Source organism: Mixophyes fleayi, chromosome 11 (genome assembly GCF_038048845.1).
Source record: "Mixophyes fleayi isolate aMixFle1 chromosome 11, aMixFle1.hap1, whole genome shotgun sequence".
Classification (NCBI taxonomy): domain Eukaryota; kingdom Metazoa; phylum Chordata; class Amphibia; order Anura; family Limnodynastidae; genus Mixophyes; species Mixophyes fleayi.
In genome coordinates this window covers 85,659,470-85,731,157 of record NC_134412.1, presented here as the reverse complement: position 1 = coordinate 85,731,157, position 71,688 = coordinate 85,659,470, and the positions used below count along the sequence as shown (strand labels likewise).

Genomic DNA, 71,688 nt, shown 5'->3' with positions numbered 1-71,688 from the left:
ATACACAGCTCAGTAGCCTCATCTTCTCCTCAGACTGTCCCTAAAATACTCCAATCAGTTATGATCGGATTACTATCTGTATTGTGGTGGTTTTGGGGATCACACACTGTGATATTAGACCAATTTTGTCTCAATCACACACTATGTATCCAGCATTATGATGTCATTGAGCCTCAGTGATGTCTTTAGCTCCTAGAGTAGTGATTGGCTGCACTGTCATAGTTGCCTCCACTGTACATACATGACAGGTCCTCTATAACTACTTCTAAATAAAGGACATAAAGGAACAAGGAGCATCTTGTGGTAGCAAAGGCTTCAAATATAATAAGCTCTCAATTCCTTTTCTCCACCACAAACATCTTACATAATCTGGGATGTACTAACACGGCGAGAGGAACTAGGTCACTGTACTACAGCACTAACATCCAATTATATATTGGTTTTGGCCAATCAGAGGAATAAATACTGAAATCTGCTGGGTTGTTATAGTTATATAGGATGGAGGGATTTGGTCTTCCAATATCTTCGCTTTCCTTAAAGCAGACGTATGTAACCTGTCACTCTCCAGCTGAGGAACTACAAGTGTCAGCATGAAGGGCTTCAGGGTGATTACTTCTGCTTTAATGCTGGGACCTGAGGATAATCTAGGTGGCCAATGATCACAATCTGCCTGTGTGTGCGGCCATAGGCTGAGCACACGAATAGGGTCCTCAGTGATATAGTTTAATAGCCAATCAGATCTGTCCAATGAGATCACTAAGGTCTGCAGGATGTAGACATAGAGTTAGTTGCTCAACTCTCACCCCAAACAACATAACTTGTCCTTGGCTATGTAATATTACATTTATTAGCATTGGAGGGATTGACAGCACACTTTCTGGATTGAGCTACATGTATAATTTACAAATGTTAATTATATTAAACTAATCAGGCAGAGAAGAAGGAAATATCTGGGTATCACTAGTTATAACCAATGAGTAAATACTGCAGGACCCTTTACCCTGATCACACAGTGTACCCAGCACTGAGGGGCTAATAAGATAATCAGCTACATTTATATATTATCACAGAGTCATATCTATAGTGTAAGACATGGGATGTAGGACATGGTCTGGGGGCAGAGGGTATATAAGTCCAGTCACACCCGCTGCTCGCCTGGTACCACAGAGCTGACACTCTATGCTCCTGACGTTGTACAGAGTGGATACAATGTTGGTGGCAGTAACACAGCAGAACAGTGTAACAATGAGTCTGATATTTTACCTGTAGAAATGTCCTATTTACAGATGGATATTATATAAACACCTCTGGGAACAGATACTGTAAACATGATCACTCTCCACTTACTTAGTTCTGTTGTTTATTATATAAATGTCTGTGCTATAAATACTGAATAATAACATCCACTTCTAGAGCCGCATCCTCTATACAGAATCTCATCCTCTGTGATCCTCAGGATAATGAGGTCTCACTAACGTGTCAGATGTCTCTTATCACACGGGAACATCCTCTGTCTCTGGAGACCACAGCGAGGAGTCTCATTACTGACACAGCACATGTGGGACATCAGCAATATCATCCCTCTAAATAAGATCTATAATGGAATATTGGAATATTCTAATTGTCCCGGATCTAAGTGTGACAATTACCTCTATGTTACATCAGGTATTATATGTTTGTGGAGACTCAGTAAAGGGGGGAAGACCCCCCCCCCCCCACACCCCCTATCACACCCTGATCTCTCACTGCTCCATAACTGCAGCATCAGAGATCTGACTCTTACATGTATTGAGTTAGTCCAATGTTAGTGTGTAACATGGTATCTTATATGCCAGGTCTGTAGGACCAGTTGTATACACCCAGTATGTAATACACTATATGTTACATACTGTAAATGATTCATGCACTCAGTATGGTGAGATGAGGTTGGATACACAAGATTATATATAGGGAAAGTCCTGACCTACAGAGAGTCACTAACCTCAAGGAGGGAGACAGAATATTGGAAGTGGGACAAACACTATGTAATCCACGTCCTGTAGATTAAGGGGCTTATTCTAAGTTGGTGAAATATATAACTGACCTATAGGGCAAAGCTCCCCTCATACCAGCAACCTGAGCATTTATATGGTCACAGAATCCTCTGTAACTCTCAACTCCATCATATTACATGGTGGACGTACATTATAAGCTCTATAATACACAAGTGATGTATATATGTCTATGTATGTAAAAACGATTAATTCTGATGGTATTGACAAAATTTGTGTTATAAATAATAATGCAGCCACCAGTGTGACTTATTATGGAGATTAGAGGTGACCACACATTTGTGTGACCAATATAACACAACCCTGTGACTTTATACCGTGATAGAAGTCAGTGACTGCTAATATCCTTATAATGTACAGAAGGAGACATATTATCCCAAGTATATTACTGTAGGTAATAATAGTATGAAAGGTGATTACCATTATATAGATATTAAACACCTGTTAGGAAAAATATCATAATTGAATAACTTATATCATTTTTATTAATAAAATTTTAATTGTCGTAAAAAATAAAAAAAATAAAAGACAAAATATCGGAGGATTGTTACTATCTGCTGTATTCTTACATGTGGTCGTTCCTTATGTTTCTCCTGCCACTATTTATTTCTCTGTACCCCCTATACCATGCTTAAAATCAATTTAAAAAAATCAATAAGTTAAGAGTACGAGTGGACTTGTCAATCTGTCATTACTGCAGCCCCATCCTGTACCAGGTCTTTCCCACACTCCCACCCCCAGTTGCCCCCCTGTATTCCAGCCTCCAGATGCCACTATTACTGTGACACACGTCCATTGTCCCTGCTGCTCTGTGATTGGCTGCTGAGTGTGGGAACCTCTGCACTGCCTGATCCTCACACATTATTATGCAGAGAGAGCGCTATATAGAGGGGACTGTCCTCCTCCCTGGCTGCAGATCACCGGGCACAGCAGCCTCACACTCACTGACTGGGCAGGATGGCTCCTTACACCAATACCCTCATCCAGAGCGCTGACACTGAGCTCACCAGGCAGCCCAGAAAAGTAAGTGTTACCCTCCAATGTCTGCTCCTCTCATACCCTGTAATGTCTCCTGTCCTGCGATACAAGTCCAGTTACTACCCTGCAACTAACCAGCCCCTGTCTTGTTGTCTGCAGCTGAGGAAGCCGGTTATTGAGAAGATGAGGAGAGATCGGATTAACAGCAGCATCGAGCAGCTCCGGCTGTTGCTGGAGAAAGAGGCTCAGACACATCAGCTGCCCTCCAGAGCCGAGAAAGCCGACATCCTGGAGATGGCGGTGACTTTCCTGCAGCAGCACATGTCTGAGAGAAGTAAGTGTCTTGTTCCAGCTGCTGTCACACGGGCTTCTTGCTGGGAGAAGGGAGGAGGTTGCAGGTGGTGATGGACAATGTCACTGACGTGTATGTCTTTCCTGTTCTAGATGTGACAGCCTCCAGCCAGGCCCATGGAGAAGGCTACTCCAGATGTGTCCAGGACTCTGTGCACTTCCTCTCCCTGCACAGACAGACAGAGGTCCAGTTCCAGCTGCTGCAGAACCTCCCTGGGGCTGTGACCGGGGCTGTCTGTCCCTCTGTATTACCCGTCTCCCAGACCCCCAGCAAACACAGCGCTGCAGACAACAGCAAAGTCTTGTGGAGACCCTGGTAGTGACTGTATACACTGTCCTGGGCTGTGGACTGTGTGCTCGGTGCTGTGTGTGCAGCCAGTGTACCTGGCAGCTGTACATGTATCCACCTGTCACTAACGTCTTATCATGTGATGGGGGAGTAAGTTCATTATGGACGTCATGTGATCACATTGTGACTTATTATCACATTGTACTTTATATTATACCAGTAGTACGTTTATGTATGCTGGTATCCTGTATATATGGGGAGTAATAGTATTATTGTCATAGTGTAATTACTGTGTGATTTACTAGTATATAATATATTATGCTGTAAGCTGCAGCTTTCCTATATGGAAATAGTTATATATCTCTATATAACAGCAGTTGTCTTCTATGGAGAGAATGTAGTGGATCCTACAATGACACATTGTATGGATGTTATCAGTGATACAATGTATCTATGTACAGTCTGTACTAGCTGTGCAATGTACTAGTAAGATGTAATGTTTACACCTTTTACCAGAGGAGATACAGAGTATTGAGGTGTAATGTGTACTAACACCCTGGAGTAATTATGTCATAATAGGAATATTATTGATCAGTATATACAACGCAATATAATCCTGGGTTGTATAATACAATATTTGTATTCTCAGTGAGAATGAAGCATATTGTTACATTCAATATTTAGATGTATATTGTACGATACATTACATATAATTATTAGTGATATACTATGTATATTTATGAATAATGTGTATTTGCTGTGATATTACAATCATCTCCTTCTTGGGAAGGAGGAAGATCTATAACACATCACACAGATGTTCTGCAATATTTGCAGTAATTGATATAAGTTGAATGTTATGTGACATATGCAGTAATTATCTATAGTTAATTATAATATTAATTGCGATATGTAACATTGGTAAGAAATGTCTGCAGGCTGCATGTAACATGTATTATGTTATGCAATATTTGCAGGGATTATAACATTTATAATGTATCTTAGTTATACAATAACTAATATAATATGTCGGTAAAAGTCAAAAATGTTTCCTTTATGAAAGTGATTGCAAGTTATTGACAATAAAACAATGTAATATTTACTATATACTGTGTGTACGTTATGCTACTTATAACATAAGTGACGACATATCCTACATAACATACATTACATGTAACAAGAACCTGTCACCTACACACAGTGGAAATAGCTGCTATGTGGGATAATCATGAGGCTGCAGATTACAGTTTATTATGATATAAAGCTGCTCACACCGGGGCTGATCCCGCCCCCCCCCCCCCCCAGGGCTGAGTGACATTATCATCATGTGACCACACGTTTCCCTGGTGCTGTAGTTGGGAAATGACCATACACAGCTCAACAGCGTCCTCTTCTCCTCAGACTGTCCCAAAAATACTCCAATCCGTTATAATTGGACTATTATCTGTATTGTGGTGGTTTTGGGGGTCACACACTGTGATATTAGACCAATTATGCCTCAATCACACTCTATGTCTCCAGCATTATGATGTCATTGAGCCTCAGTGATGTCATTAGCTCCTAGAGTAGTGATTGGCTGCCCTGTCAGAGCTGCCTCCACTGTACATACAGGACAGGTCCTCTATAATTACTTCTAAATAACAGACATAAAGGAACATGGAGTGTCTTGTGGTAGCAAAGGCTTCAAATGTAATAAGCTGCCATTTCCTTTTCTCCAACACAAATGTCTTACAATAATCTGGGATGTACTAACACTGTGAGAGGAACTAGGTCACTGTACTACAGCACTAACATCCAATTATATATTGGTGTTGGCCAATCAGAGGAACAAATACAGAAATCTGATTGGTTGTTATATTTATATAGGATGGAGGGATTTTCTCTTCCAATATCTTCGCTTTCCTTATAGCAGACGTATGTAACCTGTCACTCTCCAGCTGCTGAGGCACTACAAGTGTCAGCATGGAGGGCTTCAGGGTCATTACTTCTGCTTTAATGCTGGGACCTGAGGATAATCTAGGTTGCCAATGATCACAATCTGCCTGTGTGTGCGGCCATAGGCTGAGCACAGGGTCCTCAGTGATATAGTTTTATAGCCAGTCAATCAGATCTGTCCAATCAGATCACCCAGGTCTGCAGGATGTAGACACAGATTTGGTTGCACAACTCTCACCCCAAGCAACATAACTTGTCCTTGGTTATGTAATATTACATTTATTAGCATTGGAGGGATTGACAGCACACTTTCTGGATTGAGCTACATGTATAATTTACAAATGTTAATTATATTAAACTAATCAGGCAGAGAAGAAGGAAATATCTGGGTATCACTAATTATAATTAATGAATAAATACTGCAGGACCCTTTACCCTGACCACACACAGTACCCAGCACTGAGGGGCTAATAAGATAATCAGCTACCATGTATATGTTATCACAGAACCATATCTATAGTGTAAGACATGGGATGTAGGACATGGTCTGGGGGCAGAGGGTATATAAGTCCAGTCACACCCGCTGCTCGCCTGGTACCACAGAGCTGACACTCTATGCTCCTGACGTTGTACAGAGTGGATACAATGTTGGTGGCAGTAACACAGCAGAACAGTGTAACAATCAGTCTGATATTTTACCTGTAGAAATGTCCTATTTACAGATGAATGTTATATAAACACCTCTGGGAACAGATACTGTAAATATGATCACTCTCCACTTACTTAGTTCTGTTGTTTATTATATAAATGTCTGTGCTATAAATACTGAATATTAACCTCCACTTCTAGAGCCGCATCCTCTATACAGTATCTCATCCTCTGTGATCCTCAGGATAATGAGGTCTCACTAACGTGTCAGATGTCTCTTATCACACGGGAACATCCTCTGTCTCTGGAGACCACAGCCAGGACTCTTATTACTGACACAGCACATGTGGGACATCAGCAATATCATCCCTCTAAATAAGAACTATAATGGAATATCAACATGGTCACACATCTCCTTGGTGACTTATAATAACCTTTCTACTATTTACACTTGAGAGGTGAAACTGAATTTCTAGAGAGCAATCATCATCATCATCATCATCACAATTTATTTATATAGCACCACTAATTCCACAGTGCTGTAAAGAGAACTCATTCACATCAGGCCCTGCCCCATTGGGGCTTATAATCTAAATTCCCTACAGACAGACAGACAGACTAGGGTCAATTTGTTAGCAGCCAATTAACCTACCAGTATGTTTTTGGAATTTGGGAGGAAACCGGAGCACCCGGAGGAAACCCACGCAAACACGGGGAGAACATACAAACTCCCCACAGATAAGGCCATGGTTGGAAATTGAACTCATGACCCCAGTGCTGTAAGGCAGAAGAGCTAACCACTGAGCCACCGTGCTGCCCATACCTATTTGTTTCCTAATTTTGCCTCCCCTTCTAATGCAACATGGTTTTGCCAAGGAGCAAATTTGCTTCTTTTTTTTTTGGCTTTGCTCCTAACGCAGCATCAGGACCCATGTTAGTACATCCCAAGTTAATGTAAGATATTTGCGTTGGAGAAAAGGAATTGGCAGCCTGTTGCATTGTAAATCCTTTCCCACCAAAGGCTATGTTTGTTCCTCCATGGCCTATAGTTAGGAGTAGTTATTTGGGCAGTACAGTGGCTCAGTGGTTAGCACTTGAGCCTCACAGCACTGGGGTCATGAGTTTGATTCCCGACCATGGCCTTATCTGTGAGGAGTTTGTATGTTCTCCCCGTGTTTGTGTGGGTTTCCTCTGGGTGCTCCGGTTTCCTCCCCACACTCCAAAAACATATTAGTAGGTTAATTGGCCACTATCAAATTGACACTAGTTTATGTGTGTGAGGGAATTTAGACTGTAAGCTCCAATGGGGCAGGGACCAATGTGATTGAGTTCTCTGTACAGCGCTGCGGAATTAGTGGCGCTGTAGAAATAACTGGTGATGACGATTATAGAGGACCTGTCATGTATGTAGAGTGAATGCAGCCATGACAATACATGCCTTTTACAATCTGATCATAATGGATCAGATCATTGTCAGCATGTTGGTTAATCTGCTCAGCAGACCACTACTGTCCTGTGCGTAGGGTTATTTCCCAACAACGGTACCAGGGAAAAGTGTGACCACATGGTGATAATGTCGTTCAGCCCTGGGGAGGGGGGGGGGGGAGCCCCGGTGTGAGCAGCTTTATAGCATAATAAACTGGAATCTGCAGCCTCATGATTATCCCACACAGCAGCTACTTCCAGGTCACAGGTTTTCGTTACATATAATGTATATTACATAAGACATGTCATCATTTATTTTTATAAAAGATATAATAAATTACACAAAACTTTATTATATTATTACTTGATTTTATTGTCGATAACTTGTAATCACTTTCATAAAAGACGTACATTCGACTTTTACCAACAAGTTATATTAATTATTAATCATTTACAGTCATATGCAAAAAATTGCAAAACAGATCTAAATGATAAACATGATAGTCTCTGCAAATATTGCATACCACAATACATGTTATACCTGGCATGTAGACAATTCCAGCAACTTTCACATATCATAATTAATAGTATAATTACATTTTTTGCAATTGCTGCAAATGTCACATAACACATTGACCTCATATCAATTCCTGCAAATATTGCAGAACACTTGTGTGATACATTGCAGACATCCTCCTTCCCATAAAGGAGATGAATGTAAAGACACAGCAAATACATATTAAAATAAAAAATATACATGGTATATTACTAATAGCAATATATAATATATTATACAGCTTACATCAAAATATTAAATGTAACAATATGCTTCATTCTCAATGAGAATACAAATATTGTATTATACATCCCAGGATTATATTGCGTTGTATATACTGATCAATAATATTCCTATTATCACATAATTACTGCAGGGTGCTAGTACACGTTACAACTCAATACTCTGTATCTCCTCTGGTAACACAAGATGTAAACATTACATCTTACTAGTACATTGCACAGCTAGTACAGACTGTACATAGATACATTGTATCACTGATAACATCCATACAATGTGTGATTATAGGATCCACTACATTCTCTTCATAGAAGACAACTGCTGTTATATAGAGATATATAACTATTTCCATATAGGAAAGCTGCAGCTTACAGCATAATATATTATATACTAGTAAATTACACAGTAATTACACTATGACAATAATACTATTACTCCCCATATATACAGGATACCAGCATACATAAACGTACTACTGGTATAATATAAAGTACAATGTGATAATAAGTCACAATGTGATCACATGAGGTCCATAATGAACTTACTCCCCCATCACATGATAAGACGTTAGTGACAGGTGGATACATGTACAGCTGCCAGGTACACTGGCTGCACACACAGCACCGAGCACACAGTCCACAGCCCAGGACAGTGTATACAGTCACTACCAGGGTCTCCACAAGGCTTTGCTGCTGTCTGCAGCGCTGTGTTTGCTGGGGGTCTGGGAGACAGGTAATACAGAGGGACAGACAGCCCCGGTCACAGCCCCAGGGAGGTTCTGCAGCAGCTGGAACTGGACCTCTGTCTGTCTGTGCAGGGAGAGGAAGTGCACAGAGTCCTGGACACATCTGGAGTAGCCTTCTCCATGGGCCTGGCTGGAGGCTGTCACATCTAGAACAGGAAAGACATACACGTCAGTGACATTGTCCATCACCACCTGCAACCTACTCCCTTCTCCCAGCAAGAAGCCCGTGTGACAGCAGCTGGAACAAGACACTTACTTCTCTCAGACATGTGCTGCTGCAGGAAAGTCACCGTCATCTCCAGGATGTCGGCTTTCTCGGCTCTGGAGGGCAGCTGATGTGTCTGAGCCTCTTTCTCCAGCAACAGCCGGAGCTGCTCGATGCTGCTGTTAATCCGATCTCTCCTCATCTTCTCAATAACCGGCTTCCTCAGCTGCAGACAACAAGACAGGGGCTGGTTAGTTGCAGGGTAGTAACTGGACTTGTATTGTAGGACAGGAGACATTACAGGGTATGAGGGGAGCAGACATTGGAGGGTAACACTTACTTTTCTGGGCTGCCTGGTGAGCTCAGTGTCAGTGCTCTGGATGAGGGTATTGGTGTAAGGAGCCATCCTGCCCAGTCAGTGAGTGTGAGGCTGCTGTGCCTGGTGATCTGCAGCCAGGGAGGAGGACAGTCCCCTCTATATAGCGCTCTCTCTGCATAATAATGTGTGAGGATCAGGCAGTGCAGAGGTTCCCACACTCAGCAGCCAATCACAGAGCAGCAGGGACAATGGACGTGTGTCACAGTAATAGTGGCATCTGGAGGCTGGAATACAGGGGGGCAACTGGGGGTGGGAGTGTGGGAGAGACCTGGTCCAGGATGGGGCTGCAGTAATGACAGATTGACAAGTCCATTGATACTTTTCAATTTTGATGACACACGTTTATGTTTATTTTATGTATTTGCACAATTGATGCACGTTGTCAATACTAAAACTGAAGTGCAAAAAAGTTGTAACATGTATAAAATACCCATTAGAGCAACACTGCATGTTTATGTAATAGTAGAATTTATAGCATTAAACAGCATTTATATAGTACCGTATATCTGATCTGACCACAAACTGTTAGACCAAATAGCACATTAAAATGAATTTAATAAATATATAGTACAAAAATATTGTTAATGTGTGTATAAGATCCTGCAAATAACATCCATATAAACAGTGAGTTCTGATGTCATGTTTCAGTGTTCATTAAAAGGAAAGATGCATCACTCCTGTATATAATTTAAAATAAGGAGGCATTACCTCACGTATAAAGCAAATGTGCATCGCACACCTGTTTTCATTATAATTGTGTTTAAGCTAAGTAAGATAAGAAACATTGGGCCACATTTATCATTAAATCGGCAAAAGTGAGAAATTGTTATCAATCCTTATCGCAAGGATAAGGATTGAACTATTTCTCAAATTTATTAAAAAGGGAACACAGAAACAGCAGTTCCGAAAAACTGCTGTTTCTGTGATAGAAAAAAATCACACTTACCCCCCTCTTCAGATGCGCTGTCTCGGGATCTCCTCTTCGTTCCTCTTCTTCCTTCAATTGCGCATGTGCACAAAGTCCCCACTATGTCTCTGCAACTATCGTTGCAGAGTGAGCGCGCTGAGTGACAGGGAGGGATCATGTGATCCCTCCACACATGCGCTGTCCAGCTCTGCTCTTCGGAGCAGAGCTGACAGCAGTGGATGTCTTCAATTCGGATGATGTACGCCAGCTTCAGCTGTACATTATCAAGACAAGTTCCCGAAAAAAAATAATTTCGGGACTTGCTAGATTGCGGCCAGAGCAGTCACCATTCTGTTGAATGGTGACTGCTCGCAAAAACGATCAGGAGTGCAAAGCAGCAGATATCCATAATATCTGCTGCGATGCACCTTTAATAAATTTGCGGAGGGCACATCGGGACTTTAATTCAACGGTAAGTGCACAATAGTGCACTACAGTGATTTGTTAAATATGCCCCATTAAGTCTAGAAAGACAACAATTTTGGTGCATATATTTTCTAACCGAACAGTTGAAAAAATGACAGTTTCTGATTTACACAGATCAGACAGAGAAAATGTGGCTTATAGATCTCTCCCATTAGTTAATGGTTAGTGTGTGTGTGTGTGTGTGTGTGTGTGTGTGTGTTGTCAACAACAGGAAGTGTGACTCTCACACAGGACTCATGCAGGAACCCGGCATTAAAAACATTTGTTTCACATTAAACATGTCACTGTACATATACTTATTTTTATAAACAATGTTAAGGACACTTTCTAAGATCAACATTGGCCTTTATCAGTGCATCTCATACTTGCCAACTCTCCCGGAAAGTCCGGGAGACTCCCGAAAATTCGGGTCAGTCTACCGGGCTCCCTCGAGAGCTGGCATTTCTCCCGCTTCCCGGAATTCCCTTGTTAAAATGACGCGATTCACAGAGAATTGCGTCATTTTGGCCCCTCCCCCCTCGACAAAACATAATTTTAATCGTGGTGGCGGAGCCAAAATGACGCTATTCTAGGTGCCCCGCCCCCTCCCATTAGTCACGCCCCTCTCCTGGACGTAGGCAAGTATGGTGCATCTGCATCTGGTCTCTATCCTTTTGCCTATGAATATCTAGTAAGTCTTATTTGCCAACATTTTAATATGTCTCCTCCAGGGTAAGTGCGATGATAACTCTGCTCACAGCCCTGCCCCCTTCAAAGCAATGGTATGATTCATACCATTGCGCTGCAGGGTCGACGCAAATCGTAGCGAACTTCTCAATAAGATTGTCCAAGTTCCGGAAGCGTGGCCTACTCTTACGGGAGTCTGGGAAGCCTCCGCAAAATTCTTGAGTCTCTTATAGGGAGAGTATGAAGCAGATACTTGTATTGCATGACAGTTATTGTTACAGGTTGCCTAACCTGGCTTGTTGTTAGCTCAGGGATTATCACATGGTTTAGACTGAACTATATCTACGTTTTCATCTGAATAATCCGAGCCACAAGTATAATAATCTAGCACATGTTATATACTAAGAAGAGCACACACCAAAATGTATATCGCTATTGAAGGCCCTTTAATGCTGATAAGAATTCTGCATTGTGTGACAACATTAAAGAGCTTTTAGCAGGTTAGTTCTCACCCCTATCTGTAAATATAATGAGTTTATCAGTGCACATCTATCATTCAGAGCAGTAAAGATGCACTTTACATATGAATAAGGCAGTCAGAACAAAGATACTACAAAGTCTTCCATTTGTATAGTCAAGGACCAAAAGGAAGCATCTCCTTTAATGAATTTTTCTTGGGTCAAATTTACAAATAAAAGAAAAGTACATTCAAAGCAGTTTATATTGCCAAAACAGAATCTCATTTGCATAGTAACTTAAATTGTGAATCATTAGAAGCAAAATTTGATGTGACATTTTAGGCCAGACAGGTTCAGCTCTTGATATGGAAATAACAGGTGAACTGACAGGCAGCTGGCTAGTGACTTTAAACTAGTGTCAAAGGTACAGAGATTCATAACCTTTAATTTAAACTTTCAGGATCCCTTCCCCACTGTATCCACATACTAGCTTTAGGCTGGCAACACGTCATCAGTTTATTTTGTATTTCCAACCAATTCAATTTTTATACAATCACATTAATACACAATTGAGGCACACTGTACAATTTGATCATGTTTAATTCAATAATTTTTCATTATTTTGAGAAAAAAAGTCAATGCTTCATATGCACATTACAGGTTATATCTGACAAATAAACAATTCAGCAATTCAATAAAAACATCATTGTTTAGTCAGCTTTACTTTACAAAATCATTTATATAGCAAAATCATCATACAAAGTGATTGTTTATGTATACAAAGTACTCATTTGTATTAGCTAATTAACTTTGCAATTAATATGAATTACAATTAGAAATTTCTGGTTTCTGGTGTCTAACAGTTAGGACAGTGTTGGCTAACCTGTGACACTCCAGGTGGTGTGAAACTACAAGTCCCAGCATACCCTTGCAGCAATAAATTGTTATATATTGGCAACGCATGCTGGGACTTGTAGTTTCACAACAACTGGAGTGTCACAGGTTAGCCAACACTGAGTTAGGACATGGTCGCAGTAATAAATGCTTGGCTGGGAGTAGCAACCTTGGCCTTAGTTGTTTGGGGAGTGGCTTAGTCTGTGCCGTTTCAGTTTATATTATAATCGGGAGATATGTCCTCACTACTAAGTGATATTATTGAAAATCAGACACAAGCAAAATCAATTTGTTCACATAACACAACAGTAACATTGTCTGTTCAATAAACACATGGCCAGGTTTGTGTAATAAAGTCCACTTATTATCTTGCTATAAAAGTCTAAATTGGTGTTTTTACTTTGACAATAGATGCAATAAAGATGAAATGTGCATAGTCGTTTTTTAAAGGGATAACCATGGCGCCTTCGTGGCAATGTGCGTTACTATGACATAGATTTGTGATCTCATACTTGCCAACTTTTAGAACCTGCCCTCTGAGAGAGCCCAGAAGGGAGGTCTTGCGGCAAGAGCCGTGAGGCAGCGCGGTGATACGATCGCATCACTGTGGCCCCTCAGCGGGATTGTGCAGGGCCTGATGACGTCAATATCGTCATTAAGCCCCGTCCCCCACATGGGATCCGCCGGGGCGCCTGCTCTTCTGTGAGTCCGGGAGAAATCCCCAAAAATTCTGGAGACTCTAGGACATTCCGGGAGACTAGGCAGGTAGGCTATATCTAAATACCCCCCCCCCCCTCTCCCATCCACTACTGTTCGTGCCAAAAATATGTGGTTGGGGAAAACATGCTAGCAAAAAGAATACAATGAAGAGGCATTAGCTTAGTTCACCTGTATAATTAATGGTCCTAGTTCACCTATATCATAAATACAATTTTAACTTCCACTTTAGGTAGCAGAACGGCTAGACAGTAAGTAACGTATTTAGGAAAAGAACAAATTATTTGAAACCTATGTAACCCCTCCTCTAAAAAACCCCAAAAAACGAGTAACTAATTTTCCTTAAATTTATCCCCACGTGATTCAACCAAATACAGGACTGACAAAAAAGCGAGAAAGGAACGAAACTAAAAGCTTAGCAAAATACTACAAATGACAGCATATTTGGCAGGAGTAAAGAGCGGCCTCCGTCCTCAATCAGTGGCCGCTCCTGTCATCACAGTGTAAGCGAACACTCAATGAATTTGTTGAAATTTCCCACCATTAGGGGACTTAGAGAACAATAGAAGTGTGTCTGACTAAACTGTGCAGCGGGACAAAGCAACAGCTGGAGGCAGCCCACACAACTCATGAAAGGGAGCGATAAAATGTGAGAAAGGACGGCCGCAAACACCCAGTAAAATGTGAATTAAGAGCAATTTAATAGTATATGACACATTCCATTTGTGGGAACTGGATTTCAGTCCTTTTCATGCGGACAAAGCAGGACCCTATTACATCATCATTTTCTATTCGGACTTCGGGAGAAAAGAAAAAAACAAACAATGGTCGGTTTATTGAGGGTCAGAGATTGACCCAAGTCGTGGTCGGACAGTGCGTATTCATAAAAATATTACATTTTGAATTTAAGTGTTAGAAAATGGATTTAAAGATTAGGGGTATATTTACTAAACTGCGGGTTTGAAAAAAGTGGAGATGTTGCCTATGGCAACCTATCAGATTCTAGCTGTCATTTTGTAGAATGCACTAAATAAATGACAGCTGGAATCTGATTGGTTGGTATAGGCAACATCTCCACTTTTTCAAACCCGCAATTTTACCCCCCCCCCAAAAAAAATGTTTTGCGCTCCCCAAAAGTCTGCGCCCTAGGCTGCAGCCTAGTCAGTCTATTGGATAATCATGCACGTGGACAAGTGGAGGGTATTGCCCATAGCAACCAATCAGATTCCAGCTCTCATTTAGTAGATTCCAGACAATAATAGTTAGAATCTGATTGGTTGCTATGGGCAATGATTCCAACTCTTATATAGTTGTAGTACATAGTGTATAAAGGAATTATTACTACAATGGGTTATAATACCTCTTGACTAATGCGCTCTTTTGTAACATTAAAAAAAATACAAATAAAGTTTCAACATATGAAGATGATCTGAGAACCTAAAAAGATGTTTAACAGTATCAAAGCCAATTACTCAGTAGCATAACACATATCATGCAACAGGCTCTATATTGTGACCGTAAATTGGCTTTCTGACCCATGGTTCAGCTTTTAAACAGATATTAATTTCCACTGAATTACTTTATTGTTGACTTCAAATATCACGGTTTTTTAAGAGCAAAAATAGTTACGAAATTTTAGTTGTTATAACTTTGCATCTATTTTTTGACTTAATATTTCATGATATAGTTTCTCATTAAATGTAATTAACCTCATATTTTCTGCTGGCTGCGTTCTTGTGAAAAAGAGCCTCCAGCTGGACTGGGTGGTCCGACGTATAATTCTTCTCACAAGTCTGGAATTCATGATGCAATGTAATTAATTTACAGCCAGTTACTGAGATAGCTCATTTTCAAAAGACCTTCAACACAGAAGACTCTGAGAGCAGTTAATTGAATGAAACAGCCAATCATCCCATCTCTCTTCAATATGTGACCACATGCAAACATCAAATCTTAGCTGGTGAACATGTCATTAGTGCAGAACATTCTAATGGTCTGAAAAAAGGTGTTAATTATATATAAAGCAATAGGTTTTACAAAATATCATAAATGATGATGATTATTATTACTATTATTGTCAAGCGTTAAATAGTGCCAACTGATTATGCAGCTACATACTATGTGTGTAATTTTTGTAGTTACTAGCGAAAGTGACCCAGTTCTTGCCCAATTTAAAATTGCTAAAGAGAGGGTTCAAAACGTAAGCGTGAAGAAGCGCTGTATTCTGTTTAAAGAAGTAAAAAGTTTTTATACCTGTTGATATATTTTTTTTTGTGGTTCCAAGGAGAAGATAAAGTCTCATAACATCTGTTCAGGGCACTTAACATCCTGGGTGTAATCTGATAAAATCACCAACTGACTTCAGATGACATCTTGACCCCTCCCCACACCACCCTCTCCCTCCCTCGTTCCTCCCATTGAAAGGGTTAAGTAGAATGCACTTGAGGAGGTACAGCGTCAGGCAGGTGTTACCCTGCAGGGGCAGAAGGTGGTTGAACATACTTTTTGGACGCAGCCGTGCGAGTCTGAGTTTGCTAAATTTTCCCACACAGTTTTCCTATTCAGGGCTTTTAGCCCGACGACAAAAGAAGTGTGCCTCAGTGTATGCCCTATTAGCAGCGAGGTTAGACCTGACTCTGGGTTGGGCTGTAACTCTATTCTGTGGATCATCTGAATGCTGGGCTCCTCTAAAGCAAATTCGGATGATCTCAGACACTGAGAATTTAAAGGAATGAATAGACTATGGAGGATACAGAAAAGCACAGTGAGAGCTTTGAAAGACAGTGACACTGCAGAAATGTATGGTACATACATCTCATGGTCTATCAGCCACTATTGTTTTCATTTGCACTTGTAACAAAAACGATTACAAATTTATCAGTATATTTGTGTGAAGCTTTAACAATGTTTATAAGAAAACTGTTATATGACATAAATCAGGACAGCAAAACATTATTAGAAAAGACATTCTATAAAAAATATGTATTGTGTAGAAATTAAAGTGTCCTCCCCCCCAAGGTATCCATACACTTATGTCTAAACAGCTGTACATCTAAAGAGATGTAGTACAACTTAAATCCAGCGTACAGATACATGGGACGGAAAAATGCATCAACCAACATCATCATTTATTTATATAGCGCCACTAATTCTGCAGAGCTGTCCAAAGAACTCACTCACATCAGTCCCTGATGTGAGTAAGTTACAGTCTAAATTCCCTAACACGCACAGACTAGGGTCAATTTGTTAGCAGCCAATTAACCTACTAGTATGTTTTTGGAGTGTGGGAAGAAACCGGAGCACCTGGAGGAAACCCACGCAAACACAGGGAGATCATACAAACTCCACACAGATAAGGCCATGGTCGGGAATTGAACTCATGACCCCAGTGCTGTGAGGCAGAAGTGCTAACCACTGAGCCACCGTGCTGTCACGTTGTGTTAAAATTTAGCAGTTAAAGGAACCAAAATGCTTTGATCCTGTATTTAATATCAAAGGTTGATTGGCGGGCGCGGGCTGGCAGATGTCAGCCCAGGGGGCGCACGCCGCACCGGCGGCCGCATCACATGACACGGGATGCGGCCACGTCATTGATGCAGCCGCATCACATTTATCACCGGTTTTTACAGGCTCTGATTGGCTACAGGTTGGTCCGGCACTGTAACTGTTCTAATTCTCTGATTGGTTACAGGTTGGTCCGACACTGTGACTGTTCTAATGCTCTGATTGGCTACAGGTTGGTCCGACACTGACTGCTCTAATGCTCTGATTGGCTACAGGGAAGCAACAAAAACAAGAAACAATGGAAGAGGTACTAAGCCTTTGTGCAAAATACCCCCCCCCCCCTACCCGGCCAGTCACATAGTGGACTACCTTTCACTGGGTCACTGGGCTACATGCATTTATTTTCTTTTAAAATGTTCCTAATAGGCTGTTGAGCTGAGTCTCGCCCCCCCCCCCCCCCCCCCCTCTGGGCTAAACTTTGTCACCCCTTCCCTGGTGCAAAAAAATAGGGACTTTGTCAGGAACATATTTCCAAACCAGGACTGTTCATGGAGACCAGATACATTTGACAACTATGTGGACATTATTTACTAACACATATGTAAACATCTCTGAACCCTGTCATAACTCACAATATTTGAAATATGGCAGAGATCAAGGAGGAATTATTTTCCCCTATGCAGACCTGACTTCCTGCCAATAGGTCTATTGAAGGTCACAGGTGGAAGTCTGAGGAAGATATTAGCAGAGGACAATAATTTGCAGTGAGTTAGATAGCAGGATCAAACATACTGTCATATAACGCCTGTCATGATATAAATAAAATTGTACATGTTCAGAAGTTGCATTTTGTGTTAGGGGTCTATTAATAACGGGACACACTTTCCTGATTTCGTTTTGTGTGCTGCCTCCAACCACTGTTCCTAAGACAGAAAGGAGGGCGACAGGTTGTGGCAATAATTCAAGAGCCCCCACGAAGCAACAGCAATCTCACAATTTTCCTCTTCTGTTCCATATTTGTTTCCTTCCCATCAGCACGTGCCTTTCCCAGAAACTAGTGTACTGTTACCGGATCCTACCCCATTGTTATCCCACACCCCACCTGCTTCTGAACAGAGGGTTGTTATCCTAAAGCAGCTCCACAGTTAATTTAGCCTCTAGTAATTGAAGCTTTTTGTATTGTGCGGGCGGCCTCTGTGATTGGCTGATGACTGTGGGAAACTCCGCAGAGACGAGGACTCACAGATTCAGCTGCAGAGATGGACATTTAAATTGTGGACAGTCTAACATCTGCCACAAGCAGAGTATCAATCATATATATATATATATATATATATATATATATATATATATATATATATATATACATACACACACACACACACACACACACACACACACACACACACACACAGAGGCAGATAGAGAGAGCGAGAGAGAGAGTTGTATGTATTATATATAAAATATGTCACTTTGTAATTATATATAGTGACAGTGTTATAATTGCACAGTTGTGACAACATTCTGGTAACGAACTTTATTAGTTTTATAAACTCTCAGTGTAAGTATATGGTGTAACACAATATGTCTGCAAACACCACTATGGACTCCTGCACCAATGGACAAAGAAACATTCTGTCAGGGTATGTACCTGATTTATCTTATATATATATATATACCTTATGCACAAATATATAATGATAGGAATACATACAGCGCTGCCGAAACTGCCTATTTATAGCGCCTACATAGTCTGTAGCAAAGTACAAACGTTTAAGGGCATATGACGGACTAAATGTGGAGCACAACCATATGGTATGAAAAGAGAGACCTGGCCATAAGAGCTAACATTCTATAGCATTATAAAATCGTGTTTTTGCAATATAATTTATTTATTTCCTTTAACAAAGACCAGCGGTGGAAAAGTTGAGGAGGGACAGAATAAACAGCGGCATCTAGCAGTTCAGAGTCCTGATGGAGAAAGAGATTCAGACACGGCAGTCTGAGTCTAAACTGGAGACAGCTGATATACTGGAAATGAATTGTGAGTACAGCGCGGAGGACTTTGGCCCATGTCATGTTGCCTGTCAAAGCAAATGTTTATCTTCCTCAGATAATATGTCAATGTCCTGCTAATATATTGTGTATTATCAGATAAGCAGCTTGGTAAGAGCTACTTGCATCCGCTATATGCTACCATTTTTAAGGACATTTCAAGTTGTGCTTTTACAGAGGCGAATATACATCTGCTCTTCATGAGCCTATCAAATCACTAGAAACTTGTGACATCACTGAGGCAGCCATCTTGTCAGGTGGACCAATATTCCTAAGAACGCAGCCTTTCAATGCAGGAACCAATAAAAATACAAAATGCATTTAAAATTAGCCATATAAAATATCTACTCGTAGTTAAACGCAGATGTTTATTACAACAGGTCACACCTTGCTGTTATATTACAGCTGAGCAGCACACTCTATACGTATATGGGCATACCCACAACTGTCCCGGTTTCAGGGGGGCAGTCCCGAATTTAGGGCTCATTGCTTATTGTATATGTTATATTTGATATTTTGGGAGAGATTATTATATTTTAAAATCTTTAAACTACTTTGCTGCGCTCCGTCAATACAAGTAAAATAAAGATAGTAAAAAAAATGTACTGCTGGTGAGTTTTATTCCTCCCTAAAGACAGATGTATCGGATAACGAGAATTGGGTAATATATAAGTATTCAGGAACTAATAGTGACAGCTGCACCACATCCTGCAAATATGTATCTCAATCATCCTTTGTCAGCCATTTAAGCAACTGAGAATGATCAGAGTTGCAGTTTGGTAATCGCTGGGAAATTGCAGTTAGAAAACCATCTGCTCATTCTGATCACAGCTTAATGAACCACATTGTAACATCCTGTAAACATGCCATACTGGGTCCTCTATCCCGCCTTTATGTGGCCTTTATCACGTAAACAAGAATATGTTTGCAATAAATCATACTTGCCAACTTTTCCTCGTTGGCTTCAGGGAGATCCCGGGAGAGGTGGGTGTGCAGGGGCGGGGCTTGACGAATTGCATCATTTTGACCCCACCCCCTAAACAATTTTCACAATTTTGGCCAATTACAGCAGGGGGTGGGGCTAAGATGACAACAGTTATCTATTGCGGGGGCGAGAACCGCGAGGTTGCCCTGCTCTCCCGGGAGGTCTCCTAGTAATGCGGGAGTCTCCTGGACATTCTGGGAGAGTAGGCGACTATGCGTTAAAGAAAAGCAGCTAATGAATCTCCAGAGACTGAAGTGTCTTTTACATTTCTGTCTCCATTACTGAAGTCATGTTGTCTTACCTGTCAGTCTTTGATTAACTCTTGGTCTCCATGAAAATGGCCACCTCCATAGGCATCAATACATGGACATAGGACACAATTTCTGAACTGTGTCATCATGCCACAGATGGCGAAGCCAACCACATCTTGTACTGGCTCAGCCTCAGGGAGAATGCCAGACTCTTCAGGGAGTGAGGGAGATCACCCCTATTTCAGGGAGTCTCCCTGACATTCAGGAAGAGTTGGCAAGTAAGACATAAAATTACATTTGATTTCAGCATATAGTTGGAAAGAAAGCAAATTTATATTGTTATCACAAGGTCAGAGCCATATATCTTATGTCATTAGATTTTTAATTTACTAGTGCAGATAGCTTTTCATGCTAGTCATTTCAAAAAGCCAGCAAACAAAGGCCTGTAGGGCCCTAATGTATGCAGAGGCCAACTGAAAATGGAGACTTTTAGCAAAATAGCACTAATTAGATACACTCTATTTGAAGTTGTATCTAACCAATGATTATTATGTTCATACCTTACAGCATGCAAGTCCCAGCAGGGCTGGGGGTGTGACCAGGATGCAATGGGGGTGTGGCCATGTCATGATAGGGGTCACGCCCCCAAGTTGCTGCCTCCCTTCACCTAACAGTCCCATCCACGGGACAAATATGTATATTGCTTGAGGTTCTGTATTTAAGCTTTAACAATTGCCTGTTTTGAGACAGGGGGGTGCATGCATTGAGGTATGTGAATATGTGATGTACGCAGTCACCAATGTCTTATGCAATGGTGACAACTCTATGGTTACATGTTGATACAACTTAATAGTTGTACTTGTACAAAACAAAGTGAAATTAATACTGCTGTGGCAGTTCCAGAAACCCAGATGTGATCAACATACCAAAAAAAGTTCTGAACAATATTATAATCTAGTTACAAGAACGGTCTTAGAAGAGGATAGGTTCACAGCTCCAGTGGTGCAATCGGTTAGCGCGCGGTACTTATAAGACAGTTACTAGTGAGCAATGCCGAGGTTGTGAGTTCGATCCTCACCTGGAGCAGGTATTTTACAATATCAAGTTAGTATTGTTCATGAGATGTTCACAACAAACTCAAATACAATAAAAAGCAATCATTAAATCTTGAAAAAATGCTGTTAAAGTATATCCCATTAGTGACATTTGCAGAATGTAGATTAGCTCAACATGATAATCTTTTTAGAATTATTTGGTCAAATATTTACCTGGGGTTAGATTTATCAAACCTTCTAAACAGGAAAAGTGAGGTGTTGTCTAATAGCAACCAATCAGATTCTAGCTATCATTTATTTAGTACATTATACAAAATGATAGCTATAATCTGATTGGTTGATATAGGCAACACCTCCACTGTTAAATCTATCCCTTGGTTTTTAACAATCTCCTGTTTACACCAAGTAAACTGATCAATGAGGGTGTGTGGATAGAGAGACAGGACTATGAGCAGTACACAATTACCAATGTCTGATATATTCACTCACAATACCTGAATCAATGGCAACAACTTTAAATACAGCCGGACTACACCACAAAGCTCTATGTTTAACTCAATGCAAAAGTGTTTAAGTAAAAGTACCAGGGCCAGTTTATGTTTGTGCCCCCCCCCCCCCGTAGCATACCTGTTCCCCCTGCCCCCCCCCCCCCCAACAGCTGTGGTGGTTAATGGATCCAACCCTACTGCATCCAAACCTTATAAAACAAACATGAATATTATTCTAAACATTGATATATTTATTTACATTAGAAATGTAAATAATTAGTGATATATATATATATATATATATATATATATATATATATATAAAATAAATATGAAATAGATAGGGGGCTGCAGGGATTTTCCAAATGCGCTAAAAGCATCTGAAAGTCCTAAAATCAGTGCTGGCTAACCTGTGACACTCCAGGTGTTGAGAAACCACAAGTCCCAGCATGCTTTGCCAATATATAGCAGCTTATTGCTTGAAGGGTATGCTGGGACTTGTAGTTTCACAACACCTGGAGTGTGACAGGTTAGCCAACACTGCCTAATTGTGAAGAGCAAACAGTAAATTCCTATTCCCCCCTGGGGGGGGGGCCGGGGGAACAGGTATGCTACGGGGGGGGGGAACAAAGGTTGGGGTTTAGAGAGACAAGAGGGAAACCAATGAAATTAAAGTGGTATATCAGCATTTATGCTTTTCTATCTAACTTAGTTTCCATTTTCTTGTTTTATAGTCTAGAATTTGTTTTGCAGGTCTGCTAATCGGGTCCCAATTAAGCAATTTGCGTCATAGCATGACCCCCCCCCCTGCTGCGTGATGACTCAATTTTGACTTTGCACAGCAAGGAGTGTGGGAAGCAATGAAGCGAAACGCGTCATCACATGTCTCGCGCTTGGCCTTTGCATCACGGCCCAGCTCAGACTCCTGCTTGATTGGCATGTTTGCATCATTGCACAACAAGTGGAGGGGAGTGATATATGAATTCAGCCTCGGACTGGCCCGCCGGACAGCCGGTCAATCCACCGGTAGGCCCAGCGGGGTTGAAGCTCCGCCCCCTCCGTTGTTAGGGCGGAGCTTGATGTTGAACTTTGTTTAGATGGCGGCGGCGGTCACATCTCCTGTAACCACACTACCGCGCAGATGCAGAGAGCCCAGGCGCGGTAGTGTGTTTTTCAGCAGTTTGAGCAGGGGAGGAGGACGTCCTGATATCAACATACTGATCCAAGGTCAGTTTGGTCATCATAGGTTCATGCAACACTGGACGCAATAGACCACGCCCCCTCTGACGCTGCAGAGTTTCCTCGGGTTATCTGAAGCCCAGCCAGTTTGATCGTGGCTGGGATACAGAAGCTGGATACTGCCGTTTGATCGAGGAAACATATGGACTGAAAGATACCTTTTTAACATACAAAATGTGAGTGTTTTTAACCCCATGTTTTAACTTAATAAATAGAGAACGTAAAACACCATGAGATCTTTCTCTGTTCTCTCCCTGGTCTCCCATATTTGCACTCTGGTGAGGAGAAGAAACAGGTTTAGAGGGGAGTAAAAGTACATCGTGGTGGTGCTTTTTGAAGCAAGAGGACACATTATTCAAATACTGTATGGAATAGAAAAGGTCACATTGATGTAAGTTTACCATCTGGGACATCGGTATAGGTGGAACTAGAAGACCAACATCCTTTAATGACTTTGGGACCGTTTTCCCCTTGACTTATTCATTGACCCAATCCTTGTGTTTCTTTACCCTTCCCCCATTTGCGCCCGTCCTTTGATATTTATATTCTCTTTCATACAACACTGGCAGCATACCAGCATATATGGAATAAATGTGACAGGCTTTGGATGGGCTGTATTCTGTTCATTTTTTTGTTTTTTAAAATTTCCCTTCTCAACAAGCATTCATTGGTGAAGTACGCAACCGTAGTAGCACTGATGCTGTGTGTATGGTCTTTGACGAGTGGCATATTCTGTAAGAGTCCTTAAAAAATAATTATAACAAAGAGTCATTTTAATAATCAGACTGTGTATACAAGATCTGGCAAATGAAGGGTGCTTTTCATGTAGTCTAGTATTCCAATTGCATCCAGTTGAAAATATAATCATTCAGGGTTGTATAATATGTTGGTCTATATTGTATGTTAGTGTAGAAAGGCACATGCATAGGAGAACATAATTATATTTATATATTTTTCCTTTTGCCTATTGTGCATTCTTTTTGATGGTTGTCCTGTTTATAATACTTTCACTATATCACCCCTAAATTCTAGGCATATATCAACCGTATTTAAAATGAAATTAGATGGATTTCACTGAGATTAGTTGAGAATTACAATCACTTGTTTTTTTATGAATTGACTTTTATTCCAGGACATGTCACAGCAACAACAGGTTGGTAACCATTGTACTAAAAAATTAATTGTGCAGTTTATGTCTTCTAATTGATGATGTTATTATTTGGTTTGTGTAGCCCTTGTAATGGCTTTTAATAAGCTCAATACATGATGGGCAATAACAACATATGAGGCGAGGGTTGGAGGTAACCAAATGATGCACTTATCATAAGTAACTGTCTTGGTGCATTAGGAGACGACAGGAGCTGGTACTGGAGTTTCTTCCAAACCACAAGTGTTTTATTAATGGGTCCCATGTAGTTCCCTACCAGTAGAATGGGCAGGGTCTAATGCAAAAGGTGCACATTTAAAATAGTGCTATAAGTTGTCCTCCATAGCCTGACCACACCCCCTTTACTGGCCACACCCACTCCTAAAGTTGGCCACACCCCAATATAGTGGGCCCCTATCACTGAATTCCCCCGGTGGGCCCTTCATGCCCCAGTCCGACACTGTATGAATTGTGTCGTCGAAGAAAGTAGGAGAGTACGGTCTAGGGGAACTCAGGGGCTCTGCGGAATTAGTGGCGCTATATAAATAAATGATGATGATGATGATGATGATTTACATTTTTAACCCATTTTTGATTGCGGAATTACAAAATATAAGAAAAGTGTTGTAAGATGATGGAACAAAGACCAAACTGCTTTCCTTTCATTTCCGCTTCCCAAAGGCCAGGTCATTGTGGCCAATTCATAAAATTTAGTTATGGAGGGTGAATTAGGTATTGTGGGTAATGTATTATGGTGAAGTGACTTGCTGAATGTTGGCATTATTAATGCCTAGTGCTCCCACCCACAGCCACAACGGCAAATAAATAAAATAAATAAAGAGATGTTTAAAATGATACCAGATTTGGGTTCCTTAGCTGGACAGTTCCTATGAGTACACTTATCGTCTCTTGGAAAAGGACAACAGACGGCCCCCGAGCCGTCCCCTGCGGCCCCCAGCTCCTTCCTGCTGTATTGTCAGATCTGTTTGTTATAACTTGTAACACTTGTTTAAAATACCTGCTAACATGTTATTACAGATAGGGGTCTCTTTCTTTGATTAAATGTATGGTTTAACTTATTACTGAGACTAAGGCTAACGTGTGGCCCTTAGGAAGTTTAGAGGGCCGCCTATGTGGCCCCTGAGGAGTATCAGTTTGCCTATCACTGCTTTATAGTGTCTATACTTCAATATTCTGTATTAACTACCTTAGCAACATTGTAATTGCTGTATATTGACTTTGTGTTTTCCTGGTTCTCAACTTACTATTTGTTTTTTTTAATGAATTTCTTTTTAAGTGTGAAAGTGCATTTTTGTTTGTTTTTTGTTTGGGGGGGGTTTCCTAAATAAGTGTAATATTTTAGTAACTTATATTACAGAAAAAAAAACACATCTCTTATAGAATATATTCCAGGTTATTTATGAATGCCAAAAAATGCAAATGACAGTGCAACGCTATCCACCTCTGGCATCTGGTTACACGATAACTGCTTCCACTTCTGCACAAGAATCAAGCAATAACCCCGTGGTCACTTCCCGCCAAGCAGTCCTTTGTATACAGGCATTGCGGGATAAATTCCAGCCTTATTTCCATCTGAAGAATAGTGTCTATTATACTCCAGACTGCCATGATCTCATCCAAAAATAAATAATCTGCTTGAAAACTATGGGGCCTGGTGCATTTAGTTAGGAAGTTAGAAAGGACACTAGGCTGGGACTGAATAGATTTAGATTTCCTGTCTTTTGATCCTCTATTCCCGCCTAAAAGTGTGTCTCTTTTTATACGTTGCCTCCGGAATGTCTCTGATCCCAAACATCAGGCTCTGCGGGTTTTTTCCTTAGAGGCAATAATACCCTCCCCTCCCCTCCAGCTTGTTCTCCGTTCCAGGATAGCCTCAGTTGTATCTCAGTCACTCACCCTTCATCATCACTCATTATTCCAAAGTCATTCGCAGTCAATTTACCCGACAGTAATTGAAGCCTCTATTGTTGGCGCAAGTTAAGAATTGGTAGCCGAGTGTGGGAATCGGCAGCCAGAAAGAGGCTCACAAATTGCCTGGATGAAAGACATGGGCTCCCGCGCAAATTGTGTCAGAGACAACATTAAACCCCCCCCCCCCCCCAGTTCAGAGATACACAGGCCGTTGTTCTCGCTGAATTCCTCAGTGCACAATCTTGGACCATACAGGCTGGAAGTAATACCAGAGGTGTAAAGTACAGCAGAACGCATCCTAGAGCAGTCTCACTAAACACTCACTTAAGAAAAAAATAACAGCTTTAGAAATTATGTCTTTCACATTTGTTTCATCTGTAATATTTCAGGAAATGACGGGCTTTGCATAACCGAAATGGCAAGTACCTAACCAGTTTTTGAAAATCTTCTGAAAAATGTTGTTCCAATTACATAAAGGAGCCTAACCAGCCCAATCCTCATAGCTCCAGTGGCGCAATCGGTTAGCGCGCGGTACTTATAAGACAGTTACTAGTGAGCAATGCCGAGGTTGTGAGTTCGAGCCTCACCTGGAGCAGGAATTTTTATTGTACCATATCTGTTATAATATCACGTTGCTCATGAGACGCTCACAACAAACAATAATACAATGAAATCAAAATTAGTTGATCCCTGAGACATAGACTGTAGCTATACCATGAAAACAGTTCTGGCAGTTCAAGGATTACTGTAAAAATGTTGTTATAGAATATCACATTAATATTGGTCATGAAACATTCAACACTGCAGGTCACCTAAGTGCATGTCTAGCACAACAACATAATGGTTTTATGTCTATTTATTATACTTTTTTTTGCTATTTGTTCTTTACAAATCTCCTGTTTACACCAAGTACAATGATTAATGAGGGGTGTGGATAGAGAGACAGGCGCACGTGCGGTAAATGATTACTAATGTTTGACATATTCACTCACCAACAGCTGTAGTTGCCAATGGTTCCAACTCTATTGCATCCTATCTGTATAACATAAACAGGGGTAGCTGGTCTGCAGGACAGCGTGTCCTCTACAGTCCCCCATATATGTACCCTCCCCCATTTTATTTCATTCAGTACTGTAATAAATTAAATGTATTGTTTCTGTACTGTTCATTACCCATATAAGTCTTTCAAATGTTCCTGTATTACATTTGCTGTGTATGTTTTATTGTATAATTACAGTAAAGGTCCTGAAAATTAGCAACGTCACAGCTCCAGTGGGGCAATCGGTTAATGCGCGATACTTATAAGAGAGTAACTAGTGAGCAATACAGAGGTCTGTTATATAAAATCAAGTTAGTATTACTCATAAAATGCGCACAACAAATAGAAAATGTTGACTTACATAAGGACATTATAAGTACACACAAAAAAACATTTCTTTAAGCCAAAATCAGTGGTTTTTACAAGTCAGACACATGAAATTGTGGAGAGGCTACTAGCCCATGGTGTCAGTTCAGATGATAATGAAACTTGTGAATCTCTGTACGTCTATTGTTGCTGACCTTGCTGATTGTAATGAGGGTGATAATGATGTACATGTTGATTGTTATAGGAATGAGGATGTCCCTGATAATGATTGTGAAGAGCAAACAGTAAATTCCTATTCATTACCCCCTGATGTTTGTAATAATTCCACTTGTAATTTCCAAACTAGCTACAGCCACCACCCATTCACTGCTGGAAGTAATACCAGAGGTGTAAAGTACAGCAGAACGCATCCTAGAGCAGTCTCACTAAACACTCACTTAAGAAAAAATGACAGCTTTAGAAATGATGTATTTCACATTTGTTTCTTCTGTAATATTTCAGGAATTGACGGGTTTTGCATAACCAGTTTTGAAAATCTTCTGAAAAATGTTCCAATTACATAAAGGAGCCCAAACAACTACATGCTCAGAGCTCCAGTGGCGCAATCGGTTAGCGCGCGGTACTTATAAGACAGTAACTAGTGAGCAATGCCGAGGTTGTGAGTTCGAGCCTCACCTGGAGCAGGAATTTTTATTGTACCATATCTGTTATAATATCACGTTGCTCATGAGACGTTCATAAAAAAAAATAATACAACAAAATTAGCTAATCCCTGAGACATAGACAGTAGCTATACCAGGAAAACAGTTCTGGCCCGTATTCAAGGATTTCTGTGCTGTTCATTACCTCTATAAGGGGCCAGTTTATTAAACCTTCAATTGGCGTCTATTCCCTAAAAACAGCAGTTTTTGGGGAATAGATGCCAATTGAAGTATTTGCCTCATCTATCAACAGTGCATCTCAGTGCATAAGCACTTTTTTCGGAATACATAGCAGTCCCCATAGATGTCTATGGGGACTGTTATGTACCGCAATTTAACAATGAATAGAAATAGTTTAACACATACGGTAACGTACACCAGCTACATTACCACTTTTGCTATTTTTCAGCACTGTTCAGCTCTGCTCCTAAGAGCAGAGCTTTACAGCGCATGTGTGGAGGGATCACATGATCCCTCCCTGTCACACAGCGCATGAGCGAAGGGATCACATGACCCCTCCCTGTCACACAGCGCATGAGCGGCGGGATCACATGACCCCTCCCTGTCACACAGAGCATGGGTGGCGGGATCACATGACCCCTCCCTGTCACACAGCGCATGGGTGGCGGGATCACATGACCCCTCCCTGTCACACAGCGCATGGGTGGCAGGATCACATGACCCCTCCCTGTCACACAGCGCATGGGTGGAGGGATCACATGATCCCTCCCTGTCACACTCCGCTCTCTGCATCACTGAAGTGCAGGTAAGTTTTCAGACGGACCATGCGCACAAGACTTCTATGGATCTCACAGCAGCTTTGGGAACAAGGCAGGGAAAAGGTAAGTTTTTAACTTCACAGAAACAGCAGTTTTTCATGACTGCTGCTCCTGTGGAGATTTTTTAATAAATATGAGAAATAGTTCAATCCTTATCAATGCAATAAGGATTGAAAACTATTTTTCATTTTATGCGGCTGTTGATAAATGTGCCCCTAAATCATTCAAATGTTCATGTATTACATTTGCTGTGTATATTTTATGTTATAATTACAGAAAAGGTCCTGAAAAACCATAAAATCACAGCTCCAGTGGCGCAATCGGTTAGCGCGCGGTACTTATAAGACAGTAACTAGTGAGCAATGCCGAGGTTGTGAGTTCGAGCCTCACCTGGAACAGGTATTTTGAGCTGTCCAATTAAATTCAAGCTAAGCAGTTTTTTTACACAATATCTCAACACTATCAAATTATTATTGCTCATGAGATGTCCAGGGTTAAAGAGCAGATTAAAGGTTGGGGTTTAGAGAGACAAGAAGGAAACCAATGAAATGATTGTGGTATATCAGCATTGAAGCTTTTCTTTCTATCTAGAACAGAAATGTAGGTGTTTACATGGAATAAATCATTATCATATTGGGAAGCTCTTCTCTCGCTAGAACAAATAGGGGGAATTCAATTGGCTGCGTTACTATTATCGTAAAAGTGCCCTTAAATACCGTTAGCAGCTCAGCTGCGAGCAGAAAGCCAGGTTCAATTTACCGTAATTACGATAGTAGGATTAACGCTGTGTTAATCTGGGTGAAATACTGCTGTTATAGTGATACAGTAACATAGCTATGCCGTTTACACAGCAACTACACAGAGACAGATTTGCAATGTTTTGTATATCTGCAGCTTACTGAGGACATATCTCACCATTAAAAATATCCAGTGTTCTATTTTGACAAGAAATAAAACAAAAAACAGCAAGAAAAGACCTAAAAACAAACAATGTCATTATAGCTGAAATCACTGCAAGGCTTTGCTAATGCTAATACTAAAACAACAACCGCTCTTTATTTACAGTGGTACAAGCCATTAATGCACTGTAAAGCAATGCTGAGGTTGTGAGTTCAATCCTTGCCTACAGCACTTATTTTGGGACGCCCAATTAAACTCCAGCCTTCAACTAGATTTTGCCCTCTGATAACCAGAAGCTCTACACAGCATTGATTCCATTGTAAAACCTAAATTAAAGCAAATGTGTTAGTGGGAGCATCAAATAATTGGGATTTGGGACGTCCGCAAGACACTTCACAGCGAAGATTTCTGTAAAATCTTCACTAATTTTTCCTCACACCTCCACAGAGGTGCGAGAAAAAATGAGCGTAGGAACACTTCCCTTAAAGAACCCAAAAACGAACAAACAAACAAAAAAATAACATTTTTTTTGTAAATCATGTATTACAGGGATATAACCCTATGTGAGGCATGAGATACTTTGTGCCTTATACCTCAATGTCCTCACTTCTTCCTAGTAAATTGATATGATGCATAGTCATTGATTCGGGTCACAAAATGGCTGCCTCCAGTGAAAACAGAGCTACATAACAAAAGTCATTATACTGATAACTGGAATATCTGAGGAATGGCCATCTTCCATCCTTGACATATTATGTCTATTTTTCATGTCGGGAGATCTTTGTTCCCTCACACCTCACAGCCTGGATCTTTGCAGGTAGGCCGCCATTTTGTTTTGAGTCAGTAAAGGGCACAGCCTACTGGAACGGGGGTGAGGGATGACCAGGAATAGGCATTGGTATGGTTAGAATGACTTTCGTGCTATAACATATTTGCCTTAAGGCCTGTCTGTCCTAGACCTCTCCCTGCTTAACTGCTGAGGGAGGGCTGATAATCTCAGGGCGAGTCACACTCAACTGTGGTAATTAACCCTTCTCCCATTGTCCTGTCACAGGCTGCAGACTGTGGCAAACTGTGCAAGCTCCTATTGACACGCTGGTGTCACACAAGTGTCACAATCTGTCCCTGATTTTATCTTCAAAGTGAGACATATAAGCGTGTTTGCGCGGTTTTAATTTCAAGCATGCATGTGAATTCATTGCAATGCAACCATGCAAAATATGCATTACAGTGTGATAACACTCGGTTTCTGCTTTTCACACTTATTTTCCAACAGCAATAACCTGGGCCAAATTAGCTATTTAATGTTAGAGAAATCCCTTTAATTGCAATTGATTAAAAGACGTGGCCTTATAAAAATGAGTTGCCTATTCTCCTTTTCTGGATAGTTTGATTTTTTTACCCCCTGGGCAGCATGGTGGCTAAGTGGTTAGCACTTCTGCCTCACAGCACTGGGGTCATGAGTTTGATTCCCATCTATGGCCCTATCTGTGTGGAGTTTGCGTGGGTTTCATCTGGGTGCTCCGGTTTCCTCCCACATTCCAAAAACATACTGGTAGGTTAATTGGCTGCTATCAAAATTCACCCTAGTCTCTCTGTGTGTTAGGGAATTTAGACTGTAAGCTCCAATGGGGCAGGGAGTGAGCTCTCTGTACAGTGCTGCAGAATCAGTGGTGCTATATAAATAAATGATGATGATACTCTTGACATACAGACCTCCTTTGTGATACCCATGGGGCCTTGTCACACCTATGCTTTACTCACACAAAGTCCATTGTTTTACAGGGAAAAAAAAAGTCGGAAAAGCAGAACCATTGTTTTAGCACCATGTGAAAAGAAGTCTGTAGGTAGCTATGGTGATCTGGCAAACCCTGAGCATATTTTTATCACCCGTTTCACTCAGAATACAGAACTCTGGACAAATTTCCCCATTAACCTTCTCTGAATTAAATACAAATATATTGTTATATGTGTTTTCTGTTAGCATCAGTTAATGTATTGGGGGAAGTTAATTAAAAAAGGGAAATCAATGTAAAACATTGGAGCAAAGCACTTTGTCCTGGTGAAACAAGTAATGTTCGGAGATAAGCCTCCAAAATCGTCTAAAAAAGGAACAGTGGAGGTGTTGCCCATAGCAACCAATCAGATTGTAGCTATCATGATCTAGAATGTACAAGATAAATGATAGCTAGAATCTGATTGGTTGCTATGGGCAACACCTCTACTCTTACTTTTTAGAAGGTTTCAAACATTCCATTGTTTGTTGAACTAACCAGAGGTTTCTGTGCTGATTGTAGGTCAACATCAGTCTACAGGTAGACATAAAAAATATCCAAGAGGTTAAAACACAGAACAAGTATAAATAAAGTTTTAAATGTTCTAATTTTTCTATAAATGTAAAAGTAAGACAGAGGCCCCCAGATGGTGAAGAACCTTTTGAACAGTGATCCCCCCCAACTCAAGTGAATAAATATACGCAGTATAGACGTGAGATTGGAGCATCTGCGTAGGTAACCTCCACAAAATCTTATTTCTCTGCCTACTTGCATTAAAAAATGGGCTCCACCAAATAACCGGAGGCAAACTAAAATATCTGTGAGAGACAGCAAGTGGACAATGCCACCTAGTGGACACATTATTATGAAAAATTACATAATTTAACACTGTGCTGGCTCTTTAATTATTGTTCACTGATTAATGTGGGATAGACTATCCCAGGCAACTTTCATAAGCAACCTCTGTCTTTTTTAATAAAAATAAGTAGAGCAGAAAGACAAAATATCAAACTATAGGGGGGACAGGTAAATAAATAAATAAAATAGACTGATGAAATAAGTGCAATTATGGATTGAAAATGTGAGAATACAATAACCGCACACAACTATAATGATTATTGGGTTTGATTAAAGGAGTCATTTTTAAGTGAAAAGGAGAAATTTTCCCCCAGGCTAAACAGAAACCGTCATACGAAGTCAGACGGATCAGAGACCTAATTACCTCCTGTACACTTGTTATTACTTCATTTAAAATGTTTCTTAGTAAAAGGTGAAGTGAAAACCAGTAGCAGATCTTATATCTCCAGTTACACAGAGTCCTTACAGACATCGCCCTTGGATAATCTCATACTCTGCTCAGGGCCAAAGAGCGACTACCTGGAAAGCACATTGGGCTAGATTTACTAAGCTGCGGGTTTGAAAAAGTGGGGATGTTGCCTATAGCAACCAATCAGATTCTAGCTTTCATTTATTTAGTACCTTCTACAAAATGACAGCTAGAATCTGATTGGTTGCTATAGGCAACATCCCCACTTTTTCAAACCCGCAGCTTAGTAAATTTAGCCCATTGTCTCTTAGATGAATGGAAATTAGGTAATTTCTGCGTGGAACCAAAATAACCTGTTTATCTTGTGTACCTGGATGTATGTCTGCGGGGCTCCCCCGGATCACTTACTGCTACAGATATATATACATAACATTTTCTCACGCTTTATGTGTCCCATTTGCAGCCATGTGAAAAGCACACGCGTGTAGGCATAGTGGTCATCTAGCATGTGGTGATACCATTGTTTTTATAAGTGCTATACAACTGTAACCGAAATGTCGACCCCGAAAAATGTACAACTGTACAGGACAATGCCAGTCACGTGTATAAGACGCGATTTCTTATGGTCTTGGATGTCTATTATAGTATTCATGAAGGATATACTGTGTGTGTATATATATATATATATATATATATATATATATATATATATATATATATATATATATATATAGTATATCATGGTTTGAACTGCACAAGGGGCTTATTCAGCATGAGCGCCACCCAGCGGGATTAGTTGCCGCCCATATATGCATTGTGTCCTGTTACTGCAGCTAGGGCAGTGATGGCTAACCTGTGACACTCCAGGTGTTGTGAAACTACAAACCCCAGCATGCTTTGCCAGTATATAACTAGATGATAGCTGGCAAAGCATGCTGGGACTTGTAGTTTCACAACACTTGGAGTGTCACAGGTTAGCCATCACTGAGCTAGGGGATGACCATATTTATAAACATGGCTGACAATGAACCGGTCGATCACCGATAATGATTATCAGACATCACAGTCAATTTTGGAACATACATTCTGCATAATATTCCCAACTATCCCCATTTAACGGCGCCGTCCTTCCGTCCCACCCTCGGACAGCTTTGTCCCTGGGTGGGAAGAATAGAAGGTACTATGAGCGTGGAAATCAAAGGGTGTTTTGAAGGTGGCAGGGGGGTAGGTCAGCTCTCAGAAGTGCTGACCACACCCCTTGTGGGATGTGGCTATGGCCCATTATGCTGGGCAACGCCCCCTTCTGGTAAGAGTTCGGAATGCGCACATTGTCTCGATTCCCCAACTTCAAAAGCTGCCATTTATTATGCTGCGATATGGCAGTGTGTACGGCCTGCGTTATCATCAACATTTATTTATATAGCGCCGGCAGATTCTGTAGCGCTTTACAATTGGGAACAAACAGTAATAAAACAATACAGAGAAATAATTAGAGTGGTAAGAAGGCCCTGGTCGCAAGCTTACAATCTATGCAAGCCTCAGCCTATACATCAGTGTTTACATTGCTATGGGACATGCCTGGTACTTAATTATAATATAAAAAACAAACAGAAAAAAAAGCTGCCAGATAATGTATATTACGAATTACCCAATATCAGTACATTTTAGGAGAATTAAAGACCAATTTATAAATCTTTCCTTGTTTTTCAGTTGATTTGTAACCCTACCCTCCCACGTCTGTACTCACTTCCACCCAGGGGGTTATAATCGCTGCGACACGCTGCTGCTGCTACAACTCCTTGTTATCCCCCTACCTGCCGGGGGTTTGACACAGCCAGCCCATAAATCCTTTGTACGGCGCACACACACCCCTGACATCTAGGCGGGGGTCCTTTCTATCGACAGCAGAGGCCAATTTAACAAGCATTAATGAAAGTGGTTGTTATCCTGCGTCCTCAGTGATTGGTCGCACAGCGTGGGAAAACGCGTCCAGCCAGACGCTCACACATTGACATCCATGCAGCTGCGTTAAAACTGTCGCACTGCGATTAACATACATTCACATGATAAAATCATCACTGTGGGAAAAATTAGGGTAAATGGTTAATTTTTAATTACATGTTCTGCGATAGATTTTGTTTTGTGTGTCAGGCATATTAAAATAAAAAAATAAAAGTCAGCTTCTACAACCAGACTCCAAACCAGAGAAGGAAAATGTGCTGGAGGTCGCTGACCAGCTCCTCAGGCAGCAGATATGCATTGATTACAATGGTTAGTGCTTCTTTCTTTCACTACAGTGATTGTCAATCATTTCCAATGACACTAATCAATAATTATTGGTTGCAAGGACGTCAATCAATCGAAACTTTAGGCATGTAGTTATTAAAGTAGACGCTAGAGGGCGCTGTGCCTAAATTATAATTCAAGCACAGCGCCCTCTAGCGTCTCACAGAGTGACTACACGTCTAGTGATAGAAATAAACTATTACAAATCAAATCTCAGCATATTCTATCAGACTTATTTGTGCAAATGTGCTGTAATGTAACCCATGACAACCAATCATATATCAGCTTACATTAGTGTGGTTGTGCTAGACTTCAAAGCTAGAATTTGATTGGCTGATGTCGGTTAGAGCACAGGTATGTACTTTACACAATGTTATTATATAACCCAGACCTGTATGTTATTTGTGGTTGTAAAAATATTTTTCTAGAAATGAGGTAGATGGGAATATTTAACCCTTAATTTTTGCCTGTGACATTTATGATGTTGTATATAGATAAACAATTTGTTTACATTGGGTAAACTTTCCTCTGCAATATTTGTAGAGTTTATAAAGACTCATGGTGGTAATTGTCTTTAAAATGCCCATTTGTGCCCCCTTATGTATCTTCACATATGTTAGAAGTCAGATGTTGCTAGAACGACAATAACATTGTTTTTTTATATAAACTTTGCAAAAAAAGTTTATTACGCATTTAAAATGATCAATGTGGGATTGAAGAATATGGAATTATTTTAAGTTTCCCACCTTATAGTAAAATATTAATATACCAGTGCTCCTATCTTTACTTTTCAGCTGCCAAAGGGCATTCCTCCCCATATACCACTTAACGGTGGCACCTTGAGGAGTCAATAACTGCGCTCAGACTATTTTTTACTTCAGGGTAAGCTCAGTAGAATACACCAATTAACTGCTGCCCATTATACCAAAATATAATAGGATTTGTAGCTAATGAGAGAACAGCGCCATCTACTGACAAAACTATATTGAACATTTGCTGCAAATGTGTATGGAATGGACGAGCTATAACTTTTGCTGGTGGTAAAGGGTCTATTTACGAACAATCGCAGATTGCTCACGTTAATTATGATTTATTATCGCAATGATAAGAAATTAATTAACCTGGCAATTTATTAAAATTGATCAACCGGGACAGTGACTCCAATAGGGGCCCGACCCGGCAAATAATCTCTAGTAAATCATCATCATCATCAGTTATTTATATAGCGCCACTAATTCCGCAGTATCACTTTACTAACAGGTTTTTATGGTCTGGCTGAATTTGTGATGGAGGGAGCACGAAGCCGGCCAGGGAGAGATCTGAATATCCCTCTAATGCGATGTTCTCCCCGTAGGATAGAGGGTCGAGCTCCGAATTTCGAAGCTTGATAAATATGGCCCAATCACAGTGACCATAGACACTTATGGGGACTGAGTTAGCATTCCAAGAGGCTGGGACCGGAGATATCTCTAATATCTGCTGTGATCCTCTATTAATAAATAGCTTCAGACTTGAAAATGCGGCAGTCCTCCGAAACACTCTTTGGAATAAGTCCCTTAGACAGGTCAGTGCCATTGTTTCACAACAATAAATATTTTTATATAGTGTCCATTGTATACTGAACATGCAAACAACAAATAAAATAAAAACAGACCATACTTATTCATTGAGTGTATTTTCCTTTTGAATAAGAAAACAAGTTAAACAGCAGGATCATTACAAAAGCTGAAATGATCAGCGGATCCCAAAGACATGATGGAAAGTTGATAATGTGGCGCCATCTAGTGAATAGTTTAAGTATTTTGCTACATTTTAATTCAGACTAACACAAACCATGTAAATTCACATTTATAATAATGTATTGTACATAGCAGATTAATACTTTCCCAACCAAAATCCATCTTTTGCAAAAGATACAGAAATCAAATGTGACTTGTCCTTGTTTCTCCTATATTAAAATGTTGGTATTGTTCTTATGTTGTACATTTTCACGACCAAATTTAGCATTATGCTTTTTCATTGGTTGATGGAGGATCTGACTTAGGTTAGGAAAATATGTAGTTTATTAAGGCAGTAAAGCAATGGCAGGAACTTGATATTGTTTCATCCAGAAGACATCATATTTATAGGAAACTTAGGAGTCTATTTATCGATAAATTCATTTTTGCCCCGTTAACAGAGCAATCATATGTTAAATAGCCCCACCTAAATTTGCCTAAATAATTCTAAATAGGAACACTGGAGGTGTTGTCCACAGCAACCAATCATTTTCTAGCTATCATTTATCAAGTACATTCTAGAACATGATAGCTAGAAGCTGATTGGTTGTTATAGGCAACCAACCACTTTTTCCTTTTTAGAAGCTTTGACAAACCTACTCTTACATACTGGTTCTCCTGCACAATAAGGTGCCCCTGCTTCATCTCAGAACAATACTGTCTCTGCAGCTACAGGGCCATAACAAGTTCTAAACTGGCTACTATGAATAAATGTTAATTGTTATGATCAAATAGCAATATACTGAGAGCTGAGATACTTCCTACAGTGTGATGGTGTCACAGGAATACTCACAGGAGCATAGAGGATGTCATTTACCAAGTGTAATTAATGCACAGCTAAAAACGCTCATGTATTTCACTTGCGCACCGAGGTGATTAGCCTGGCGCAAGATCCCTGCCTGCTCAACTCTCTCTGATTTATGGCTTAATCCCATAGTTGCCTACTCTCACGTAATGTCCGGGAGCAGGGGCAAACGCAGGATTTGTAGAGGGGGGTTTCCCCACCACGCCGCCAGTGGGCGTGACCAGCATGCATGGGGGTGTGGCTATAATTTTAGACAGTGCTTGGCTGCTCTCCAACTCTTCCTATCCCCATAATATACATGGGCAATGCTGCGTGCACTACTGTTAGGCAGTGGCGGTTCCAGGGGGGGGCGATCGGGGCGATCGCCCTCCCTAGCGGGGGCTTGCTGCCGGCGGCTGCACACTGTGCAGGTCCGTTCGGCAGTGACAGTATGCTGCCCGGCTGCTCTGATTGTGTTTTAAACACAATCAGAGCAGCGGGACAGCACATTATCACTGCCGAACGGACCTGCACAGTGTGCAGCCGCCGGCAGCCTTAGAAGTTAGAAAGGGGGCGGGGCTTAAATCGCCCCCCCCCCCCCCTATATCGCCCGGGGTAGAAAAAATTTCTAGATCCGCCCCTGCTGTTAGGTGCTCTCCCTTTTCAAGCAGAGCTGTGAGAAGCGGGAGCAGGGTCCAGCCTCTTCAAATATACAGTGCCCCAGGCTTGGAGGGGAGTTCCAGGCACTAGGAAATCCTAGTACCAAATACTGGTAGGTTAATTGGCTGCTAACAAATTGACCCTAGTCTGTGTGTGTAGTAGGGAACTTAGACTGTAAGCGCCAATGGGGCAGGGACTGATGTAAGTGAGTTCTCTGTACAGCGCTGCGGAATTAGTGGCGCTATATAAATTAATAAATGGTGATGGTGATGATGACCTTCTAAAAGGTTTTTTAATATGTTTGCAGTAATGGTAAGAGATGGGAGAGATTCCGCTCCGTATTTTGGACATCTCGGCAGCCTATAACCAGTGTACAGAAAACAGGGACTCTGATAATGTTTAGTCAGGACCAGCCGGGCGTTAAACTGTTAATTTTAGGATTTGTTTTGTGAACCTGTGATATAAAACAGGCTACAGTCATCTGCCTGCCTACCACTCGAGGCATTTTAATTTGATATAAATAGCGAGCCTGTTCCATGCCAGTGATTTAACAGTCTGTACAATGCTAAACATCCTTTAGCCTGCGGGTACTTGCTGTGAAATCACAGTAGGTGCCCTATTCCTGCGCAGACTGTTTCTTGGTATAGTTTTGAATGGCTGTCTGGAAATGTTCAGTAGTGTTCAGCTCTGGTCTAACGAGAATAATGTAACATTTAGGAGTGAAATAACCAACGAGGATCCCCATAATACTGACCAGTACGGCACTGACATTGACGGCTGCTATGTATTTGCCCTGGTAGATGATATAGGTGGTGAAGAATGCAATCCAAGAGAAGAAATAGGCCATAAAAGTAAAGGAAATACACTTGGCCTCATTGTAATTATCTGGCAAATCTTTCCCCATGTAGCAGAAGACAAAACACAACATACTGAGGAAGCCAATATACGTAATCTCAGCAATGGACCCTATGGAGGCCGTCTCTGAACATTTCAATATGATCTGATCGGAGAATGTTGAGTAGTCTTCGATAGGTTGAGGCGGCTTCACGACGATCCAGACAACGGAGATGAGGACCTGTCCAGCGCAAGTGACCCCGATGAAGACGTCCGAGCCGTTTTTCTTGACCCAGATGTCGTATATTTTGGGCATGTGAGTAGCCATTTTGAAAATGCAGACGATCTGAAAGGAGTGGACCACGATGCAGGAGAAGCAGACGGTGAAACTGACGGCAAAGACAGGCTGTCTCGCCATACACGTCACCAGCCCCGGCTTCCCGAAATAACAGTACAAGGTGCAACAAGAGCAGGCTAAAGACAGTAACATGCCCAAACACATCTTTCCCCCGGCAGATTTAACTACCGGAGTATTTAAATTCTTGATAAATATAACTGCAGTCGCCATAATTAATAAGAGAAACAACGTAGCTATGAAGAGAAGGACAAGTGATAGTGGATCGGTCCATGGGAGGTATTCTAAGGTTCTGTTGTAGCAGATCTCACTTCTGACCGGTGACCACTGATTAGGTCCACAGAGCTGGCAGGTGTAGAGGTCTGCAAAACACACGTTGTACATGCATCACTTTTATTCCGGATTCAGGGATTTGCTTTGTTTATAGAATATATGAAATATATCAAGGGTTTTAACAAGGTACAGGAGGGAAACATTCTACAAAGGAAGAGAAGTATTAGAACACGAGGACATGTACTGACACTGGGGGGAAGAGAAGTATTAGAACACGAGGACATGTACTGACACTGGGGGGAAGAGAAGTATTAGAACAGGAGGACATGCACTGACACTGGGGGGAAGAGAAGTATTAGAACACAAGGACATGTACTGACACTGGGGGGAAGAGAAGTATTAGAACACGAGGACATGTACTGACACTGTGGGGAAGAGAAGTATTAGAACAGGAGGACATGCACTGACACTGGGGGGAAGAGAAGTATTAGAACACGAGGACATGTACTGACACTGGGGGGGAAGAGAAGTATTAGAACAGGAGGACATGTACTGACACTGGGGGGGAAGAGAAGTATTAGAACACGAGGACATGTACTGACATTGGAGGGAAGAGAAGTATTAGAACACGAGGACATGTACTGACACTGGGGGGAAGAGAAGTATTAGAACACGAGGACATGTACTGACACTGGGGGGAAGAGAAGTATTAGAACACGAGGAGATGTACTGACACTGGGGGAAAGAGGTCAAGAGGAAATCTGAGGGAAAATTACATCACAGAAAGGGTAGTGGATAAGTGGAATAGTCTCCCATCAGAGGTGGTAGAGGCTGATACAGTAGAGCAATTTAATCATGCTTAGGATAGACATAAGGATATCCTTACAAAGAACTAAGGATCAAATAGAGTTGGAGGTTACCATAGGTTAAAAATGGGCAGACTAGATGGGTCAAGTGGTTTTTATCTGCCGTCAAATTCTATGTTTCATTGAATAATGTTTACTCTGTGTTTATAGGGTGATTTAAAACAATGGACAACCCAGACTCCTATATAGACGCTGAAGATTCAAAGGAGGATGGGAAGATGAATAATAAGTGTTGACAATTTATTGGGTGTTATCTGTACACAATATGAGTGTGATAATAAGGCATTGTATGATACATTATCACCCCAAGTGGATACTGCTGAGCTGTACCTTTCAGGCGGCAGCAGAAAGTACCTGTGAAAAGGGATTTTGAAGAAGTTGCCGCTCTATAACCCACTCCTCTTTAGCAGATACACCACAATGAAGAGAGGGAGGACACATGGCCAATCATACCATTCTCTGTTCTATGGTGGGAGATGTTTGTGAATATAGCACCTGACTGGCTGAATGGCCAGGGCACCAGTCCAATCAGGAGCCACGTTCACTACACGCCCTCCGAGGTGGGTGGATGGAGTCCGGTGCCAGCCCCGCCTCCTGACCTCGTTGGTGATGTTTGAAGGTGACAGCAGGAAGCGGGGGCCACACATAGGACTCGAAATTCTGGTAAGGTGGTGCAAGAGGCTTGGAGGGTTACTTTTCAATATAACAAAGGAATTACTCTTCGATTCCCAGGCAAAAATGTTATTGTAAATTTAAAAGTCATAATGTTAACTCACCGCTGCTATTGAGGAAACTCATTTTTGGGCAATAAATACAATCAAAACAGCAAGTGTGAGATCCCGTCAGCACTCGTCTCTCTCCTTTGCCGCACTCTTTAGAACAAATTGATTCAGGAATCTGCATTCAAATAGGAAACAATAATCACATAAGATCCAAAAGAGATAATTCAACCAAAAAGCTGCAGAGGGCTGAGGCTTTATTAATAGACCATGATAAAAATTCCCCGTTAATCACCATTACATTCTTGTTGACCTGTCATCCCCAGATAAAATTAGAGATGGAACTTAAAGTTTAGTATTCCATGAGTTCAATAAGTTATGGTAGGACACAAGATCCTACTTACCGGCGGACCAGCATCGCCCCTCCCCCCCCCCCAAATCCAGAGGGACACTGAGAGCTCTCCTGCTACCACTTGCCGGCTTCAAACAGGCAACTGTGTTGTCAATGCCCCTCCCCCTGCGAAAGTCACACTCATAGGAATGAGAAGTCCACTAGGGAGGGCATCGATGACGATCCTGGGTGTATCTGACTGATTAGGGGCAGAGCCTGACCCCATGTAAACAAAACTAGGTATTCTAGTATAACATACTGAACAAAACTACATTTAATTGACGGGGATATTGGACAATGTTGGCTACTGTTCCTGCTGAATTAGAATAGTCTAGTCTGTCCTGTTTCCACAGTAAACCCTCTATTTTTGGAGAGAAGTGGTAGTTAGAAGAATGTTGTTGTCCCTTTAATAGAGTATTATTATTATTATTATTATTATTTAGTTGCTCAATATACCAACTCTGCCTGATGATATAAATGCATGTCTAGAAAGCACAGAAGAGAGAGAGGAAAATACATGTAGTTAGTAAACGTTGCAGGAAGAGGCGTATAAACAGGTAACTGATTTTGTTTATCACTAATATATGTCTAACCCTTTAACATCCTATTACAGCTTTCTATTACTGTCTGTCAACAAATGTCATTCAATTAAACGACTAGAAGATGTTCCAGGGACTCGGGTATAGAGGGTATAGTGGCTATATATAGAGCATACTCTCCCTGAATGTCAGGGAGACTCCCTAAAATAGGGGTGATCTCTCTCACTCCCTGAAGAGTCTGGCATTCTCCCTGATGCTGAGCCAGTACAAGACGTGATTGGCTTCGCCATCTGTGGCATGATGACACCGTTCAGAAATTGTGTCCTATGTCCATGTATTGATGCCTATGGAGGTGGCCATTTTCTTGGAGACCAAGAGTTAATCAAAGACTGACAGGTAAGACAACATGACTTCAGTAATGGAGACAGAAATGTAAAAGACACTTCAGTCTCTAGAGATTCATTAGCTGCTTTTCTTTAGCGTATAGTTGCCTACTCTCCCGGAATGTTCGGGAGACTCCCGCATTTCTGGGAGCCCTCCCAGGATCCCGGGAGAGCAGGGCAACCTCTCGGTTCTCACCCCTGTAATAGATAAGGTGGGGGGGGGGGGCTTTAGACGCAAATATCGTGACATCTTGGCCCCACCCCCTGTTGTAATTGGTCAAAATTGTGACAATCGTTTAGGGGCGGGGGCCAAAATGATGCAATTTGTCAAGCCCCTCCCCCGCACACCCACCTCCCCCGGGATCTCCCTGAAGCCAATGAGAAAAAGTTGGCAAGTATGATAAAGAGTGACTCACTGAATTATCCTTTGTGTGCCATTTCAGCCCATTATTCAGCTGCAACTGTCCCATTATTTTACTGTATGAACCAATGACTTTGAAGGTGGCAGTGTCTCCAATCCAATTCCACATCACTATGTCATAGCCAGTGGCCGGGTCTCCATTGCTGTCAAAATAAATAGACTGATTGTAGAGAGTGAAATTCACCTTCTTCACTTGTTCCAAGAGCTGGAGGGGTAACGACAAAAGTGAGGCATCATTTAGTGCAGGTCAGAGGTTACCGGGCTGTGTAAGAGCCGTGTACTGAGACTGTAACATAGGTTCAGCTGATAGGATAGGAGCACACCGAGCGTTTGTGTACAAGTTCTATGTTTATAATAATTATAGTAAATTTTCTACCATCTAGTTAAGTGGTGGACTAAGGAATTGGGCTCCAAAATCTGTTCTTTCCTTTGTTATTCTAATATACATGTTGTATTTGAAATCTCCCCACTCTGAAATCCTGTATTTGTCCATTCTCTGTACCCTATTATGACTGTCACATACAAGGGGCTAGATTTACTAAACTGCGGGTTTGAAAAAGTGGAGATGTTGCCTATAGCAACCAATCAGATTCTAGTGATTTATCTATTGCTTTCTACAAAATGACAGCTAGAATCTGATTGGTTGCTATAGGCAACATCTCCACTTTTTGAAACCCGCAGTTTAGTAAATATACCCCATGGAGTCTGAAACATAGTGCCCTTTGGGATTTTTAAAAACTGTTCTTTTATTTAAATGAATTCATTAATTTATAGCAACTTATTTAACATAATAAAATTGGGCACAGAAATGTCCTATTTTATTACTTCCTATACTACCTGTTTCATTTTAAAATGTGCTCTACAGACATTAAGAACGTGATGTGAGAGGCTCATATAAACAAATTATTATGATATATAAAAACCTAACATATATATATATATATACTGTATACTACTATATAAATGCCTAGTGGCGTGTGTGGAAAAAAAACCCCAACAAGCTGCAGCGCCACCTGCTGGGCAGAGTTATACACTGACCTATATATTTCTTGAAGGAGAAGTGACAGTTGGGAGTAGTTGGTGGTTGCCGGGGGTGACAGTGGGGAGTTTTTAACACCTTAAGTAGCTTGATGAAGGATGTGGCGATGAAGATGAAGGATGAGGTGATGGAGAAAAATGATGAGGTGGTGACATGTGGACAAAACCACGTTAAAAAAGGGCGCTTGCGTCGGGAAGTAACGCTCTTCCCCTGATGAGGCCTGGGCTAGGCCCAAATGCATGACAAGAACCTTTTTAACACCTTAAGTAGCTTGATTTGACTAGAATGCATGAGTATCATGCACGGGTTAACTTGTATATATATATATATATATATATATATATATATATATATATTTATATTTATTATACCTATTGTGTAATATAATTAATTATATTACAGAATAAACAGCTGGGTCGACCTCACTGCAGAAAAGGCCATTTCTGTATTTGACAGCAGAGAGGCATTACAGTCCTCAGAGAATGTCAGGTGATTGGGGAAAAAAAGCAGTATGTGATTGGTCAATGCTAATGTCCAATCACATAACCACGTCTTGGCCCTCTCCGTTTCAAAATTCTACTTTGCCAATTGTAATCACCTTTTCTGCAGTGAGGTAGAGACACCCAACTTGTAGCTAACGGGCAAAAGAAGCTCCTAATTAAGCAATAATCCATGGGTTCCAAATGGGGTTATATCTACATACTGTGCTCCACATTGGTAGGATTACTTACCTGCCACGGATAGAAGGTATCGTTGCTGCACCGTCCGGATTTACAATTCAACAATCCATGCAAACCGTGAGCTATAGCGTAGACTGCAGAATACACGCTAAACGAGGCTGACATAGCAAACTGGCTGGGGATGGACATGTTCTGCAGAGTATAGGACTGACAGTCCTGACACACCTGATTACAGCCATAGCTACTCGTGGATTGTGCTTTAATAGAATTGACATAGGCAATCTCAAAATCTAGAAGCTTTGAGAAATAGATCTGACCTACTGAGACTCCCATGATTGAGCCAATTGTTTTGATGTTTGGAATTCCGGCAATTTGTGAGTCAACTGACCAGCTCTCGCTGCCTATCCAGACAAAACCCGTAATGTTGGCATTGACAACTTCTTCAAAAAATATCCTGGCATTGAAGTAAGCAGAGAAGACCACCGTGACGCTGACTTTGGTCTTCACTATGTCAGTCAGCATTTTCTTGACGTCTTTTCTGTCTGTGCTGTATGGGATTAGCCCTTGGTAAGCTACGCAGATGCCGTTACTGGTGGCCAAGGTGTATAAGTCCTGCAAGCCCTGTGTGCCGTAGACATCGTCGCTGCCAACTATGGCGATCCAGGTCCAGTTAAACTTCTGCAGCAAGTTCAGAATGACTTCGACTTGTAACTTGTCGCTGGGGATAGTGCGAAGAAATGAGGGGTAGATCTGCTTCCGGCTTAGCAGCTCATTGGAAGCGGAGTAACTTATCTGAAATACGGAATATAAACGGCATTCTGTGAGTTAGGCATTAGGTAAAGCTTATGCATCTTACATAAAGTGAAAGTACCACTATCTCTGAGTGTAGCATTATTTTCCGAGGATGGGACAGCACGGTGGCTCAGTGGTTAGCACTTCTGCCTCTCAGCACTGGGGTCATGAGTTCAATTCCCACCCATGGCCTTATCTGTGAGGAGTTTGTATGTTCTCCCCGTGTTTGTGTGGGTCTCCTCCAGGTGCTCCAGTTTCCTCCCACACTCCAAAAACATACTAGGTTAATTGGCTGCTTTTAAATTGACCCTAGTCTATCTCTCTGTGTCTGTCTGTCTGTGTGTGTGTCTGTGTATGTTAGGGAATTTAGACTGTAAGCCCCAATGGGGCAGGGACTGATGTGAGTGAGTTCTCTGTACAGCGCTGCAGAATTAGTGGCGCTATATAAATAAATGATGATGATGATGTAGTGATTACCGGAACACGACCCAACGTGGAGATATTCTCTAAACTAAATGACCTGGAAATGACTGTGCCTAGAAGAAACTAATGATAACTCTATTATGGGCAGGATAAACCGTAGAAACATCTCTGCTTCTCTACAAAAAAATATTTGCTGGCTGTTCAATTGGCGTTAATTACGGTAGAAATCTCTGCTCATCTTTCATCACATCCCATAGAGGTATGAGAGAAAATTAGTGGAGATTTCTGGCAAAGTCTCCGCAGCAAAGTGTCTCGCGGACGTTCCGGAGACACTTCACGGCTAATTGAATTCATCCCTATATTCTCATTTTTCTGTCGTCTTCTTAAAAGGTAAAAGTGAGTTGTTAGTAATTAATTCATGGGTCAGATTGCAGGTGCGGGAGGGTTTAATCCCAGCCTAGGGTTGGGTAAAACAGACTCACAGAGGTTTCAGTTTTGCACCATACGATTCAAAAATGCAAAAGCCGAAACCAATTAAGGCGGTGGTCTAAACGTCACAGTAGAGATATAGACATGAAGTGACATATTGTCGGACTGAGCATTCCTTTCTTGGACAGCAATCCCACAAACAAGGTCACAAACCATCTCCGTGGAAGCACTGCCCAAAAAAACGAAAGTGGGAGCGCACTAATGTAGGAGCATGGAAGTCAGATAGGTGTATTTGCGCAAAAGTCATGTGCTCTGTGGTCACATGTCTGTCTGATTTGTAAATGACCCTTAGGGGTAGATCTATCAAACCTTCGAAAAAGGAAAAGTGGAGGTATGGCCCATAGCAACCAATCAGATTCTAGCTCCCATTTATCTAATACATTCTAGAACATGATAGCTAGATTCTGATTGGTTGTTATGGGCGACACCTCCACTTTTCCTTTATCGAAGGTTGGATAAATCTACCCCTGACTGTTTTGCAGGTATAGCACGGTAACATTCACAGGTGACTCTTACCTGAGGTACAAGAAACTTGCCCAAAATACCAGCTGTAACAAAAGCAAAACTGCTGCTGGCCGGTCCAACTAGAGCGATGGCTTTCATCTTGTAGTCGGTATAATTGTTCTGCATCTTTATAAAGGGTTTCATGCACTGGTAGAGGATCTTCAGAGTTCCATATAAATTGGCAGAGTCGGAGCAGGTGTCAAACAGGTCGTACCCCAATGTGACGTTGGGGAGCAGAGTGCTGGAGTTATTGATCTCCTCAATGCCGAATCTCATTGCTTGGAAGAGATGGTAGCCGTGGGAATTGAAGTTGGTGCTGTAAGAACAATCACACTAATTACATAACGTTTAGGGCCGAACAGTCCAAAATACAAGGTTAAATCAACGGCCCAGACATAAGTGTCTGACAAATTAAGTAATTAAAAAAAAATATTAATTATTGCTGTTCGGTTCCCTTTCTTCTCTGTGAAGAGCACTGCCCAATTTAATAAGAAGGGTAATACCGGGTGCGTTTTTAAATATGATTTAGTATATTTTAGGCATGAGGCTCCATATTATGGAAAAATAAAAAAACTTATAGGGAAGATGCTAAATCCCAAACACACTGCGGGATAGATCCCATAATTTGATTATCAAGACATTTAAACTAACAAGGACACATTGGGCCTGAGTCATTAAGGAGAGCAAAGCTTAAAAAAAAGAGGAACTTTGCACCTGGGCAAAACCATGTTGTACTGGAGGGGGAGGAAAACTTAAAATGTGGGGACAGATTTATAGTTGGGGTAGGGCATGTCCTAGATCAACTTTACATTTTACTGTTAAAATAAAACTATCAAGTATTTGTGTGCTAGAAGAAAAAAACAGCCCGTGTTTAACTTAGGTGCAAAACAATAAACTAATGTGCACCCCTTGCATTGTAACATGGTTTGTCCCGAAGAACATTTACTTCTTTTTTTTGCTTTACTTTCCTTAATGACTAAGGACACACTGCATTTATATTCATTAAATAAAGTGAAGATTTTCTCACTGAGGTTGGCAGAATTGACCTCTGGAATGTCTATAATTATTGCAAGTGAAAATGTGTAGAAATTAGTTACTTATATCTTTATATAGCTTCGTGCCAGTTCATAATTCTGTCTAATTCATGTGTTGACCTAGTCAATAGGAAATACCCATTGCATTCTATCAGATCAACTGCCGGTCAACTCAATATGCCTGGTCCCATTGTATTGGCTAAAAATCGTGCATCCTTTATAGCAGAGGTGCTCAAACCCAGTCCTCGAGAGCTACCAACAGGTCATGTTTTCATGATATCTGTCTGTAGAAACAGTTGGGATAAATACTGACCCAGCCAAATAGATTAACTCACCTGTACACCATTAAAACATGGACTGTTGGTAGCACCTCCACTTTATAGATACTTACAGGCTCAGGAGCTACCATAAAATGGCCAGTTTCCCATCTCTAATGATACTTAAACAATATATAGTATGTATATGATAGGCTTGTGTTTTAGCGAATTGAAGATGTTGATGATTCCTGTACGAATATGGAATTCATGTCCAATTTCATGTTTACATCTATTAATGTCATGTATGTTTCATGATTAAAAATGTACAAACGGTATTGCAATGGTGCTTTGGGTAAATGCAAATAATCATATTATAAATAATACTACATAATATTATAGAGAACCATTTGCCCATCAATGGTGCAATTAAAACAATGTATCTAATACCACAAACTCCACAAATACAACCCTTGAAATAAATACGTACATGGAACAATATCAGAACAACAATTCAATGTAACAAGGAGGATGCGCAAAAAACACAATGTAATATCATGTAATTGTAACAAAATATACAAGCGATGCTAATATATATGTAGAAACTCATGTAAATAATATCTGTATGATCGGTGAGTTCTGATGTTATTCATTTAGTGTTCATTAGAAAAACGTGTATAAGAGTTAACACATCTCATACTATAAATTATAACACATATTATAGTCACCATGGAGAACTGTAAGCTGTATAAAAGTCACATTGACGGAACTCTGGCTTCGCTTATATAGCCGCGGAACTCAGAGCCAATCTGTAATATTCTTATAATTTACAGTAGGGGATACGTTATCCTCTATGTGTATATATATATATATATATATATATATATATATAAAACAAAATTAATTTAAACAAGATGTAGGGTACAAGCTAGGAGCAGTATTGTACTACTAATCAATGTTACCACCTTAGTATGATGATTACAAAGATCGTTATATAACAAAGATACCATTCTACACGGCAGAAAATAATTAAATCAGCTCTTCTCACTCAAAACAGCTGCTTTGTCTCTGAATCCAGCACATTAACGGGCATCAAAATCATTTATTTGTTTGAATTAGGACTAAGTCATTTAAATTTGGGAATACTGAAAAATTTGCGAACTTGGGGCCTGATTCATTAAGGATCTTAACTTAAGAAACTTCTTATTTCAGTATCCTGGACAAAACCATGTTACAATGCAAGGGGTGCAAATGTATTCTGTTTTGCACATAAGTTAAATACTGACTGTTTTTTCATGTAGCACACAAATATCAACTTTAAATTTCAGTGTACAAATAAGCTATCAAGTATTTGTGTGCTACATGAAAAAACAGTCAGTATTTAACTTATGTGCAAAACAGAATACTAATTTGCACCCCTTGCATTGTAACATGGTTTTGTCCAGGAGACTGAAATAAGAAGTTTCTTAAGTTAAGATCCTTAATGAATCAGGCCCTTGGTTCATAAATATAATCACCAAAGTTATCATCAAGGGGGTCAATTGTGCCGGCTTGATAGCCCAACAGCATTTTATAAAAACGACCTTCAGAATATTAACAATCAATTTGAAATAGGTCATTAGTCTTTAGGTAACCCAATATCTTTCATATTAATACATTCACCACTGGACCTGAACGTATTTATTCCCACTATAGAGATTAGAGCATTTCATGGACTTCAGGAATCCTTACCTGTCACAGATATCAATCTGTGGGGTGGACACTATTGATACATCCGCCTTGTGATTAGAGAACAATCCTCCGATGATGTAATCTCCGGGAAGGATAAAATCCGTTTTATACTTAGCGTCCTGACAGCCCAATGCGAGATAGAGGTGAAGAATGGAAATCAAGGAGCAATCCGGCCTCGGAAATATAATCATAATGTCCCCAGGTTTAGAGGCTAGTGACAACGACAGCAAAGAGACAATACGAGGAAACTGGTCTTCTGTAAAGACCCAAACCACCATCTATTAATAGAAGTATTTGTTCTAAAGAGGTGATGGCTGGTTGTGTAAATACATATAGGATAAGCGCCCTGCCACAGAATCAGCATAAGGTCTGATTTGTATGTGACTATACCTTCACCTGTTGTAGCAACCAGAGGATTATGAAAGAGGAAATTTTAAGTGTAAAGCTGATTGTTTGCAAACCCTGAAAGTTTAAGCTTCACATGGATCAATGTCAAGACTTATGACAGCAGAGGAGAAAAATGTACATTCAAATCTTCATTTTTGGTGTCCTAGCTATGTTTCCTGCTTGCTACAATACATCGACTGAAGAACAAATTACCAGCAAGATATTTTTATGCACCAAGTATAATTAATTTCCTATTTAGAGTTCTTTGCTAAACAAAGAATGGATTAAATCTAGCACTTGCCTTTACTGTAGTGTCTCGATTTTCAGCCTACAGCTGTCCACCACTGCCTTATGACCTAGCCTAGCAGTTGCCTAGAGTGCCAATGATTACAGGGCACTAAAAAACTGAATGCGTGGTACGACAGGGTGGGTGTGTGTGGGGGGGAGGGGGTCCTCAGGACTAGGGGCGACCCTGGGATTCACATTGGTCAGTTTAAACTTTTTGTGGGGCTGTGACACGCTGGTGGTGGCCGTCTACAGACAACACACTGTATACGCCCAGTCCCCTAAAGATGAAATTGCTGCAGCAGAGATAAGTGCTAGATACACTCTATAAGAGAGTGTGTCTAACAAACCATTTGTTAAAGGGACAGTAACGTCCAAAATTGTCTTTGCTTAATAGTGTACAGTACAACATACTTTACATGCTAGGCATAGGGATATGTTATGCCCCAGTACAGGCTATTTCTGTCCCTTTATTAGAACTGGCCTCAACCCCCCACAACCATATGATATCATATTCTATTCCTCCAGCTTTTGTATTAATAAGACTGACAGAAGGGCATTAGGGTGATAAAGGAGGGGGAATAAAAAATAATTTGCACTGAATGTTGGGCTCTGTAGGTAGACAGAGGTGTAGTGTGGTTCCATAGTGCCCGGAGCAAGCACAGGCTACGGCGTCCCACTCCCATATTAAATGAGAGGAAAAAAACCCATCAGGGGCCGGGTAGAGTCGGACTGTGGCTTGAAAAGCCCACTAGAGGGCGACACCGTGATTGAAGGTCTACCTAGCTTGCAGCTTGCACTCCGGCCTGTCTGCTTTACCTCTATTGTGTCTCCGCAGCAGTGCAGGGGAGTGGAGTCCATCCATGTGGGAAACTTGTATTGCTATGCAGAATAAATATGCTGTGCAATTGCAAGTCTGATATTTTAAGGTCTCTCAGTATACTAAATAAAGACAGGTCACAAGAAATACATTTCTAAAAAAATATTTTATTAAAACAAATGTGCAATTGCCCCTATCCCCCCCCCCCCCATCCTGCAGTGCTGTCCACGGCAGCCCCCAGAGCACCTACTCAACCTCTTCCACCCATGCTATACCTCTGCATCATCATCACAGAAACTAGGTAAAGTCCTATACCTAGGTTATTTTATATATTTAAATCTTTATATTTGCATTAGACAAACCCAAAGCGAAAATAAAAAAAAAATGTAGGGTTAAGTGCCTTTAAATTATTAATTGGATAAGTTTTTGTGATAGTCTATGGCTAATAACTCTACGGTAGTCCAACGGGTGGGTGTAAAACACCTTAGATTGTAAGCCCGTTTGGACATGTCAATCTGTATGTAATTTGTATCATCAGGAATGTTGTTGCACTAATCAGGACTGTGCTTACTGAACTTTCTCGTACAACTAAAAGTTTTGGTCTCAAATAACTCACAATAAATCTATCAACCGAATATGTTTTTCCATGATCCAAATGAGCAATACGGACTTTGTATTAATTCCCATTAATCTGTGTCCCTCTCCGTTTACTTGGGAACGATCCACTTTGGCAGTTTTCTGTGTTAGTACTAATGGATGTAAGAACTGAACTGTTTTTGTAATATAAAGAACTGGTCGGTTAATACACAGAACTGAGCAGTGACTGAAATACAGCAGCTGTTTTGGGCATAATTCATTACCAGAAAAAAATGATACTGATCCAGTAAATCTGTCTCTCTGTCTTGTTGAGTGAACCACAGTACAGTGTGTTGTATTACTAATTGTCATTCACCTGCACCATTAACCCCTTGAGTTCAGTTCCGACCAGGTCCCTATCTGTGTGGAGTTTGTATGTTCTCCCTGTGTGTGTGTGTGTGTGAGTTTCCTCCGGGTGCTCCAGTTTCCTCCCACACTCCAAAAACATACTGGTAGGTTCATTGGCTTCTGATAAAATAGACAGTATTCTGTGTTTGTATGTGATAGGGAATTTAGATTGTAAGCTCCAATGGGCCAGAATATGATGTGACAGCGCTGTGTAATATGATTGGAGCAACATAAACATCTCTACTGTGTATTTGTTACTCATTTCTCCGAGGCTTCTTCTCTGACTACAGACCTGTTACTTTCCTATGTGTGTCTCTAGTTTTCCATGTGGATTAAATCTGTTCTGGGACAGCTGGAGTGTCCGGTTTATCTCGGGACAGCTGGCATGTCAAGTCTATCCCTAGACAGCTGGCGTGTCGGGACTATCCCGGAACAGCTGGCGTATCAGAACTTGTCACTTATGACATACCTCCCAACATTTCAGTCCCTAGGAGTTGGACAGGGGGCGTGGCCACATTGTGATGGGGGACGTGACCACTCCCCCCAGAGGGCTGCCTGTCTAGCGCTGTACAGCACTAGGCCAGTGGCGGATCCAGGGGGGGCGATCAGGGCAATCACCCCCCCTAGCAGGGACTTGCTGCCGGCGGCTGCACAGTATGTGCAGGTCCGTTCAGCAGTGACAGTGTGCTGCCCGGCTGCTCTGATTGTGTTTTAAACACAATCAGAGCAGCCGGGCAGCACACTGTCACTGCCGAGCGGACCTGCACATAGTGTGCAGCCGCCGGCAGCCTTAGATGTCGGAAAGGGGGCAGGGCCTAAATCGCCCCGGGTATAGCAATTTTCTAGATCCGCCCCTGCACTAGGCTGCCACTTAGATTCTTCTCTTCCCCTCCACACACTCACCGCTTGCTATGCAAAGCAGCTGTGAAGATACCCCCCAATGTTCCCAAATGTGGGACAAACATGTTCCTGGGCAGGACAGAGTCCTAAATTCAGGACAGTCCCACCGAAATCTAGTATTGTGTAATTATTATCAGGGCCGTAACTAGGGCTATGTGACAGGGGCGACCGCCCATGGAGCACCGCTGAAGGGGGGCGCAATTTAGGAATATTTTAGGTTCATTTGGTTAAAATCGAGGGCTAGGGGCACGACATTTGTCTTTCTCGCCCCAGGCGCTAGAATTCTAAGTCACGGCTCTGATTATTATTCATACATGTCTGTGCATTGTGCAATACCGTTAAATGTGTACAGCGCTCACTCCCTATGTACAGCGCTGTGGCCCATTTGCAGCACCTTATAAATAAAAAACTATACTAATAATAATAATGATGCTATCAGATCTTTCCATAAACTTTCTGCAGTGCTGCCTGCTTCCCACAAGAATCCAACTTTAATGCCTTTAAGAACAATACGTTTCTTATTTTGCATTCCCTAAAGCTGGAGGATCTAACTAGCTCTCCCTGTTTACAGAAGCAAAAGGGAACTACAAGTCCCAGCATGCCCTACCAGTCTCAGTCCGGAAGTGACGCCCCCTATAGGCGGCTCACGTTGCTTTGCCCTGTCTGACCATTTCCAGCCGAGATTGACTTACACTGTGGGCGGGGCATAGTACAAAGTACAGGTCGAACATGACCTAACCCTGGGTTGATGACGAGTTGTGTCCCTGGACGTCACGTTCCTTCCATGTCACCCGGGATAACTTATGGTTGTCCTGTGGGCAGGCTCCGTGCTTTGCCATTCAAACCTGCCAGTGTGGCGGCTCCGTTCTGCCAGTGACAGCGGAACACTTACCGGACTCTCCGCCATGAAGCAGCGGCCGCTCAGTGCTCGCCCTGGACCTTCCTTCAAGGTCCGGCCCGGGAAGAGCGGGTCCGCACGGAGACGCCATGCGTTGGCTGAACGGTGCAAACTGGCCGCATCCGAGCAGCCCAAGGCCCGGCCTAGCACCTCCGAGGAGGCCGGCGGCGGCGCCCTGAGCCCGGGACACACTGCGCTGCTGGTGGAGGAGGGCATCTGTGTGATGGTGGTGGGGCCCGGCCAGGTCAGTGTGCGGGACACCGATAATATTATATAATATACTGTGCAGACAATAATGTATCCAATATGCTGACAGTGATCCTATCCCAGCTGTACACACACAGTACACTGTATACTGATTATAATAGCAGTCCAGGCCATCCCGTGGCTCCCCACATGTTGTAAAACTACAACTCCCAGCATGCCCTGCCAGCCAACAGGTGCTATCTACAGGCAAAGCATGCTGGGCCTTGTAGTTTCATAAACACCAGGAGAGTCACAGGTTGGTCTGATATATGGGATATTATAATAATCTACTCCCTACTATAAGTTATAAGGATATTAGATGTTACAGAAATGCTCCATGGCCATATGTAAGCACAAGGCTGCAGGTAAAGTACTATTATGATATAGTATCTGTAATAATTATTGTAGTACACAGTGATATTAAGAAATTGAGCAGTGCTCAGATTCACAGTCATATATTCATACCAAAATAAAAAGATGAATTGAAAGCATCCTGTATCCTAATTCCCCCACATGTATAAAAATAAAAATCCTGTTTTATCATAACCTAAATATATGAATACGTCTTAGTGTCATTAAATAGATAAATACAGATAAAAGGATTAATCCATGTATGTGCACTGCACCATTTTCCGCTCCAAAAGTGTGAACAGCGGTTCATAGAGAAAAAAATCATTAAAATAGGAAACGTCTTACGATTTGGTTGACCCACGGTCTCCTGTATGCAATCAATACAATGTTATTTATAAGGCACAGGTTCTAATTTCCCCAAAACTCATAATGAAGGAGCGTGATGATGCGTTACCCTATAAAAGACACAGCCGAAGAACACAGACAGCTTCTCTAAGGTTTTCAGATGATGCATGTCCCCCTGTGTATCTGATGTTAATCAGTTGGGTTGCACTTAAGTGACATTTAAACTGGACACTTTTCAGACTTATTTAATCACATGCTGAAGTTTGCTACATTTTTGGACACCCTGGGCCTGCGCCACCATCAGGCGCACCTAGGTAGTTGGCTGGGGCACTGAATGAGTGACATAGCATTGTTCACCCAGTGATTTTAACGCCCACGATGCCACCACATGGTGCACTGACAAAAGAGAAGCAGCCGACAGCTTCTTACCTGTGAAGCTGTTGGCTGCCTATCCCCAATGTCTGTGATACACTTGGATATGATGTCCTAGCCCAGCGCTACACTTCCATTCTTAACCTCAGAATGGAGCAGAGGATGTGCTCCCCGCCCCGCCCCGCCCCGCCAAAATAATGAGCTGAAGGGGTGGGAGCGCAACACCCTATAGGGCAGACACCAGTTCCTAAGTGGCACCCCCAGAGCTTACACTGTGTAAACCATCTTTAATCAAATAGTATGAAATGTCTAGATGTACAGATTGAATAATGCTTTTGTTCTTGAGGGTCCGATGCGGAGGTGAGGTTCACATGTTTACAATGAATAAAAACAAAGTTCCCTTTAAAAATTGACTCATGAGTTGTGTCAAAAGAATTGTGTTTTACAGAGGGATAACGTTTCTTACTTTTTTTTTGCTTTTTATATAATAGAAACTGACTTTCACCGGAAAATGTGTGCTGACGTGCTTGTACGGCAGTGTGGAAGTGCTCGGCTTAACCATCAGCTCAAATGAAACCTCTTATGAGCTGTTTTCCCCCAAAACACATTCGCTTCTGACCGTTGAAGGAATGAAACAGAAGAAAACATCGAGAACGTGTAAAGAGATCCGCATGGAGGCCAGATTGATACTGCGTGCATATCTTTCTCTAGGTAATGTCTATAGTCACTGAATTATTGATCAGAAGCAAATGGGGGGGAGTGTCCTAGTGCCTGGAAACCCCCTACAAGCCTGGGGCACTGTATAATTGAGGTGGCTGGACCCTGCCCCCGCTTCACACGGCTCTGCTTGAAAAGGGAGAGCTGCATGCACCTAACAGTAGTGCACGCAGCATTGCCCATGTATATTATAGGGATAGGAAGAGTTGGGAGAGCAGCCAAGCATTGTCTAAAATTATTGCCACGCCCCCATGCATGCTGGTCATGCCCACTGGCGGCGTGGTGTGGAAACCCCCCTCTACAAATCCTGCGTTTGCCCCTGTTGGTGATTTATTTAAGACTGCTATTGATTTTTTGCCGATAATGCTTCATGAGGAAGTTGACAACGCATTGTTAAACTGAAGTGCTTTGTGATTACCGATGCCCAATAGAGAGGTAGTATCTCTAGCTTGGTGGAAGGCAGACGGACAGCGTGGTAGGTATATAGTGATTGAGTGTCCTCCTGTATACCTGATCACTTGATTAGACGCATGGGGAAAGGCATCTCCTAGAGATCGCTATCCCCATATATCATTATTGTGCTCCGTAAGACCCAAATCATCTCTACCACAGAGCCCCTGATGGTATAGTATGCAATTATGTTATTTAGTGAAAAGCTACATGTAGAGTACATGACTGTAATTGTAGTACTCCATTACTTACTGATAGTTGTACGTGATGAACCAGTGATCACAGAGAATGTGGGAACGAATGACGTCACCAAGGCAACACAACACGTTACTATACAAATCTGTTATTTTCAGCCATGTCGGTATATCAGTTAATTATGTTCACTGGCCTTTGTCATATCACACCCTGCTTTTAGTACTGGATACCAATAATCATGTTATATCCTAGGTAAACAAATATATACCTGATGTTTTAAAGACATGGCTGAAAGTCTTGGAAGGGAGACTTTTGAATCAACTTCCTCTCTCTTACATACTGGTGCCACTGACACTAGGCAGACGATGTCTTCAGGGAAGGATGGAGGCAAACTGACTAGTAATAAGCATGTAATATTCATATATATTTTTTGTACTTTATACAGCAAAAATCTTTGAATTTCTGTTTACCTTATGCCAAACCAGAAGCGTGCACCCGTTTGATTTCCTAAACCAGTCCCTCGTACGTTTCAGATTGTAGACGTGCAGTGATGAAGAACTTTAAGTCCTCGTCTTCCATTCTGCTGCTGGAACGTCTAGAAGATACAACAAGCAGCTATATTCTCAGCCATCCAGATTATGCCAACATCTTTTGGACAGACTCGGTACGTTTCCTAAACTTGTCTGTGTTGGATGTCTATGAGGTTTTGTTAGCATCACTCAATGAATCTTTCCGTAAAGCTTGATATCTGTTTTTAAGGAACCTGAAATAGATAAATAAAACTCTGAAATGTCAAGGAGCACAATATTGAAGTGTGTTTTGCAGATGATTTCCTGTTGTGTAGGGTTTAAGTCTGGTTTGTCAGAAAGTTTGTGTTTGGTAAATCCAGACTCTTAAGGGTCGATGCAATTATCCGCAATGTGTTTCTGCGCACAAAAAAAAGATATTATGGTGCGAGAAACAGCGCTCATTTTGAAAAATGCGTAATGATTATTATCAGAAATATCCCACAGAGTTCCTTCAAGACCTTGCAGCTAATTGAATTGGCCCTTATTCTGACGTTTGTACGATGAAGGCACTGGTACATCATAGTATACCTTTAATTTGCTTTGTCCGAGGAAGCAATATGGCCATACCTGTTTGTAAATAATAATGTTTTTATCTGTGCAGAAAAAAATCTGCTTGTTTTTCTGAATAAATACAAATAGCGTGAAAATGTTCCCACTTTATAGTTTAATTTCCCTTTAAGACATAGGTAGATTGCGTGTGGTGTGTTTCACAACACCTGGGCGGCCACAGGTTGACCAGGTCTGCATTAGAGGGTAGTTATATCAGATTTGCGGGGGCAGCAGTGTGGCTCAGTGGTTAACTTCTGTCTCACAACATTGGGGTCATGAGTTCAATTCCCGACTCCTGTGTGGAGTTTGTATGTTCTCCCCGTGTTTGCGTGGGTTTCCTCCGGGTGCTCCGGTTTCCTCCCACACGCCAAAAACATACTAGTAGGTTAATTGGTTGCTATTAAATTGACCCTAGTCTCTCTGTCTCTGTGTGTGTGTGTGTATTAGGGAATTTAGACTGTAAGCTTCTATGGGACAGGGACTGATGTGCGTGAGTTCTCTGTACAGCGCTGTGGAATCAGTGGCGCTATATAAATGGTGATGATGATGATTTGTCCGTCACTCTTCTGGCTGGAATTTGGAGTAGTGAGAGAGGCATGTTTTACCCTTTCTTTCTTTACTAAGAGTTGCTCTCTCTAAATGTTTTCTGGTAGGTTTTTGTTGGCCAGACGTGGTTTCTGAGATTGTGATCTCAATATTGTACCCTCCAATTCCAGCACGATCAGTATTTTCCCAGCTAATTTTTTTTTTTTTAAAAAAAAACAAACCTCTATTAGTAGTGACTTTCCCTGAAAATGCCATAGGATCGGTGATCTCTTGCAGGGCTGATGAGAGCTGGGATTTTGCTGTGATGTGGTGTCTCTGGTATCACAGAAGACACTCGTGGCTAGATTTACTAAGCTGCGGGTGGAGATGTTGCCTGTAGCAACCAGTCAGATTCTAATTGTCATTTTGTAGAATCTACTGAATAAATGATTACTAGAGTCTGATTGGTTGCTATAGGCAACATCTCCACTTTTTCAAACTAGCCCTTGATGTCATATCTTGTGTTCATTTCTTCAGAAAGGAAAACGCTCATCCAAGGTGGAGGATGCAGTATTACGCTCTATCGGCATTCAGAACTGCGATCCGGAGACTGGCGTGATCATGTCGCAGAATGCGGTATCGGTAGCACAACAGTTGGTACACGCGTGTCTTGGTATGTCTTCATATGTTCATGTATTTCATTTTATTGTGCCTAGAATGACATGTTTGTTACTTAGTACTCACTGTCCTATAAGATCTTATCTACCTGTACATTACTAGAAACCATCATTCATTTTTCACTTAGTGTAGTTTTTACGTGTGGAATATCCCTCATTTTATAATACACCAAAAATACCAAAATACAGCATACTGCTGGACAGTAATTCCTACAGGGCAGAACTTTGTTTTACTAATACAAAACGTACAAAATATTATGCGTTATATCCGACTGGCTCTATCTGCTTGGAGAAACACACGTTTGATATATATTTTTATACATTTTATTTTACTGTGCAGATATAATGTAAATTTCATGTCAATTGGCATGTGCTTTATTTTATTTTACATTAAGTCTGGGATGTTTTTATTATCATTTATTTGTTGGGCGCCACAAGGTTTCCGCAGCGCCGTACATAGTACAAACAGTAGACCATACAGGGTTAAACAGTACAGAACGATAAACACAAAGTACCAATGCTTCAGTAACTCCAGGACAGCCATAAGGAGTAAGGACAGAGCAGAAAAATAGGTATGGAAATACGAGGGAAGAGGGGCCCTGCTCATAAGAGCTTACATCCTAAGGGAGGGTGGACAAACCAGACACGAGAGGGAGCTGGTGATGCCAGGGGAGGGAAGAAGGGGCCAGGGGAGAGAGGGAATATCGAGCAGAGTAGATGAGGGGTTAAGTGGATGGTTTTTAGACTTTTTTCCCAGCCCCTTAAAAATTTAAAAATAGGGGTTTGTTTGTGTTGGTATTATATACACTGACAGCCATTGAATGTGTCCACGAGTCTATAAAGATGTTTTATTGCCGATTTGCAGAGGAAGACAATGGCTGCCCCATCGTTCTTGTTTGTGGACCAAAAAATGTTGGAAAATCAACTTTCAATAGATATCTCATCAACCAACTACTAAACAGGTAAGTTGTTTTTTTTTTTTTTTTTTTTAAAAATAAATAAATTATAAACTAGCAAACATGTACAAAGTGTAAGTACTGTACAGTTAGTTTACACATAATGACAAGATATGCAAGTTGACTTAGGTTGGGTACACACTGCAGAAAATTTATCCCAATGCGATATCCTTAACGGTATTACCAACAATTAAAAAAAAACAAAAAAACAAAAACTCCTGATCAGCATCCGATTCCTGTGTACACACTATACACGTTTTACATGATTTACCGTCAGATCTGTGCTCTTCATCTGTCATAACCATCAGCTGAAAAGGTTGTGACTCTGCACACTCCATAGAGATCTATGGACACTGACGGTCCTGAGTGCTTACACACTGCAGGATTGGAACAGCATCGTTCCATCGTTGAACGAGATTTTTAGTCCGTTTATAAAATCAAATGAAACCATACGATGAGCTTTGAAACTATAACCGTTCATTGTATTGTTAGGGTGTACACACTGATGTGATATCGGGCCGAACGGTCGTTTATCATGTGATTGGCCCGATAATCTGCTGTAATCCTTGCAGTATGTACCCAGCTTTACATTATTTTAGGCTGTGTACACACTACAAGGTTTTTTATCATTGCAGATTAAACTTGATCATAAAAGATTTGGATCACATGTAGTTATTGATCCTGAGATAATACCTTGTACAGTAGTTGGTCGGATTGGTCAAATTTACCAACCAAAATCATAAAGCGTTTTTATTCTTTATTTTTGTAAACGGTCATCAGCGTCTGTGTGTGTATGTTAGGGAATTTGGACTGTAAGCCCCAATGGGGCAGGGACTGATGTGAGTGAGTTCTCTGTACAGCGCTGCGGAATTAGTGGCGCTATATAAATAAATGGTGATGATGATGATTCTGTGCCTCCATACATCCTAGTGAATCCCTGTAGTCTGGCTTGTATGATATCTGCCTCAGTAGATATCCTAATTATTTATTTATTTTTAGGATCCCGTGTGTTGGGTACTTGGACTGTGACCTTGGTCAGACAGAATTCACTCCTCCAGGGTGTATATCCTTGCTGACCATCGACGAGCCTGTTCTAGGTAAGTGTCTCGCTGCCCATCCTTGACTTGTTTTTGTTTTAAAGGGATCTGCTGCGAAATCAAGGAAGCGTAAGGAGTGGTTCTTGGAGGGTTTCCTCCAGTCACAGAGCTACTTTGCAGTAGAGATATTGAATTTTACTTTTACTAATGGACCCCTGCAGTTTCTCTGCACTGACGGATGATCCACAGCTATACGGGTAGTAAGCTGAACCTAAGTGTGCTGTCCCACCGCACTACTTACATAGACGGGTAACTGGCCATGTGCAGTTGTTTTATTTAAAATGTGAGTAGTTCATATTGAGCTGTGGAGGGACAGGTCCATATGGGATGGTCACAAAGTACTATATGTATTATAGTAACTCGGAGGTTGATTTACTAAACCTTCTAAGAGGGAAAAGTGGAGGCGTTTCCCATAGCAACCAATCAGATTTTAGCTATGATAGTCTAGAATGTATTAGATAAATAACTAGAATTTGATTGGTTGCTCCTCCACTTTTCCTTAATAGAAGATAGTAAATCTCACTCTTGGACATTTTAAGCTAAATACAGTGGCAGACCGTCCAAAGTTGTAATAGAGAGACCACGTTTGTCCGTTGTCATGGGATATATACTGTGCGCATTGGAAGTAAATGGTGATTTAGTGTTTAGTTGCCATTATGTTCTATGTCTTGGTCTTTTTTGATTCTTTTCTTCCTTCGATGCTAGGTCCTCCGTTTACTCACCAGCGAAACGCTGACAAAATGGTTTACTTCGGGGAAACGTCTTGTGAACAGGACATGGAGCGGTTTATCGAGTCTGTGAAATATGTAATCACTTGTTATAAGAGAGACCAGCCCCTCATTATCAACACCATGGGCTGGGTGAAAGGTACGTTTCATCTCTTCTGATGTTCAGTCTGTGGGGATTTAGCTTTGAGATAGAATGTTCTGTTCTCTCTTAATCTCAGAGATTGGCTGATTATGCACCTCTCCCGACACCAGTAACTGGGTTTAAGGTCACATGGTTACCTTAGAGCAGAGGATTATGGGCCGGTATATAGATGCACCTTGGTTTTAGAGAGATTACTCCTGCACTAGTGTTCAAATATTTGTTTTGAAATCCATCCTTATAACCCCTCAATCTTACGGCAACGTCACCTACGATATTTATTTGCCAGAATTTTCTTTTCTTTTCCCCAGGATTCGGATTACTGCTCTTGATTGACTTAATCCACCTCCTTTCCCCGAGTCACATTGTCCAGATGACTGCAAAAGACGGACACAGCATGGAACCCCTTACGCCAGAATTCGTCAAGAACACCGCGGGCTTCACGACAAAAGGCCGATCGCAGGCTCGGTGCAAAAACAAAAGTTTGGACTTCTCCGACGAAGAGGATCACGACTGCCTGGACGGCCTTCGTCTCAGAGCGTCAGCGGGACATCAGCTCCTGCCCATCGAGAGCGATTTCGTTAGAGCGGGAGATACTGAGAATGTGTAAGTAGCCGGTTTGTGTCCTTTCTTCGTTCTGTAGGGTGGAAGTGGGTTACTTATTAAGCAGAAGACGGCATTTTCCCAAATATACGTCTATTTCCTTTTGAAGGCCTTGTCACAGTTGGATTCTGCGAGACATTGCCATGTTGGGGTACATTAATAAATTGCAGCAGTCTGACCCAGAAAACATCATTCCGTTGAACAGCTTATTGCCCTATGAGGTGAGTACTGTGAGCGATGTTCTCTTGTTTGCAGGCAGCGAGAACACACTTTGTTTATCAGTTTAAGGTGCCCATACTTGGCGTGGTTTTGCCGGCCTGTCTGACTTCCAGTTTTATATCTTATCATTGTTTTAATCGCAGGCTGAACCCCTAGTCCACATCTGTCATAATTGTAGCAAGATATAGAAATTCCTTTGTGTTTTAGGCCTAATTGGATGCAAATCATAGAATGTAAGTAATCGTGATCTTTCAGATGTCTGTTGCCTGAAAAATCTATTTGGGCAATGACCGCATTTGATCGCTTCTGCAGTTATTGACCGAAGGCAATAACTGTGCCCCCTTCCTTCTCCAGCCAAACAGCCGGATCTTCTCGTGTATTGTAGTATGTGCATTGTTAGACTGTCCATCCACATTTATGAAGGCCCGACCCATTCAATATCTCATGAGGCGAGAAACGTAGTTGAGAGATACAAATGCAAGTCTCAGGGCTCCTGTGGACAAAAGGTTCTAAAAGGTTCCAGACAGATTGTATCGATGCGTCGTGCTTTCTCTCCTCCCGCCATGCAACCAGTCACCGAGAACGCCCCCTACAGACTGTCGGAGGAAGCGCATGGTGATTATCTGGTAGCAGAGCAGTTACTTACAGGCGCCTCCTGTCTATTAGATGGTGCACATAGGCCCTATGTAACTGTGAGTCTGTGCATTTTTACATTGCTATGATGAATCAATGAAAGCTCTTTATAAATGCCAGAAAATATTCTGTTCTGCGTGGAAATAGATGGAACAGTGGAGGACATGTCACAGCCCAGGTGCAGAGCAGACGAGCCTTACAATGTAACACAGATGTTGAGGAGGGATAGACGCTGGTCAGGGCTACTGGTAAAGATTGTACTTAATGCAATACTGCAGGAAATGGGGAAGTGAAGGATTTGCATAGCTAAGTTGCACTTTCCAGGACTGTCGTCAGCATTTTGCATGTATTACAGACAAACTACACACATGAGATTTTAAAGTGCACCCATTCCTTACACACAATGGAGGCAGCTACTATAATGATGACAATGCATTTTGCAAAAAACTAATAACCTCATTGAGGCGCAAAGTACCTCATGCCTCTGTGTGGTCACTGGTTCCTAGTAAATTGAGACTTCATTGTCATAAAAATTGTTTCAGCTGTGTGTGTGTGTGAGGGGTGTACTGTAAATCCTGGTGATTTGGTGGCTGAATTGCCCCAAATAAACTTTACCAACTGTCCGAGGAAACATTATTATCCTGTAATTAAAGAACCAACTCATTGGAAAATAAGTCGGTCGCTTTAGAAGAGAATAAGACGGATTTTCATACACAGAGCTGTCGATAACCCAGTCGCCCTTTGTAGAATGTGGCCGATAACAGAGAACAGTAACGGCATAGAGAATGTAAAATAGTTGAGGGTAATGTGGGAGGGGGAGGTGTTTGGAAACCACCGCAGAAGCACCGCCTGGGGTCCTAATGAAAGAAAGAATGTTGTTCCTAAGTGGAGAATGCAGAATTATAATGACCATCTACATGTTATAAGTGTATATAAAAGTAATATAATATACGGTTTGTATCCAGCAGGCAGTGGTGAGTATCTGACAGTGAATGTCTGCCCGATGTAGTGTAGTTAGTAAGGAAAAGGTGATCACTGACTATCACTTCCTCTTCATACAATACAACATGTTAGTATCACGTTTTGTGTTACTGAAATCGGTTGGTGACATTTTTACTCTATATAGCACAATTAACACAGCGCTAATGTTTCCAGGTGCCTTTCAACGCGGTGGCGCTGCGCGTCATCCATTCCGACGTGGCTCCGTCCCACATCATGTACTCCGCTAACGCCAGCTGGGTCGGGCTCTGCCGCATTCTGGATGATGTCCGCAGTCAGGACAGCGGCCCTGTGATACTGACACAGACTCCGATCTGCGACTGCCTGGGATTCGGTGAGTTATGGATTAGTGCATATGGACTATTCCACGTCCCCAGTTACTTACTGAAATTAAAATATCCTTAACTGTTAGTCTTCTTACTTTGTATAGAAATGTATGGGTCCGTCGCTCCCCAAGCTTATTTATCCAATTTTTAATGGTTTCTGCTGGAACATGTGACCAACCTTACACTCGTTACTCTGTTTCGAAACATACAATGGAAAGTTCAAGCTTAATTGCTCAACATAGAGCACAAAGAGGTATATCCTGAATACCTAATATAATTGATGAGAGAGATAATATAATTAACCAGAGATAAAGAAGAATGTAGGATATAGGGTGCTCGGTGATGTCACCAGTTACTGGTACTCGCTGTGTGTAGGTGTCAGATACACTTTACGCACATATTTATATTAGGCTTATGGTAATGTGCTTTGTTTTGATATGGTTTTATATCACTAGGGATCGTTCGTGGTATTAATATGGCAAAGAAGGTGTACCACATCCTTACCCCGGTGCCACCGGAGACTCTCACACAGGTTAACTGTCTGCTGATCGGCAACATTTCTATACCACACAGCGTTTTCAAGCACCAGGTATGTCTCATTTCAGTTTGAATTTCTTCCTCCCACATCTGCTGGCTAGCGCTCAGCCCTGCTTCCCCCCCCCCCCCATGGCGCCTGCTGGCTAGCGCTCGGTCCTCCTCCTCCCCCCCCTGGTGCCTGCTGGCTAGCGCTCGGTCCTCCTCCTCCTCCCCTGGCGCCTGCTGGCTAGCGCTCGGTCCTGCTTCCCCCCCCCCCCCCCCTGGCGTCTGCTGGCTAGCGCTCGGTCCTCCTCCTCCCCCCCCTGGCGCCTGCTGGCTAGCGCTCGGTCCTCCTCCTCCCCCCCTGGCGCCTGCTGGCTAGCGCTCGGTCCTCCTCCTCCCCCCCCTGGCGCCTGCTGGCTAGCGCTCGGTCCTGCTTCCCCCCCCCCCTGGCGTCTGCTGGCTAGCGCTCGGTCCTCCTCCTCCCCCCCCTGGCGCCTGCTGGCTAGCGCTCGGTCCTCCTCCTCCTCCCCCTGGCGCCTGCTGGCTAGCGCTCGGTCCTTCTCCTCCTCCCCCCCTGGCGCCTGCTGGCTAGCGCTCAGTCCTCCTCCTCCTCCCCTGGCGTCTGCTGGCTAGCGCTCGGTCCTCCTCCTTCCCCCCCTGGCGCCTGCTGGCTAGCGCTCGGTCCTCCTCCTCCTCCCCCTGGCGCCTGCTGGCTAGCGCTCAGTCCTCCTCCTCCTCCCCTGGCGTCTGCTGGCTAGCGCTCGGTCCTCCTCCTTCCCCCCCTGGCGCCTGCTGGCTAGCGCTCGGTCCTCCTCCTTCCCCCCCTGGCGCCTGCTGGCTAGCGCTCGGTCCTCCTCCTCCCCCCCTGGCGCCTGCTGGCTAGCGCTCGGTCCTCCTCCTCCCCCCCCTGGCGCCTGCTGGCTAGCGCTCGGTCCTCCTCCTCCCCCCCCTGGCGTCTGCTGGCTAGCGCTCGGTCCTCCTCCTCCCCCCCTGGCGTCTGCTGGCTAGAGCTCGGTCCTCCTCCTCCCCCCCCTGGCGTCTGCTGGCTAGAGCTCGGTCCTCCTCCTCCCCCCCCTGGCGTCTGCTGGCTAGAGCTCGGTCCTCCTCCTCCCCCCCCCCTGGCGTCTGCTGGCTAGAGCTCGGTCCTCCTCCTCCCCCCCCCCTGGCGTCTGCTGGCTAGCGCTCGGTCCTCCTCCTCCCCCCCTGGCGCCTGCTGGCTAGCGCTCGGTTCTTCTCCTCCCCCCTGGCGCCTGCTGGCTAGCGCTCGGTCCTCCTCCTCCCCCCCCCCCCCTGGCGCCTGCTGGCTAGCGCTCGGTCCTCCTCCTCCCCCCCCCCCCTGGCGCCTGCTGGCTAGCGCTCGGTCCTCCTCCTCCCCCCCCCCCCCCCTGGCGTCTGCTGGCTAGCGCTCTGTCCTCCTCCTCCCCCCCTGGCGTCTGCTGGCTAGCGCTCGGTCCTCCTCCTCCCCCCCTGGCGTCTGCTGGCTAGCGCTCGGTCCTCCTCCTCCCCCCCTGGCGTCTGCTGGCTAGCGCTCGGTCCTCCTCCTCCCCCCCTGGCGTCTGCTGGCTGGTGCTCCTCCTCCCCCCCCCTGGCGCCTGCTGGCTAGCCTCCCACCACTCATACCCTAGATAGGCGTCGCTCTGTGCTCAGTATTGCTTCCTCTTCATTCATAAAATAAGACACATTTTAAAAACTAAATAGGAGATGTGATTGAGTCATGCTAAGGTCCATACATGTCGGATACTTGGTCCAGCAGGGTGAACCAGACTCCTGCCTGCTGTTTTGGTTTTGTTTGTTTTTTTTAATGGTATACATAACTTAAGTTGCAGAACGTTGTTATCTGTGAAACCCAATTTAGTAAACCTTATCTTGGTGAAGTACTCCTCACCTGTCAAGTCACTGATTTGGATCAGTTAGCAGAAATGTATGTATCCGTATTATCTCTTCTGTTACTTTGAGAGAGGCCATAGCAGGGTGCCCCAGATGGGCCGTAGATCAGATTATAGAATTTAAGTTAATAAAAGTGTTGTGGCCAGCGGAATGTGGCTAGGATGAGGGAACATTTATTATCCTCTGTGTAGTGTTGGCCCTTCTGAGACTTCTATCCAGGACTATCAGTCCCTGCCCCGGTGAGCTTACACTCTAACTTTCCTAGTTGGCACCAAACCCACTTCCCCCAGCTCTGTTGGCAGCTTCGTTTACAATTGTTCCACAGTGTCGTTCTATAATTAGTCCATCGTTTCAGAATAACTATTTTTTTTTTTTAAAAAAAACAATAATTTACTGCTCATAGTTTCATCATCATCTATTTTACAGTTGCTTAACTTTTTTTCCATTTCAGTAATTTAATATTGTGTTTTCCTCCCTCTCGTTCTTTCACATGACAAGCCTGGAATCAAGGGTGACATTCCGTACGTGACCTCGGAATATGATTTCTCTATATACGGCTCCGGCAAGATAAAACTGAACAAACATCTGAAACGACGGGAACATCTCTAACGCTGTCGTTTCTTTGTGGTTATTGAGCTATATTTTACTTTCTCTTACCTTTAAACTGTTGGCTTAAGTTATTAGCGTTCTCCTAGGGGAGGATTGGCTGTGACTTTGCTATGTAAATACTTTTAAAAATAATTTTCTTTCTTAAAGCCATGTTGTTGGTTTTTCTTTTTAAAGTCCATATGGTGCTTTGTAAAGCTAACAGTAATCATCTGAGTATATGTGACACAGTTTTATGCCCACTTGTATAATATGTAAATATTTTATGCCACAAGAACCGAACCCCTTTAAAAATAAATGTCGGACGTTTTTGCAATAAAGGTTTAAGTGAATTAACATAAGTTTGCTCTTTTATCCTGTTTTTCGGCTATACGATTCTTCATCTCTTCTAAGTTTGATTTGCTATGTTTCCTTAAAGTTCACCAGTCACTACGGAGGCAGCCATTGGGCTATCTCGATATCTATGAACGGGCAGCTTGTCTGTTCATTAGGACTTCGTGCCATCACTGGTTAAGGATACTGGTTCAGCCCAGAAAATGGCTGCCCCCACTGGGGGGGGGGGGGGTGTAAGTGACTGGTGCATTTGAAATGCTATGCACTTACCCATTGGGGTAAATGGCAATTTCTGGTTTTGATAGTGATTGGTTAGGAGAGGTTTGTGAGAGAGGCGTAGTTCAGGGTCGCAGAAGGCGGTACCGGTTTGGTTACAGCCAATCAAAGACCACCTTCTACAGCACCAACGTTCCATTCCTTGATGGTGGCATTGGAGTATTTGCTCTATTATCCTCCAAAAAGAAAGTCACTGTGTGTGTGTGTGTGTGTGTGTGTGTGTGTGTGTTAGGGAATTTAGACTGAAAGCCCCAATGGGGCAGGGACTGATGTGAGTGAGTTCTCTGTACAGCGCTGCGGAATTAGTGCCGCTATATAAATAGATGATGGATCCAAGGCAGTGGAAAAGATTGAGGAAGATAACAAAGGACATCATCAGGAATGTGTGAGGATCTCCATGTTGTCAATGCTGTCTTCCCGTCTCCGTCTTCTTGCTCTCTGTTCATCCTGTCAGTCCACGTTGCTTCTCAAAACCGATGTGTAATTTGAAATCCTATGTTTACGGTTGTGTATCTCTCTATTTTGGACTCGCACCCTATGCATTCCCTCTGCCTACCCTTGGTTGTTTGGTGGGTTCATTGTACTTTAGACACCAACAGAACTTGTAGACAACTTGTGGACAGTCGGCTACTTGGAGTGATCATGTGGCGAGTGAGGTAGGGAGCAGACACATAGGGCAAAAAACAAACGAACTGTCCACGTTTATCCATTGTAAGTGATGGACGTTAATACTGAAAATAAAGATTAGGTGATAAATAGGCAGTAACAATAAACCATACTTAGGGCTACGTGATGCTTTCCTGATCCTATGAATAGTCCTCGGCCTTCCTATGCTCTTCTGTTTGCCGTGTCTGCACAGTGTCTTCTGCATCTATCCGAAGGAATCTCCATACACCTAGTAATCTACACTACATGACTATGGATGGTCTGACATGTATGTATACGTGTGACAAAGCAGAGCAACCTGTTTATCACTACAAGCAAATCGGATCTATCTATTCATCTAGAAGTTCTTTGTTGTACGAGCTCCTTTATACAGTGTCTGCTCCTTCTAAGATCCTGAAACATTAACACAAACTCCACCTAATAAATACAAAGTGAAAAGGGGACGAGCAATCTTGTAGTATTTTTGAAGTAATATTCAGCTCGTTTGGGCAGCACGGTGGCTCAGTGGTTAGCACTTCTGCCGCACAGCGCTGGGGTCATGAGTTCAATTCCTTACCATGGCCTTATCTGTGTGAAGTTTGTATGTTCTCCCCATGTCAGCGTGGGTTTCCTCCGGGTGCTCCGGTTTCCTCCCATACTCCAAAACCATACTAGTAGGCTAATTGGCTGCTATCAAAATTGACCCTAGTCTCTCTGTCTGTCGGTATGTTTATGTATGTTAGGGAATTTAGACTGTAAGCTCCAATGGGACAGGGACTGATGTGAGTGAGCTCTCTGTACAGCGCTGCGGAATCAGTGGCGCTATATAAATAAATGATGATGATGATGATGATAAGCTGTTTAGTCACAAGAACCTTCCTGGAAATGAACCGATAATGAAGTTGGGGTGTAGCATAAAAAACAAAATCTTACAAACTAGTAAATTAAAATGATATTCTAAAAAGCTTAGTTGCAATCGCCGTAAGTATCCAGATGACCTTTAATCTCTGCCCTGGTCTCTGAGTAGAAGGCTCTGGGTTGTAGGTCTTTGTGGGGCTGAGAACTGCAGAAACAGTGATGCGGGATATCACCCTACGCGTTTCCTTATTGAACATCTGACAAAGTAGAATTACAAATGCGTGGTCACACCAAGCAATAGCTATTGGACAGTACTATATGGGTAGTACAAAGGGGGACAAATTGATGCCCACTTTTCAGAAATTGATATTAATAAAAATAAAAAAATTGGGCAAATCAGACGTATTTTGGGTGCTCTCACATAATGTAAGGTGACTAATGAACCATTGGTTTGACAAGTCCAAAATGTAGGGTGTACTCTTGTCAGGTATTTGTCTCGTCTCCTGAACCTGAGAACGCGCTACATTGGCGTCCAGGTTACAATAAAACACATGAACTTTGCCCCATTTAATAATCCTGAGAAAGACACTAGAGAACATAACTAGTTCGCCTTAGGACAGTGATGTCTAACCTGTGAGGCTCCAGGTGTTGTGAAACTACAAGCCCCAGCATGCTTTGCCAGTAGATAATTAGCTGATAGCTGGCAAAGCATGCAGGGGCTTGTAGTTTCACAACACCTGGAGTGTCACAGGATAGCCATCAGTGCCTTAGGAAGCAGATAGACATGTAGAGATCCAGCCCGCAGACCATAGGGCACCGCATCACACCCATCCAGATCAGTGCACCACCAGAACTCTGGCCCCTACTTCCCTGCATCGTGTTTAACCATGGCCGTATGCACAGGCCGAGTCCAAAATTAAATACGATATAAAATATCAAGTTCTGTCGTGTTTTGGAATTTGAAAGAAAAATCCTCTTTAAGGTC

The 71,688-nt window shown here is 42.1% G+C and overlaps 4 protein-coding genes and 4 non-coding genes across 10 annotated transcripts; 6 read left to right on the top strand and 2 right to left on the bottom strand.

Annotated features, from left to right (window-relative positions):
• The first annotated feature begins 2,725 nt into the window (after nt 1-2,725).
• Nucleotides 2,726-4,418, top strand: LOC142107700 (transcription factor HES-5-like). Of its 2 annotated transcripts, XM_075191292.1 has the most exons (3): nt 2,732-3,074; nt 3,189-3,363; nt 3,474-4,412. In XM_075191292.1, the coding sequence occupies exons 1-3, from the start codon at nt 3,009-3,011 to the stop codon at nt 3,698-3,700; spliced, it is 468 nt and encodes a 155-aa protein (XP_075047393.1). In that variant the 5' UTR covers nt 2,732-3,008; the 3' UTR covers nt 3,701-4,412. The 2 variants fall into 2 exon arrangements, with proteins under 2 accessions (XP_075047392.1, XP_075047393.1); XM_075191291.1 differs by having other exon boundaries at nt 2,726-3,363; nt 3,474-4,418.
• Nucleotides 4,419-8,635: 4,217 nt separating this feature from the next.
• On the bottom strand, nt 8,636-9,855 carry LOC142107699 (transcription factor HES-5-like). 2 transcript variants are annotated; one of them, XM_075191290.1, is made up of 3 exons: nt 9,764-9,855; nt 9,475-9,649; nt 8,636-9,364 (listed from the first exon to the last, which is right to left on the bottom strand). In XM_075191290.1, the coding sequence occupies exons 1-3, from the start codon at nt 9,827-9,829 to the stop codon at nt 9,138-9,140; spliced, it is 468 nt and encodes a 155-aa protein (XP_075047391.1). In that variant the 5' UTR covers nt 9,830-9,855; the 3' UTR covers nt 8,636-9,137. The 2 variants fall into 2 exon arrangements, with proteins under 2 accessions (XP_075047391.1, XP_075047389.1); XM_075191288.1 differs by lacking the exon at nt 9,764-9,855 and having other exon boundaries at nt 9,475-9,724.
• Nucleotides 9,856-21,718: 11,863 nt separating this feature from the next.
• TRNAI-UAU (transfer RNA isoleucine (anticodon UAU)) lies at nt 21,719-21,811 on the top strand. Its single transcript is given in 2 exon segments — nt 21,719-21,756; nt 21,776-21,811. It is a non-coding gene; the product is annotated as a tRNA-Ile (tRNA).
• A 5,277-nt stretch (nt 21,812-27,088) lies between these two features.
• On the top strand, nt 27,089-27,181 carry TRNAI-UAU (transfer RNA isoleucine (anticodon UAU)). The gene is given in 2 exon segments: nt 27,089-27,126; nt 27,146-27,181. It is a non-coding gene; the product is annotated as a tRNA-Ile (tRNA).
• Nucleotides 27,182-28,542: 1,361 nt separating this feature from the next.
• TRNAI-UAU (transfer RNA isoleucine (anticodon UAU)) lies at nt 28,543-28,635 on the top strand. The gene is given in 2 exon segments: nt 28,543-28,580; nt 28,600-28,635. It is a non-coding gene; the product is annotated as a tRNA-Ile (tRNA).
• A 1,102-nt stretch (nt 28,636-29,737) lies between these two features.
• On the top strand, nt 29,738-29,830 carry TRNAI-UAU (transfer RNA isoleucine (anticodon UAU)). The gene is given in 2 exon segments: nt 29,738-29,775; nt 29,795-29,830. It is a non-coding gene; the product is annotated as a tRNA-Ile (tRNA).
• A 9,638-nt stretch (nt 29,831-39,468) lies between these two features.
• On the bottom strand, nt 39,469-50,887 carry TAS1R1 (taste 1 receptor member 1). The gene is made up of 6 exons (XM_075190855.1): nt 50,610-50,887; nt 47,603-47,906; nt 45,434-46,174; nt 43,659-43,868; nt 41,987-42,107; nt 39,469-40,433 (listed from the first exon to the last, which is right to left on the bottom strand). The coding sequence occupies exons 1-6, from the start codon at nt 50,885-50,887 to the stop codon at nt 39,499-39,501; spliced, it is 2,589 nt and encodes an 862-aa protein (XP_075046956.1). The 3' UTR covers nt 39,469-39,498.
• A 3,834-nt stretch (nt 50,888-54,721) lies between these two features.
• On the top strand, nt 54,722-68,932 carry NOL9 (nucleolar protein 9). The gene is made up of 12 exons (XM_075190141.1): nt 54,722-55,127; nt 56,689-56,908; nt 58,093-58,223; nt 59,740-59,875; nt 60,745-60,841; nt 61,835-61,932; nt 62,638-62,799; nt 63,111-63,405; nt 63,512-63,623; nt 65,410-65,587; nt 66,035-66,168; nt 68,484-68,932. Exons 1-12 carry the CDS (start codon nt 54,789-54,791, stop codon nt 68,592-68,594), a joined length of 2,013 nt encoding a protein of 670 aa, XP_075046242.1. The 5' UTR covers nt 54,722-54,788; the 3' UTR covers nt 68,595-68,932.
• The last annotated feature ends 2,756 nt before the right edge of the window (nt 68,933-71,688 follow it).

Bases quoted from the DNA above. Each gene is read 5' to 3' on its own strand.
- LOC142107700 (XM_075191291.1), top strand. From the start codon at position 3,009: ATGGCTCCTTACACCAATACCCTCATCCAGAGCGCTGACACTGAGCTC. The intron at 3,364-3,473 runs GTAAGTGTCTTG...TTCCTGTTCTAG, and splicing joins GCAGCACATGTCTGAGAGAA to ATGTGACAGCCTCCAGCCAG.
- TAS1R1 (XM_075190855.1), bottom strand. From the start codon at position 50,887: ATGGTGGTTTGGGTCTTTACAGAAGACCAGTTTCCTCGTATTGTCTCT. The intron at 47,907-50,609 runs GTAAGGATTCCT...TTGTTCTTACAG, and splicing joins CAGATTGATATCTGTGACAG to CACCAACTTCAATTCCCACG. The intron at 40,434-41,986 runs GTGAGTTAACAT...TGTGTTTTGCAG, and splicing joins GAGTTTCCTCAATAGCAGCG to ACCTCTACACCTGCCAGCTC.
- NOL9 (XM_075190141.1), top strand. From the start codon at position 54,789: ATGGTTGTCCTGTGGGCAGGCTCCGTGCTTTGCCATTCAAACCTGCCA. The intron at 63,406-63,511 runs GTAAGTAGCCGG...TTCCTTTTGAAG, and splicing joins GCGGGAGATACTGAGAATGT to GCCTTGTCACAGTTGGATTC. The intron at 66,169-68,483 runs GTATGTCTCATT...TCACATGACAAG, and splicing joins ACAGCGTTTTCAAGCACCAG to CCTGGAATCAAGGGTGACAT.
- LOC142107699 (XM_075191288.1), bottom strand. From the start codon at position 9,721: ATGTCTCCTGTCCTACAATACAAGTCCAGTTACTACCCTGCAACTAAC. The intron at 9,365-9,474 runs GTAAGTGTCTTG...TTCCTGTTCTAG, and splicing joins GCAGCACATGTCTGAGAGAA to ATGTGACAGCCTCCAGCCAG.